The sequence below is a fragment of the Coccinella septempunctata genome, chromosome 5 (genome assembly GCF_907165205.1).
Source record: "Coccinella septempunctata chromosome 5, icCocSept1.1, whole genome shotgun sequence".
Classification (NCBI taxonomy): domain Eukaryota; kingdom Metazoa; phylum Arthropoda; class Insecta; order Coleoptera; family Coccinellidae; genus Coccinella; species Coccinella septempunctata.
This window is the reverse complement of record NC_058193.1, coordinates 39,540,561-39,612,649: the sequence shown is the minus strand read 5'-3', so window position 1 is coordinate 39,612,649 and position 72,089 is coordinate 39,540,561. Positions and strand designations below refer to the sequence as shown.

The 72,089-nt window shown below is 39.4% G+C and overlaps 1 protein-coding gene and 2 non-coding genes across 4 annotated transcripts; all 3 read right to left on the bottom strand.

The window, feature by feature from the left end:
• Positions 1 to 24,263: 24,263 nt before the first annotated feature.
• Trnat-agu lies at positions 24,264 to 24,337 on the bottom strand. Its single transcript has one exon. It is a non-coding gene; the product is annotated as a tRNA-Thr (tRNA).
• Positions 24,338 to 26,606: 2,269 nt separating this feature from the next.
• Positions 26,607 to 26,680, bottom strand: Trnat-agu. Its single transcript has one exon. It is a non-coding gene; the product is annotated as a tRNA-Thr (tRNA).
• Positions 26,681 to 36,613: 9,933 nt separating this feature from the next.
• On the bottom strand, positions 36,614 to 66,938 carry LOC123313878 (muscle segmentation homeobox-like). 2 transcript variants are annotated; one of them, XM_044898967.1, is made up of 3 exons: positions 66,265 to 66,938; positions 39,950 to 40,137; positions 36,614 to 38,094 (listed from the first exon to the last, which is right to left on the bottom strand). In XM_044898967.1, the coding sequence occupies exons 1-3, from the start codon at positions 66,845 to 66,847 to the stop codon at positions 37,819 to 37,821; spliced, it is 1,047 nt and encodes a 348-aa protein (XP_044754902.1). In that variant the 5' UTR covers positions 66,848 to 66,938; the 3' UTR covers positions 36,614 to 37,818. The 2 variants fall into 2 exon arrangements, with proteins under 2 accessions (XP_044754902.1, XP_044754903.1); XM_044898968.1 differs by having other exon boundaries at positions 39,950 to 40,134.
• Between the last annotated feature and the right edge of the window lie 5,151 nt (positions 66,939 to 72,089).

Sequence of the window (72,089 nt, the reverse complement as noted above, 5' to 3'; positions counted from 1 at the left end):
TCGATTTTAAATTGGCTCCCCCGTTCCTTAGGGAGGCTGGGGTGGGATCTCTTCTTCTTCTTCTTCTTTCTGTGATGAGGGTATGACGCTGGATTCCAGATGCGCCAAATTCGATTATTTCTACGTATTTCAAGAGTTCTTGGCAACGTCGATTTGAAAATTTTCGAAATGAATAACGTAAGTCTCGTGAGTTTTCTGGAAAATATGATTCTCTGGTGAACAAGTGCATTCAATTACAAGGAAATTATACTGAATTTTTCGAATATCACAGATATTTTTTATTTTTGAACATCAAATTTCTCGAATACGGCGCACAATACGAAAAAATATGAAGTATAGGTGATTTTATTTTACAAATATTTTCAAATATTCATTTGATAGCGTCCAACTTAGTTTCAAGAGTTGGATTCTTCGAATTTTTGGTATTTTTATGGTACGTAATGGTCATAATGAGAAAACTGGAAGACGTAGGTAATATCTTGTGTTCGAAAGAGATTCATCAAATACATGAAAAACCGAAATTCATTTCACTCTATAAAACCGTTTGTGAGATAGAACTAAAAATAATTTTTTTATGGTTTTTCAATAGCCTCCTGTATCTTTCAAACCGAGCCGATTCAAAAAAAATGGTAAACGAAAAAATTGTTTCCTATGACCTCAATAATCTACTGTTGAAATATTTGTACCAGTCAAACACTCACACTTGAAACTGCGAAACAAACTGAAACATTAACGCCCATAAAAACGAATGTTATGGGCGCTGAATGCAATAGCCTTGGCGCGCAAAACCACCATAAGACAAAACCGCCTTATTCAAATGCCGCGACGTTAAAATTTTAACAAATGTATTGACGGCATCAGCCCGAGGTCCTAAAATAAAAATATCGAATAGAAATGGCCTTATTTGAGGGTAGTATGCGCGTTTGGTGGACGTGGCGCGGATCAACAGATTTATATTATGCGTTTTTGATGTCCACTACCCAATGCTTTATTCAAATTCCGGCTACCGTAGCGCTAACTCCCTGTTTCGCATATTATGGCTTTGTATGATAATATCTTTGCGGTGCCGGTTTCCAATCTGTAGGCGTTACAGGATATTGTTTTGGAGATGCTGCCATGCCGTCGACGACGCATAATTGAATCGTTATAAGGCTGGTCTTTCGATTTTTTACGGCACGGCAATCTCAGCATGGGTTTATGGAATCGACGGGGCTGGGAGAAACTGCTGTGTCTGCGGGGAGCGTCATAATTGATACCGCAACGATTTGGTCTTTTTCCACACTTTATTTCGATATGGAAGACACGAGCACAACGAAATAACACTGTGGTAACCTATTTCACAGTGATCTACTGATGATATGCGCGGCTAATGCAGTAAATCCCGCTACCTGGCAATAGATGGCGTACCAGTTCGTGTAGAGCTATAGTGACTCTATGAAACACAGTGGCGACAATTGGAAATTTAGCAAGAATATGGCGGCTTAGGAGCACAGATTTCAATGCTATGAGCTCTAATTCGGAATGCGGATTGGCTCACGTCACGTCACGTGACCAAATCCGCCATATTCTTGCTAAAACGATGAAAAACGGGACCACAATTGTCGCCACTGTCTCGTCACTGAAACTGCTAGCATATGCAAAAATATCGAAAGATTGAAGACCAGTGATAGTATTGTATGACAAAGTGACTACAAAGCAGAAGAAATAAGAACGTTTCAAAGAGTAACCCCAGAATGTGGTCAAATGACACATACAATGAACTTGTTTCAGAGATAGCCACACGACAGAACTCTTTTCTGATGGAATATTAATCTGATGATCGTTTCTTGATGAGAATAAGTCTCCTGGTCATAGTTTGAGCGTTCGTATCGAAGCAGAATCATCTCGGTAGACCCCTGGGCGATACCATGAACCAGCCCAACGATATCATATCTGCCGAGAGAAAATAATCAATCATTTAGGTGACCGAGCCACTCGAGACAGATAGTCGGCGTCAGAACAAAGGACCTAAAAACAACGATTCATTTTCATTTGTTTTAAATAAATCAAATTCATTAAGACAAACAATGATTCTTCCTCGAACTAACGGCTAATTAATTACAGTCAACGGTTGTTCCTAATGGTCCGAGTCGCCTCAGAAATTTCTTCCGGATGCTTTGAATATCATCCGTGAAATGACAATAGGCGAGCTCTTGAAATGGTCCCATGCATTTGAGGAATTTTTTTCCCGAGGATTATCTTGAACATGAACGTTCGTTGTTTCAATGTAGATAATCTTGATTGATATGAGAATATAAAAAGTGAATTAGGAATGAGAATTGAAGGTGCTAAATGGATCATTTCAGATCCTGATCCTCCATCACCACTCTTGGGTGTTTTTTCACCATAAAGTAAATAAAAAGTCTCCTGGAATATTTCATTCAATGTTAAAAATCCATCAAGCAACCTTCGCATATCCAGCGGTCCAGCGGATCACTGGACGTCCAGATACCATGCCATTTTCTCGTAAATGAAAAATGACGAGTGGCTGAAAATATGGACGCGTGGAAATGCACCCGTCAATAACCGTAAATAAAAGTGCATCTCTCTAAATTGATTACGTTTTGCATCAGAAAGCGAAAAAGCTGCTCTATTACGACCATATCTGCGTGATTTATTTTATTCGCCCGCTTTAAATGCATATGGGTGCAAATACATAGTCAGCTCCCGATGGATTTATGACGAACGATTTTTTTTATTGCACTTTTCGGCGCTAGATTCCAAGTTTCGACCGGAAGTTCAGCTAAATTGAAAAAAAAACAAGTCTGCGTGTTGCGGGCGGTTTGTGAAAATTTTCTCCGGAACATACAGTCGAAATTTTCGTTCAATTCATGTAGCTTCTGGATCATTATCTATTCAACACTATAGTTTGGAATTAATAGATTTCTCAACCAAAATATAAGCAAACCTTTAGGACTAGTTACCTAATTATCTTAAAAAAAAGTTATCATTATTCTATTTCGATAGCTTCTGAAAATGGTCCCAGATAACCCTTCTTTGCAAACATAGATACATAAAGAAAGCATGCATATATGTGCTGTATAATTTGAAGAAATTAAAGTAGAAAACTACAATCTTCGCTTTGGAATTTCGAACCCTTAAACTAACTAAAATTAAGATCCGACCTCTTCATTTTACGGTTCGAAAACTCCCAAATACATATGTATGAAAGGGTTGCGAAACTAATTTCCGTCTAGGCATAGAAAACGCATCAAACTATACAGTGCGATTCTTCTTCGAACTTCGGGAAGTCGTCTCTCTCATCGGACTCGTTTCAGCTCGCATTTATTCAAGGTGAGGAAATGAGAATGATTTGCATTTTGATGTAAAATATACATCCCATCTAATTCAGGAGAAACCATTTCCCCTTGGAGTATGGCGCACATTTATTTCAATTTATTTTAGGAAGTGAGCTGCTTGCTGTTCGTCTCCTGAAAACTGAAACATTTTGCGAAGCAAACTATTGACTGATGGATTGCCAGAATAGCGTTGAATAAAACTGACTTGAGTCAGTATCTAGAAATCCTCAAAAGAGCAGAAATATTTGCAATCAAAAATGTGAGAGAATGAACTTAACACTTGGAGAACTGAGAAGCATCTGAAAATTAGCAAGAATATGTCAGACACCTCTTTCCTGCATACCTACAGGGCGTTGTAGCCTTAGGAAGTACCTAATTCGAATGGGACTAGAAGGGAAGAGGATGAAACTCCATATCTGGTGGCACAATGTCACCATTGCAAGCCAACGCAAAAAATGCTATCAATCTACAATCTATAAGTCATTATTCCTTGTGCAGTGAGTATTTTGGGGAGTTTCAATTTTCTACGCCTTCTTTTTTGGGTGTGAAGCGACATTTTTCACTGAGTCGTTGCTAATTCAAGTTTAAACGAAGGAAATAATCGTTGAATAATTCCCGAATAGCATCCCCAATTTACAAAGGCACGAATCCTATTCGGGAAAACATTCCCTTAATTGAAAAACAAACAGTGCGGCGGGGATGTTTAAATATAAACCGATTAAGGGATGTTTAGTTAGTTTAAACACCCTCCGTTGGAGGGTGAGATGATTCGTTAACGACCAGTCCCTTTGGCGTTACCAAGGGCCGCGTCTCTCTGCAGAATCCCCGTCGTATTCTGTTACAAACGCCACCGGTAAATCCAAGCTTCCCTTTACATAAGGGCGGGGAATTTACCTCCAACAAACAAAAGCTGGGCTAAGTTAAATATTTGTTCCATTTAAGCCGCTTTTGGATGTTTTACAGGTGAACTAATATAATAATTCGACACATGATCGAAGATTTGAATCGCTTTGTATTTTTGAACGAGCTGTAGGTTATTGTAATTTATTTAATTCAATAAAATTCCCAATTCTCGCGCATTGATGAAGGGAAAAGGCTTACATTCAACCAGCAATAACTTCGAAAGCTGGCTTGACTGGAACGCTACTGAACCGATACTATCAGTGATAAATGCTATCCTCGAAATACGCAGCAAGCACTGAATTGAGAAATCAACAATTTAACCACAATCTTCCACCTCCAAATAATTTATGGTGACCCCTGGGGGTTTCACTTGTCTCATATTAAAATAACACAGTGGGAACAATAAAATCCCAGGCATTTAAAGTGTTCTATTGTTACAGCAACCACAAATAGTTTCATCGGTTGGAATGCACCGATCAAAATGCGATAAATAAGCTGGAAGGGGGAGATCAACATACGATACTGAATCTATAACTTAAGATAAAAGTAACAGGTACTTCGAATTTTCAAGATAACACCTCACTCAATGGTTATGTAGTAGGTATATGTGAGAAAAACGATTTTTTTTCAGAAATTTTACTCTTTTCATCAAAACATACACACCCTCGAGTGTGATACATTCATTCTAACTTTTCGATGCTCTTGTGGAGCGATTTGTCTTTTCTGTCAAAGTAGATCTCAGTTTCGGCAATCACTTCTTCATTTGAGCCAAACATCTTTCCCATTTCTGCAAAAATCCAGTAGTTGCAATGGAAGCTACGGTTTATAAGGCAGCCTTGCAAAGCGTCATTCATCTAATTTAACCATTGTTTAATTGACTTGAAACACAGAATATTGTCCTGATAGAACAGCAGTTTTTGCATTTGAGGAATGTATTTTCATGTTTCCTGCGGTCAGTCGATCCACTAATGCCTTATCTTATATACACCATTGACAGTTTTACCATTCCAAAGGTAGTCGATGAACAATATTCCATGCTCGTCTGACAATATGAAGACCATAATCTTGCCAGTCAAGATTTTGATGGCTTTGGCAATTTTCACCAGCTTTTAACTCATTTGACGATCTTTATGATTTTGGCGTTTAGTGGTCTGACACCTTAAAGGTAAACTGGACAACTGGAGTCACTTAAACAACTGAACCCTCTAATCTAACCGCCAAAATGCAAAGAAACTCTAACAGGTACTGCTCGGAGTTGAGTCTACTACCTTGGCTTTGTCAGCAAAGTTGCCATTTATGTTTTTTCGCATATTTCAAATAAAAAAATTCATGTTCAACAAGAACGCATCAAATAGCCCAAATACCAACTCACGAAAGAAACCTCGAGAGTCAACTTTACGTGTTTCTGTCAGAATGTCTCCTCTTCCACAACTTTCGGCATCTTTCAAGTCACGATCAACCACATCAAGTTGATTTGTTTACTTCGCAGATTACCCTGGCTTATGCCGTCGGGAACATCCAAACATCCTGTTCAAATACAGGTGTAAGCGGCGCCTTAAAAATTAACACATGTCTCCCTAACGCCAGGGTACCACTTCAACCTCTGAATTGCTCTCAAGAAGGTATTTAGGCGGTGCAGAAAAAATTGGGAGGTAATTGCAGGATGGGGCTTCTCGAGATATGCTGGTAGGTACTCTGTTTGTGCTCGAGCTTTCGGAAGTACATATTGTGGGAAAAAAAAAGACAAAATTGACAGGAAATCAAAAAAATTGTTGAAGAATTATACGGGAAACACTTTATTGGGACACAGAAAACCTAGAGGATCACGACAAACAAATCTATGCAGTATCTAGGAGTTCTAGATTGCGATTTACAGGATTTTTTCAAATTTGAATGGAAATTAAAAATCTCGTGAAGGGAATCACCGATTTATCCGAAATTTGGCATGGAGATAGCTTCTATGAGGTTCCAGAAAACTGCAATCAAATATCATTCGATTTGTTGGATCGTACATTATAAATTTGGACAATTCTTAAAGTTCGCAAAATCGCCCTGTACAATGAATTTCATGATTTCTTCGATATCTGCGTAAACTGTAAGATTCATTCATTCATTGATGCAATAATATTGCATGGCACAATCTAGGTTGCCGAGGATAATGATTTTTTCTCTCGTGTCAATATTTAAACATCTTATTCATTTCTATCTGTATAATAAACCGAAGATGAACATTTGAATTGTGACTTTCTAAAAAGTTTCTTACATTTTCTGAAGAAGGTAAGCGAAACTATTGATCCCTGTGTACCTACTGATAGTTCAAATCTGAAGAGCTTCGTGAGGAGCGGACATAAACGGAGTCGTTTGGGAAGGTGTAGCAGTTATAGTGTTATAGTTCTCACTTTAGAAGTGCCCCGATCATGAGATTTTAATGTTGTTTATTCCGATCTTGAAAGGGAGAGGAAATGATGCATTAGTGTCAATTGCATATGCATATAAGTGAGTGGTAATGACTACTTAGTGCGGTTTTAACGCTTCAGATCAACTACTAATGGATGCATCTGACGAAAATGAATTCGGATTTGTTATATTTCAATACGATGATGGCGCTAGAGATGGTAGTTTGGATTGATGACCCGTCGGCAGATGTCTGTTTCCTTTCCGATTTGTTATGACTGAAATAATCTACGTAATTTGAGTTTTTTACTCTACTTCCCCTATGAGAAGCTATAGGAGTGAATTCGATTCAATCCTGAGATTTTTTTCGATTGATGATAACTCTGAGAACAGTGAGTGGATTTGTCTCATCAGTCAAAACAACACAACAAGACCCTAGCTTGTTTCTTTCGGAAATTACACCATTTGAAGATGGAATTTAATTCTACCACGAGTTTTCCATCGCAAAACAGACGATAACCACTCTGTAACTGATAATAAAAAAACTGATCGTTTGGTATCCTGACAAATATTTATCTTCCAATAAATTAATCAATATTCGGTGTTGTGTTGTCTATATCACTTAGTATATTTCGCATGAAAATCGCTCAGTAGCAATAACACTCTAATCGGCCGATCCTATATATCAAGGTAAGCCAGTATTGGCACACACAGGGTATACGATACCAGGTGTCCCGTCGTAATACCCAAGATAAAACAAATGGTAAACTGTTTTCAAACTTCTGTTTTCCAATCGTGGGGCAGTTGTGAACTGATCGTTGAAAATACGAACCCACACAGTAAAACACAGACATCATATCTAGAATGACATCCTGGTTATGATGCGGGATCAGAAATCAATTTTCGAAATGGGTAATTATTGGCTCTGTTCGGTTCAGCTGGCTTTGGAAGATGTTGCATGGATTTACGGTCATCAAGGGACCAGTATTGCTGATATGTGGACAGCACGTTTCGTTAATCGATCAAATTTATTTGTCGTCTTCGAAGCAGTTTCCGTTGAATAGTTTAATGTAACAGATATACACAGTGGGCCGTTGAAAACGAAACGGCAGAACTGAATTATATTGAACATTGACTTCTTAACAGAGTCATAATTACAGTATTCAGGGTGAGTCTTTGACTCGTACTAATATTTTAACAGTAGTTGTTATTGTGAAGGGAATTTTGTTCCTTCAGGAGTGGCACAGCTCATTATGAAAACTTAAAATGACTATATCTTTTTATCAGGTATATCGTTGATGAAACAATAATTTACAGCGTTTCTGGTAGTAGTCAATACCACTTATCGAATTTTCATTGAAATATTTGAATTTTTTTCCTTATTCCTTGTCGAATAAGGGTTGATTCTTCATTGTACCATGATAAAGCACTCAATATTACAAAAGCTCATACCCAAAGCATCCAGACAAACATAACAAGAATGTCGATGTCTCATCTCTAATAATTTCAGGTTAGTCATTTGTGAATAGACTCTTAGCAAGAGGGTGCTAATGATCATTTCCAGAGAAGTCACTTGAGCACTCGCTAATGAGACCTAAAAATGTGATAATGAGTTAAACGATTGTTGGGACAAGTATAGGCGATAAAATATTGGAAAAGATAATTTGTTGTTTACAAATCATTTGGCTGTAGATGCTGCTGTAAGAGGAACACTTTAGCGAGTAATAATTCTAAGGTAAATATACCCATACCACTTTGGAATGTTTCTCACAGGCCGTGGTATACAGGGTGAGTACGTAAAAAAATTCGTCATACCGCTCACGAAGCCTTGCAATTACTTATTTGAATTTTCCGTCAGTACACGGCTGTCAGGGTGAATTGGATTGTCATATAAATGTTAAAATACGTCAGCGTTAAGCAACAGGTTATGGTGGTAGTTGACATGGAAGTTAGTCCGTGGTCGTGCCTGTCCGGTTATTTATTTATGCGGACGAAATTGTTGAAACTAAATGATTTATAGAGGCGAATACGTAGTGAAAATCTGCCAGGCGATGCCTGGATGAATTCCCCTTGAGAATATGGGTTTATTGCTATGAATTATTTATTACATGTGATATTTGCTTGCGACGTTTCGGATTCGTGATACAGCTGAATTGGAGATTTTTCTCAATAAAAACGTAATTATTTATGGGACAATAAAACGCGGAATATTCAGGTTTCGACAGAAATTGCTGCTTTATTCTATTATATTGTTGTTTAATATTCCAGCGAATATTGAGTTTTTAGCAGGCCCGGACCTAAGGGAGGGAAATGAGGCTATTTTCAAAATCTACTTGTTGGCTACTCGACTGAAAAGTAACCATGATACTGTGTTGGTTAGCGAATATTATTTTCGGAGACTGCTTGCTTCGGGAAATTCAAGAATGGAGCCGTAAATATATTAACACCAGAAGAACCTACTTAAAAGAATCAAAAATTAAAACTGCGTCGTTCGAGAAATAATTTGGAGATTAAAATTCGGAAAAATGGGGAGATCAATAAGGGAGGAACGAGCAGCGAGAGGGAAGGGCGGGCGCGGCGGCGGCGGCAGCAGCAGCAGGGCGAATCGCCATAGCAACCGCTGAAGGGGAAAAGGAATATTATTTTTTGATGGTTATGAGATTTTCTCGGGGAAAAAGTTTAGGTGTTTGAAATTTAGCGTTCGAGTTGAAACCACTCTCGAAGTACCATAAAAGGCGTAATTTCATGATCATCTTTCATTTTTCGCTTTTCGTGAACGAGCTGGGTTGTTCGTAGGATTATTTGGTCGGTTTTTACGATCCCCGTGATGCTCTTCGCGGAAATTCATAACTTTGACATTCGTTCGTCGTATACAAAGTTTTAAGGGGGAAGGTGCACTCAAAATTATCGAATAATGGGAAAAAATTATCTTGCTCAGAAAAAAATCAGTTTTTCGGAATCCTTCCTTCACAAAAGTATCCATAACTGAAAATATAAGCTGGAAAATTATCTGAACTTGATAATGAACCATCAAAATAGGAGAAATTATACAAGGGTTCTGTTGCTGATTATTATTATTACATTGATTGCTGTATTTGTCTGAATATGATCATGATATTCATGGAAAGAGTTGACAGTTGTTTCTGACAAGAATAATAAAAAATATAATTGGAACAAGGTTTACTTCTTGAAAAAAGATAGAAAATTAGGTTTCCACCGAATATAACTACTGTGAGCATCTAGGGCTCACAGGTTCAGTTAACGGGCAATAGAATAGGTCATGATTGTATCAAAAATCACAATTCTACTTTTGTGGAATCCAATTTTTTGTGAGGAATTTTTTGAATTTCTGGAAAATCTCTACCTCCCCATGATTGTTCAAATGCCATGGTGATGAATTGAAACTAATTGAAATGTCTCAACGTGCACAACACTTTCTCGAAAATTTCCGGGAAATTGTGATAAAATGCCAGATTTGATGTCCTCCACTTTTAAGTAAACAATTTTTACATTAATTAAACTCTGAAACACTTTTTCCTTCACCATTTTTTCCGAATTGGCATGGTTAAAAAAGATACAGACTGTTGGAAAACCACAAAAATGTTATTTTTAGTTCTATCTCACAGACCGTTTTATCGAATGAAATGAATTTTGAAATATAGTTTTTCATTTATTCGATGAATCTTTTTCGAGCACAAGATATCACCCACGTCTTCTAGTTTTCTCATTATGACCATTACGTACCATAAAATACCAAAAATTCAAAGAACCCAACTCTTGAAACTAAGTTGGACGTTATTTAATATTTGAACGTTTTGTGAAATAAAAGTATTCATCTTATTTTCTCGTAAAATGCTCCGTTTTCGAGTAATTTGATGTTCAAAAACTAAAAATATCTGTGAAATTCGAAAAATTGACCGAATGCAACTCCTTGTAAAAGATCCACAGATGTGTGGTGTCATAGATTCTGCTAGTTAGTCTGAAGGTAATTCTGTCTTTCCAGGGGTGGCACAGCTTATTATGAAAACTCCAAATGTAAATATCTTTTTATCTGGGCCGAATCGAAAAAATGGTATAAGAAAAAAGTGTTTCTTTCGACCTCAAGAATCTACTGTTAAAGTTCCAGTCAAAGATTCACGTCATATACAGTTTGTCTCAAGTGAAACAAATTAACAATTGTTTCAGCAAAAAATTTGTGCTGAATAGAATTGATTTGTCGTTCTTCAAGATGTTGAAATGTTAACACCCCATATATTCTCCACCTGACAACAGACATCCAATCAGTTTGAGTTTTTCAAGGACCCTTTTAAGCAGCATACAGAATACTTACAGACATCCCCTTTGAGTTGAAGTGAGTGGGTGTTATTCACCACAATTTTTTTTCCTTTATGGATTATGGAAATCAAAAGTCGTTAGACAGAAACACCTGGGATTCCCTTAATTTAGATTTCTGGAAGACCTAAACGAAAATCTTCCAGAGCATTCACCCCCTTGTGAAAGGGGCCTTAGCGACCATGGCACAAAGTGGGTGAGATACGATATTGGGTTAAATTGCTCACATGTTCAACCGCACCACGGTCGTGATAAAGCTGCTGTCAAAAAGATAATAGAACAGTTCGGCGTCTTTGTCGCGCGCTAAATGAGTGTTCTTAAATCAAACTCCAATATGGCGTCCGTTGAACGGAGCAAATCGAGCCGAAACTCCAGATTAGAGAGGCGACTTCCGTTACCGGATTCCCGATTCTCTTACCCCGATCCTGGGGCCGTATCTCCTCCGGCATCCCCTTCAATGTGTCCGTTAATGTCTAAATTGTTACTACCACTTTATTAACTTGAGCTAATACCCTTTTTATGGTCCTCCGATGAGTTGGCTATAGATAGCGCATGTTTAATGGAGGATGCCGAGACTAGGGGGTGTTTTCACGACTAGAGGGGTGGTTCTGGGCATGGGGTAGTCGACGTCTTGAAATTACTTAGTGGGTGGATGAGATTGAGAGGGTTTCCGGTTATAACCTAACGTGACTCTTTGAAATCTAGTGGCACAATACACTATTTCTGAAATGTACGAGGATATGTTGAAAAATTCTCAGCCTACTATAGAATAAAACAAAATTTCAAATCAAAATATTTTATTACTCAACATATCCTCCCCTTAATTGGATACATTTATTACAGCCAACCTGCACCGTCTCTAGACCTTTCAAAAAAAATGTTTCTTCTTGCTCTGCAAACCAGACCTCCAAAGCTTTTATAACCTCCTCGTTGGAAGAAAATTTACGACCTTTTAAACTTTTTTAGTTGAGGAAAGAGATGACAGTCGGAGGGAGCCAAATCTGGAGAATAAGGGAGGTGTTCTTGCGATTCAAACGTTAAATCACGAATTTTTTGCATGGCAACATGAGATTTGTGTGCAGGGGTGTTGTCCTGCAAAAACAAAACACTTTTGGATAGCTTTCCGCGTCTTTTCTCTTTAGTTTTTCCCGTAGAGTGGCCAGTAATGCCGAATAGTAATCTCCGGTTATTGTTCTACCCTTATTCAATCATGAGTACTCCATGGCAATCCCAAAAAACTGAAGCAAGAACTTTTCTAGTCTAGCAGATTTTTGGACACGAAACTTCTTAGGTCTTGGAGAACCAGAGTGTCGCCATTCCATCGATTGTAACTTTGTTTCTAGATCGTAGAAATGTACCCAAGTCTCATCCATAGTAACAATTCGGTTTGAGGAGTCTACATCATTTTCAAATTGAGCACAGATCGAACGCGATGCTTCTACCCTTGCACGCTTTTGGTCAACATTCAAACATTTGGAGATCCATTTTGCAGCAATTTTTCTCATGTTCAAATTGACGTGAACTATATGATGAACGCGTTCGTATGAAATATTCAGTGCTTCAGATATCCCTTTTAGCCCAATTCAACGGTCTGATAAAATCATGTCATGAACTGCATCGATATTTTCGGGGACTGACACAGAAACTGACCTTCCCGATCGGTCATCATCTTCAATGGAAAATTTATCTCTTTTGAAGCTTGTAGTTCAATTTTTCACGGTCGCATAAGAAGGACATTGATCACCAAGGGTATTAAGCATATCTTCGTGAATCTACTGACCTCTTAACGCTTTTAAATACAGGTACTTGATGATGGCTCGATACTCAAATTTTTCGATTTTCACAATTTCGGTGGACATCTTCCTTTTTTTAATTTATTGCGTAACTCTGGCTTACTTTTTTGACCTCTAACTTCACACTGACACTTCTAATGAGTTATTGTTCGTTACTATGGTAACGCAAAAAAATTTTATGCATGAAACTGGTTTAGGCTAACTAGATATCAATACATCCTCGTACTTCCTCACAAAGTTAAACCCCCAAGCGTTCAGTTAAGCCACTGTTGTTGCATCTCTACGGGTAGACACAACCAAAAAACGTTCTTGTACAGGAGGGCATTATTGCAAAACATATATTCAGATTCTGAAGCAGAGTTGATTGCAAGAACGTAAAACTCCTTGCCTGAAACTGAAAAAATTATGGAACGAGGAGCTAAAGAACCATAACCCATAACATAGTAAACATTTGATGCCCCATGAATGAAAATTTGGTGTGCAAGAATCAGGCAACTCTCGATGAAAAGCCCCATCAACAATCGACCTCGCAGCAAGTCGGGAAAAATTCGAAAATGGTAAATGACCAAGCCTCCCAGCTCTCCAGAGAGCACCAAGCATCAACCGGTCTTATACCAGGGTCGTAAACAGCACTAGTTAGACTGCTCCCCGGTCACAGCCGATTCCAAATAGGTAAAAAACCCACGTGATAAATATCAGGTAAGGCAGTGGCCATTTGGCTTATTATTCCGATATCTTCATTCAATGTAAAGTGGTTCAGTATCTGGCCACGGTACTAACAAGACACTGCGAGGTGGCTGCGTCAGTCAGCGGGTAACGAACAGCTCTGATACCGCCCGGGTTCACCATCCACGGGTCGTACCTCAATTCACAATATGCCATTAACTCTTCTACCTTCGAGGAACGGACGGGGGATTCTATTCTTCGAACACGAACACAGATCAGACGTTTAAATGCATATGACAAGTTAAAATAGCTAGATGGTGACGAAAACGAGGATTTTTGAGGTTAGATACGATGACACTTTACTATACAGGGTGAGTCTTCGACTCGTACAACTATTAAAACAACCTCTATTTCATAAGTTTAGTCGGTTTTCAAAAATGGCTTTAACTGTTAATAATGTCTTATAGGAACTGCAGATTCTGGTGGGTTCAGCTAGGTTAGGTTAGGTTAGGTTAGGTTAGACATCAGTCCATAATATTAATCTCATTTCGCTGTACGTTTCATATAAAATCTTGTTTTTTACTGTGTTGAATTTGTGGGATTATGTGATAACCAAAAAATTCACACGAACACAGATCAGACGTTTAAATGCATATGACAAGTTAAAATAGCTGATGGTGACGAAAACGAGGATTTTTGAGGTTAGATACGATGACACTTTACTATACAGGGTGGGTCTTCGACTCCTACAACTATTAAAACACCCTCTATTTCATAAGTTTAGTCGGTTTTCAACAATGGCTTTAACTGTTAATAATGTCTATAGGAACTGCAGATTCGGGTGGGTTCAGGTAGGTTAGGTTAGGTTAGGTTAGGTTAGACATCAGTCCATAATATTAATCTCATTTCGCTGTACGTTTCATATAAAATCTTGTTTTTTACTGTGTTGAATTTGTGGGATTATGTGATAACCAAAAAATTTACACGAACACAGATCAGACGTTTAAATGCATATGACAAGTTAAAATAGCTGATGGTGACGAAAACGAGGATTTTTGAGGTTAGATACGATGACACTTTACTATACAGGGTGGGTCTTCGACTCCTACAACTATTAAAACACCCTCTATTTCATAAGTTTAGTCGGTTTTCAACAATGGCTTTAACTGTTAATAATGTCTTATAGGAACTGCAGATTCGGGTGGGTTCAGCTGGGTTAGGTTAGGTTGGGTTAAGTTAGACATCAGTCCATAATACTAATCTGATTTCGCTGTACGTTCCATATAAAACCTCGTTTCTTTACTGTGTTGAATTTGTGGGATTATGTGATAACCAAAAAATTTATTTTTCTGCTGAAGAAAAGTGCTGCTGAGAATCTGAGATACATCGAATGCTTGTGACAGTGCATGGTGACAATTGTCCAACAGATAAATAAGGTTAGGAATGCTCAGACGTTCAACGGTAACTTTCCCTTCTCTCTGGACAACCAAATAATTAAAGACAAAGAATTGGAGGCATAATTCAAAGATGATCCAATTCAAACGAAACCCATGGGAATCATTCAAAAGGAAGGCAATTGAGTGCCTCATGAGCTATGCAGAGAAACGTTGATAGGAGCAAAAGTCGTAAAAAAATATTCAGAAACATTCTATCGCAGCCGCTGATTCTTTTAGACATTGTTTTTTCTGAAATCTGGTTGTAACGACAAATGCTGGACCATTTGACAGGTCACCTCTTGCCCAGAAATTGAAAATTGGCACCCAACTTGGATCGCCTCAGAAGACGAGGCAGTTTGTTGAGATGAAATTCGAAAATTGTCTCAAACGCAGGAAAAAATAGTCGCCAGTGATGGAGATTACATGTTAAGATCTGTCATTCATTTTGTTCTGAAAGAAATGCATTTTTGACCAGGAGAAAATTGTCACAACGAAATAATTTCAAGTAAGTTAAATGTTGTTTGCTTGATATTCTTCCAATTGTAGAATTTCGGTGGAAGAGTTCATATTCAGTCAAGATCATTTTGAAGTTTGAACTGACCAATCTCATCAACTGTCGGATAAGCTCGTGAACCACAAAATTCTCCACGACTGATGATACCACTCAAGCTGAACATTCTCACGATTCTTCGGAGAAAACGAAAAAAAAAAATGTATCGAACCGCCCTGTGAGAAAATCAAACAGTACGATTCCAAAGCAAACATCGACGCTCGCCTTATAAATCAAGACCGTTTAATATTATTTTACGCATTCAATATGCCAACAGTAAAAAGCCATAGTTAAGCCGTGTAAACCACCGCATAATCCAATAGATTACGTTTCTATTGCCTCCCTCCCGGTCGCACTGTATATATCGTTTCCCATGGACTGACGGGGTGCATATTGTATTTCGGCGTATACACTTATTTATTGCTTGTATACGCCGAAAGGGAGCTGGAGGGTGTAAGCTAATATCCGAGGAGAATATGTTACATATGAATATGAATTTTATTGCGTCCGCGAAGCGTGCCTTCAACGTTAGCCATCAATCTCAATCGTTATTCTTGCATTATAGGCGGGAAAAACGATGACGGGTTGATCTCTATCCTACGGCTCAGATAACTGGATCAACAATGAGCAATCATCATTATTCATTGGGGATATACATATATTTAGTGAAAGCTGTGGCAGCCTCCGACATGAATCGAGTTACAGGCAGAAAGATCGAGTATTAATTATTTTTCGAACCTTTTTTCAATCACATAAACTTTAACGATTACAGGAACGTCTTTTTGTTCATCGTGAAGCATGTTTTCATTAATTCTTCCATGGGTGTCAAAAATGCACAAGTGCAGTAATTGCACTAAGGTTTTCTCCGAAATCAAACAGTTATACTGAATTAAACATCGGATTGTAGCTGCCAACACGATCGATCACAAGTGCAAGTGGTGAATTCTTCAAATGTTAGCCAAAGTTTACTCTCACAGAGGAACCTCGGATAGAATCTTACCTGATACAACTGAAACCGTTTTCCCTGCCACTTTAATTCATTTAAACCATGAATTTAGCACAGCAGAAAAAGAAAGTCATGAAAAAATTCGATCAAAATTTCCCATAATATCCCAACGAACGTATCATATCGAAAAATGAATCACAGTATTTAATGAAATCCTCCTTCTGCTACCCCACATCCAACGAAACAATAACTAATCCGATTACTGCCAGTACGATTTACATAAAATTCATCCTGTGTACACAAGATGTAATCTTTATTATTCTTCCCAGGCGAAATTGTTGTAATCAATCATTTAAGTCACGTGGCCGGCTAGTTTCACGAACACGCCTACTATAACTTAATTGTGCCCGAATTTATAACCCTATTTAGCTCGGAAGATTTGGCAATCTTATTAGCATTTGGGATGGGGATTCATACACGTTGATATCGATGACGGAGTTGAATTGGAAGGCCAATTTTTGCTGTTTTACCGTGATTTGGCATTCATTCTTCCATATCAAACTAACCAATGTCAAATTTTTATGTTTCTCACTTGAAGCAGCTTCAATATATGATTCTGCAACAATTATTAAGAATATTCAGCCAACAACTGAATTTCTTTTCGATCAGATCTGCATTTTTCGAAATATTGGGAAAAATAACTGTTTCTTCGGGGCCAAGCAGCGTTGGTGGCGCTCAGGACTTGAATGGGTGATCGCTAGGATTATCTATATGAAGAACCTAATAATTTTTTTTTAATTTGAGAGAGTTTTCTTCGAGACGTTTAGATATCTCAAAGTCAGAACTCCATGGCGGGAATTTTCTGATAATTAACGACGAAAAAAACCCACTAAATTCTCTTAGAGCGTCCCGAATCTCAAATCGGAAAAAGTGCGGAGCATAATTGAATCTCGAAAACGCAATAACCGCGGTAAGGCCGAGGCGTGGAAGGATACGAGTTTTCCGGCATCCGTGCGATAAAATTCGCTGATTCAAATTTAAATATTTCAGATGCGAAATGTAATTTACTCCAATAATTCTCCCGGCATCGTAAAAATGTCGTCAGATATTTAAATGTCGTTGAGTTATAGCGAAAGAAATTAAAGTTGGTGAAACGTTCTGGCGACAATTTCGCATTCTAACCGGGGCGTTCTTTATTGCCTTATTTCTTGTTATTACGTCTTTAATATCAAATCTGAATTATGCAGAGGACGACGTTGCACCCCCCTCTCTTGCCCTCTAACGCCCACGCGCCCCTGCGGGGAGATTTGGGCTGCTGCGAGGGGTAGCCGAATATGAAAAGTCAACAAAAACTTTAAATTGAATGAAGCACGAGGATGTAATGATATCTAGTTAGCCTAGACCAGTTCCATGCATAAAAAAAAATTTTGCGTTACCATAGCAACGAACAATAACTCATTAGAAGTGTCAGTGTGAAGTTTGAGGTCAAAAATTTAACCAGAGTTGCGCAATAAATTAAGAGAAAGAAGATGTTCACCGAAATTGTGAAAATCGAAAAATTGGAGTATCGAGCCATCATCAAGTACCTGTATTTAAAAGGCTTAAGAGGTAAGCAGATTTACGAAGATATGCTTAATACCCTTGGTGATCAATGTCCTTCGTATGCGACCGTGAAAAATTGGACTGCAAGCTTCAAAAGAGGTAAATTTTCCATTGAAGATGATGACCGATCGGGAAGGGCCACTTTCTGTGTCACTCCCCGAAAATATCGATACAGTTTATGACATGATTGTATCAGACCGTGGAATTGGGCTAAAACGGATATCTGAAGCACTGTCTATTTCATACGAACGCGTTCATCATATAGTTGACGTCAATTTGGAGATGAGAAAAATTGCTGCAAAATGGATCCCCAAATGTTTGAATGTTGACCAAAAGCGTGCCAGGAAAGAAGCATCGCGTTCGATGTGTGCTCGACTTGAAAACGATGTAGACTTCTTAAACCGAATTGTTACTATGGATGAGACTTGGGTACATTTCTACGATCCAGAAACAGAGCAACAATCGATGGAATGGCAACGCTCTGGTTCTTCAAGACCCTCCCTAACCCTCTAAATGAACGTTTCATAAAAATCGTCGTTTTTCGTTTCCGAGAAAAACCTATGCTCGGTTCCATATTTCATCCCAACCCTGTATATATCTAAACATCGGCACTTTTCCTCTAAACATAATGAACAATTAATTGGGTGATGGACGGGGGAGATAATAAATAAGATTCAATCTAGGATGCACCCCAGATCTACGTTCAATTTCAAATCGTGATTTCGTCATTTTTTCTCCATGCCCGCTGAAAGGTGCAATCAATACGAAATTAGTGAATAACCGTCGAGCAGATAATATTTTCAGTCAACAAATCTATGAATTTATCTCGTTAGCAGTTAACAATGCGGCGTAATTCTTATCTCCTATATCCGTCTACGGGCATTATAATGCGGCGATTGTTGGAGGTACAACAAACAGAACCGAAAGCTATCCCTACGAGGGGTAACGTTCAATTATTGGCCTTATCAACCCCTCCCTATTTCTGACGCCCGTATCGTAGAAGACCGCCTTTTCATTTAGTCTCTCGCGTATGTCAGCGGGGTATAATACCCTTAATTCACTAAAGCGATATCCTAATATGAAATCGCCCATGTGTGAACTGCGATTTGCAAAATTAACAATCGGCCACTTTGCGAGCTGACGCAGGACATTGTCTCACTGACGGAGACGGGAATATCTTGACAGGATCGAACAGAAGGGTCGACGCTTTTGTCCCGTCGAACTCCTGACGGGGTGTTGTCAATACCTACGAATCATTATGGAATTAGAATTCGGACTCCGATGAGTCGAACAGGGAGATATGAAGGATCTCATCTCACGTAACTGAGTCTCGGTGGTTAACAGGAGCGCCCCAGTTAAGAGGGAAGAAGTGACGAGGTTGAAATAGTTAAACAAACCTATTCACCTAACTGAGTTTCTTGATAACTTAGCTAAGGATTTAGAATCGGATGTAAGGTTGCGATAAATATTGATTATCCCAGCTTAGTTCAGTTAAGAATAAGATAGATATAACTGAGTTGAAGAAACTGTTCGATGTACTTAACTGATGCATTCAACAGTCTCACTTAACTGAGTCTCGGTGGGTAACAGGAGCGCTCCAGTTAACAAGGAAGAAGTAACGAGGTTGAAATAGTTAAACAAACCTATTCACGTAACTGAGTTTCTTGGTAACTTAGCTAAGGATTCAGAATCGGAGGTAAGGTTGCGATAAATATTGATTATCCCAGCTAAGTTCAGTTAAGAATAAGATAGATATAACTGAGTTGAAGGAACACAGTTAAACTGTTCGATGTACTTAACTGATGCCTTCAACAGTCTCACTTAACTGAGTCTCGGTGGTTAACAGGAGCGCTCCAGTTAACAAGGAAGAAGTAACGAGGTTGAAATAGTTAAACAAACCTATTCACGTAACTGAGTTTCTTGGTTACTTAGCTAAGGATATAGAATGGGAGGTAAGGTTGCGATAAATATTGATTATTCCAGCTTAGTTCAGTTAAGAATAAGATAGATATAACTGAGTTGAAGGAACACAGTTAAACTGTTCGATGTACTTAACTGATGCCTTCAACAGTCTCACGTAACTGAGTCTCGGTGGTTAACAGGAGCGCCCCAGTTAACAAGGAAGAAGTGACGAGGTTGAAATAGTTAAAAAAACCTATTCACGTAACTGAGTTTCTTGGTAACTTAGCTAAGGATATAGAAGGTTGCGATAAATATTGATTATCCCAGCTTAGTTCAGTTAAGAATAAGATAGATATAACTGAGTTGAAGGAACACAGTTAAACTGTTCGATGTACTTAACTGATGCCTTCAACAGTCTCACTTAACTGAGTTTCTTGGTAACTTAGCTAAGGATATAGAATGGGAGGTAAGGTTGCGATAAATATTGATTATCCCAGCTTAGTTCAGTTAAGAATACTATAGATATAACTGAGTTGAAGGAACACAGTTAAACTGTTCGAAGTACTCAACTGATGCCTTCAAAAAGTATCAACAAAAACTGTATGATATGGTTTGAGCTCAACCGAGTTGTATGAACTTAAACACGTCATTGAATCATACAGATGATCGCCATTCAACTCGGTTTCTCTACGATTCGTCTCGGTCATCATCTCTCAACCTCTAACAACGTCCGGAGAGACGAACAACCGATCCATTCAATAGTAATTGAGACCCTTCAAACGATCACGTCAGATGGTCCTCGTCCGACAAACCTAAGCCGAGCGATGATATATTAATAAATTCATGAATGGTGGTATCATAATATACCAAATGAGACGCGCCGATGGTACGTATGTTCGGCTATTTGTCAATGACATGCAGTATATCTCATTTGAGACAAAGCAGAGTTAAAGATCTCTCCATGCCTGGTCAGGAATGTTGGGAATCCGAGTCGTATGACCGTGGTCGATGCCATCGGTCAGACACCAGGAGACGAAGTTGTAAAACACCGATCTTTAATTAGATTTATCGGGGATTTTTGATTGGCGACAGGCAAATTAGGGATCGACAGACAGATTTCTTCGGTAGGAATTCGATTCTGGTTGATAGATGCGGGGCTAATTGAATTTACGGGGAAGAATTCACTAATTAAGGGGAAGATTGGGATAAAAGCTTTCATTAGGAGTTAATTGAGAGAAGTCCGAGAAATATGCCTTGGTGGATTAAATTAACTCACAACTTGAGGCATTGGATGTTTTGCTACCACGGTAGCATTGCCTCACGTGCTTCACCACGCTCTTAATCCACTCGATTTTTGTGTGGATCATGGCCTTGTCTAGCAATCTAGAAAGTCCCCACGACAATATTATACATCATAATCGACGTAGGCAGCCATAACAGAAATATTAGCCAACTATAATTCTCAATTATTTCCCATGCTGTCTCCCACAACGTACACTCCATCATCCACCATGAAAAAGACCCGTTTCGACGCCGCCTTTACCATTCGTGGCCGAGGTATCTATTCTGCTGTCTTTGGCGATCATAGAAAACTTATGTATCTCGGTCCGTGTCGCATCTCCGTCTTATTTATGCCGCTCTATGCGTCTATGCGGACGCCATACTGCCGTCTCTCGGATACGTCTTAATTCAGCATCGTGAGCTCCTCCGGTTGTTCTTCAACGGAGATGATTGTTCCTGAGGGCTCGGTCACGGCTGCCTGGGTTCACTCCTGGCACGATGTCATGGCGAGGACGTGGAATTTTCAAGGTATTCGCTTGAAGATAAGATATGATTTATGGGATGGCGTTATTCCGGGTCTCAGTGGACAGAAAGTGACGTTTGGATCTATTGGCAGATCAAACAAAGGCTATGGTATCGAAGGTGATTAAGAATTTTATACAGGTTAACGCCTTTTTGCTATATCCAAACCAACAGGCCCTAAAAACATTTTGCCAAACTCACTGACGTTAACCTTTATTTGTGAGAAATGTCCTGATGCAACTAATCAGATAGACTCGGGCGTAGTAAACCATTGACTAGCTATATGTTTATGTTTTTTTTAGTTTTTCTGACGCCGGTCCCATAGTCTCCTACTTGGAATTTAATGTCCAACCCTTAAATTTTGAGCTAGCGGAAACGAGTCACACCTCTCCTTGACTTGCACACAGTTATTTCAACTGCCGCTTAAAATCTCGACCATCGTGCAAATTTGCGCCGAAGAGCTAGGCAGCTACCAGGGCTGACGAGCGACGAACGACGGTGTGTAGGGTTGGTCGACGATAATTGGTTTTTGTTTTAATTTACGTGATGCTAGGAAAACCAATTAACCTGCCCTTTATACTTTTAATTACTTCATTTTCGCGGCTATCTCGACTCTGATGCTGCGTGATAGGACCCGTTTTACACAGCTCAATATCTGGACCGACTCGGGCAGGTTATTCATTTGTTCGCGTCGTTTTGAGTGCTAAATTTCGATTAGTCGATGGGGTATTAAATTTCGGGTGGAAGGGGAAAGTATCGTTTGATTTTATAATAATACGTGGTTTTATACAGGCTGAGTGTTTGACTCGTACCAGCATTTCCACAGTAGATTGTTGAGGTCAAGAAGAACATTTTTTTCCCATAGCATTTTTCTCGATTCGGTCCTGATAAAAAGATATAGCCATTTCAAGCTTTCTTGCTGAGCTGTGCCACTCCTGGAAAAACAACTAGCTAAATCTATGACACTGCACATCTGTGGATCTTTTTAACTGAGTTGTATTCAACCAAAGTACTGGCGAGGGCCAGTAGTCAACAGTTGAAGGAGCTATTTTCACAAGGAGTACCTTACAAATCATTCCTGATGTGGGACAACCATCAGCAGCAGCCATTCTCACGAGGCTGTTAACCGTTGCGCCTCCAACGCCGCCCTAATTTGTCTCGAATACCTAATAGCCTTGAGCCAGCGTATAGTCCACCAAAATTTCTCGCACATCGGAGGCATAAATCTCCAGCGATGATTTGTGGCACGCACATGCCGGCTCACAAGATAACCACCGAATAAATTACAAGAGTGTAGTGTTGGAGGACTGCCCACCGCGGCTATACCAGGTAATGAACACAATTTATAAAAGGTTCTTGCTATATAAATAAGTTGTTACATCGTGAAATTTTTCATCAGCCTGTTCGACCAGCACAGGCTGGATGCCGATTAACCCGTATACGCGTCATCTAGCATTTCGAAAAGTCATAACTTATATCATTTCAAACTGTGTTCAACATGCTTACCTGACATGGAATTATAATGCGCTCGGAGCAAATTGAAGAGATTTATGGGCCTCTTGTGCCCGGTCCGTTACTGGAACGGAGATGAGGAGGAATTGGCGGATCTGGGTTAGGTGGAGATGGCGCAATCTGATATTTTTCTAGTTGAGACCTGTGGTGTTCTCGATGGAGACAAGAATTTTCAGTTCTGGACTTATCGAAGTCAGGATGGGTTAAGATATCGAGTTTTTGAATGAGAGCTGTCTCTCAAGAAATATTTTGTTTTAGCTGGGCATCTGTGGGGTCTGAGGCTCTGCCTCAGCTGTATTTGCCCTTTGAACAAGGGACTAACTGAGGCAAAAACCGAGCTTTTGGAAAGAAGGCTCCTTCTAAGGAATATTTTGCTCAGCTAGGTATCAATGAATTCGAAGGCTCTGTCTTAGTAGTATATGCTCTTTAAAGAACTGACCATATGGGGCATAAATACTTAGTTTTGGATAGAAACTTTCTGCTAAGCTAAGATATATTTTGTTTCAGCTAGGCATCAGTGAATATCAAGGCTCTGCCTTAGCTCTATGTGATATCATAAAGGTATCAATGGATTCCAAGCCTTCGTCTCAGTAGTACATGCACTTTAAAGAAGTGACAAAGTGGGGCATAAATACTTAGCTCTTTGATAGAAACTTTCTGCTGAGCTGAGAAATATTTTGTTTTAGCTAGGCATCAGTGAATATCAAGGCTCTGGCTTAGCTGCGTGTGCACTTTGAACAATTGACTAACTGAGGCATATACCGAGTTTTTGGAAAAAAGGCTTTTCCTGGGGAATTTTTCGTTTTAGCTTGGCATCAATGAATTCTAAAGCTCTGTCTTTGAACAACTGACCAAAAGAGTTTTTGGAAAAAAAAAAAACTGGGCTTCAGTGATTTATAAGCCTTTACCTCAGCTATATATGAGCTTCGAACAACCGACCAATTGAGGCAGGAGTTTTTGTAACCTCCCGAAACTGAGTGAACAAAAACTTTCAATTGATTTTAACAAATGAGGCACTTACAGCTCCTTCATTTCCTACTTTTTCACACAATAGCGAGTTGGACTCAATAAAAATTTACATTCCCTAGGCCCCGGAGGGATTCGAACCCTCGATCTCCTGTTTACTAGACAGGCGCTTTAACCAACTAAGCCACGGCGCCGTTGTATCTAGATTAACTGACATGAATCAGTTCCTCCATTAAAATCAGACATGCAAATGAGGTCTGGTCCTAATAAAGCCTTGTGCTGAGCTTATGCAGAGTTACTAAGAACTAATACCTAAGAAAGGAACGAATTTCAAGGGCACATGGTAAGCACGTGCACGTCATCTGCCAATTATATTGGTTGGATCTGTTTTTTGTCGATTCTAGTGAAACTAGCGATGAATAGGACCATAAATCCTTCTTGGATAAAGGCTTCAACTCGTGAGGAATATCTTGTTTTGACTGGGCATTGAATCCTACATGGCTACGTACCATTGCTATGATCAAAAACGATTTAAACCCAAGTCTCGTATATGGTCCGAAGAATTATCTCCGTATGAAGGAAGGCAATGCACGCAGGCTTGCTCTGAATCTCCGCGAAGTCAATATGGAGGATTTCTCCGTAATAACAGCCGCCTCTGGTCTCCTGATCCCATCATCCCCCAATAAAATCCCTATAGAATTCTTATTTGGCCGGGGGATGAGTCTAATAAAATTTATTATTGCGGTATAAACTGGTGTCGTGGGGGGCTTCAAGATGAAAGACGGGGATTGCCTTGTAGAAAGAACCCGCCGTGGAGTTTTCCCATTTCCTGCGCTGGAATTATCCTGTTGTGCTCGCTGTTTCCACGAGGGACTTGGGATTCCGTCCAGTTCGTGATTTTTATGATATACGACTCATGTAGGCTATTTTCCGAATAAGAATCATACTAGAGTGAAAGGAAGTTTAAACTGACCCCAACTTTTTGGGAAATTTTCGAAGGTCATCTTTCGAGTAGATTAATCTTCCAGGAAAATTATCTTAGATCTAAACGTGATACATATTCTGAAAGAGCAACTCTTCAAGTAATAAATCTGAGAATTTCATCCACTTGGGCACAACCGTTCGGTCTTGAGGAAGTTTTAACTGAACCCAACTTTTTGGGAAATTTTCGAAGGTCATCTTTCGAGTCGATTAATCTTCCAGGAAAATTGTCGTAGATCTAAACGTGATACATATTCTGAAAGAGCAACTCTTCAAGTAATAAATCTGAGAATTTCATTCACTTGGGCACAACCGTTCGGTCTTGAGGAAGTTTTAACTGAACCCAACTTTTTGGGAAATTTTCGAAGGTCATCTTTCGAGTAGATTAATCTTCCAGGAAAATTGTCGTAGATCTAAACGTGATACATATTCTGAAAGAGCAACTCTTCTAGTAATAAATCTGAGAATTTCATCCATTTCGGCACAACCGTTCGGTCTTAAGGAAGTTTTAACCGAACCCAACTTTTTAGGAAATTTTCTAAGGTCATCTTTCGAGTAGATTAATCTTCCAGGAAAATAAGCGTAGATCTGAACGTGATACATATTCTGAAAGAGCAACTCTTCTAGTAATAAATCTGAGAATTTCATCCTTCTTGGCGCAACTGTTCGGTCTTGACGGATTCTCAAAGTTGCAATTTTTGAAAAATGCCATTCCCGAGAAGTAAATCTAAACGAAGGGAGATAGGCTTTCGAAATTTCTCATCACGTGAATGTACAGTTGTTGAAAGATTTCAGGAGAAAATAGTGTAGATCTTTCAATGGAGGGTTCCGAAAAAAATGGTAGCGATGAGGCTTTATCCTAAAATCCCATAACGGCAATTTTTTCCCGCAGAGCCTCGCCAGTGGTTGATAGTTTTCATTCGGCGTTTTTCATCCGTCAAACTGGATGAATGGAAATCCGGCTAGATCGGAGTCGGGCGAAAATTCAATCAGTTTCATGCAGACGGCAATTTAAAAATGCATCGACCCGTCTAGAAAAAGCGAAACAAAACCGTTCAAACAGAAATGTACACATGTTCGTTTTAACTAACGTATGCGATGGACCCTAAATGGATCTGTCAATGTTTTGCAGGGTACTGCTGGCAGGGCTGTTCGTCTGGGTTATTGTTCGTGGATTATTTCAGAAGTTTCATATCTTTGAGTGATTAAACTATCGAAATTAGCCTTAGTTTTCTATTAATAAAAAACTTATTTTGAAAAAAATTGCGTTCGTGACAATCAAGAATGCACCTCCAAACTTTGGGATCACTGACATAACTGAGATTGATTTATTTGATTCTGCCTCGTTGTTATTGACTCTCTCTATTCACTAGGACAGACTCTCAATTAACTGAGGCATAAACAGCGCCTTTTACGCACCAATTTCACTCACTAGCTAAGTTTATTTCTCTCGAAACTGATCAAATAAAAATTTCAAATCCTAGGCCCCGGAGGGATTCGAACCCTCGATCTCCTGTTTACTAGACAGGCGCTTTAACCAACTAAGCCACGGCGCCGTTGGTATATGTCTCATACTGACATGAATTAGTTCTTTAATGAAAAACAGGTATGTAAATGAGTTATGTAAGATCAGTTTTATTGAGACTTCTAGTGAGAGAAGCCCTGAATGGGACCATACCTATATGAGGGTATAAAATAAACCGGGAATTATCGACATCATATCCTACATTTCATAAAGCTGTGGGTCTCCCCCATAGAAAGCCGAACTTAGAGTCCGACGCTGCTTACGCGGAAATTACGCCCGAAACCCTAAATCAGGGCAGGCTTATCCAGTTTTTCGCACAAAAGAGTCAACAGCCAATATGAATTGATATGGGGATGGATTATCATTTACCCCCAAAACACAGACGATTGTCGACCATTCAAGTCGTATTTATCGCGATGCCATCTAGTGAAGGCCTCGCGTATGACGCGTGCCGATTAGCTGATCGCCAAAACCATCTAGTTAGCTGGTCTTTGTGCCAGTCTTGAGTGATGGATGGTCTCCTTTTGTTTTTTCGATCCACTGGTAGTAAGTGGGGCGATGATGGATCAACTGGGCTGTTAGTATCTTGATTTGTTCGACATACAATACAGAACTAGTACCTAATGTCACGAGTTTTGGTCGATATCAGCATTTGTAGTATAGGATCCTTGGAAAGAGAGCAATTTCTCCAGTCTGAGCAGCTATTTGCACTATTCCAGAGTCAACTGCGAGAATTCAGAGAACTAAGGCTTCAAAAACGCAGATTTTTGAAATAATCCATACCTACTTTTTGACAGGTGACAGGTGACAGGAAATATCAATATTTTCTGATAATGGGTGTTAAATCAAAGCAGAAATTTCATGTCGGCGCTTGTGTCTTCACCTTGTCGGCCTTACTGCACTAATAATTCATTATTTTAATCCATTATAGATAAATATCTTCCCATCACTGAGATATGACTGATTAAATGAGGGAGAAACAGAAATATTTTCCCGGAAATAACTCAGAGACCAGTCGATGTATAAATTAAAACACGTCCAGAAAGGTTTCCTTCTCGATAAAAACCGACAATTCAAAAGGAACATTTTAACGCATAAATAGAGAGATCAAAGATTAACCTGAGAATTCCAACCATCTCTTTGATAATTCGACTGGATAGGAATCCGACTTATCTGGTGATGTATTGCTTATTGAGAAGTTATGACATATACTAAGTGACAGTGAAATACGAACATCTACTAATAGTTGGAATGTTTTGATGATTTTAGTGTAGATTCATAAGTAAACATTCGAAGTTTTTAGATTGTATCAAATCTCGATAATTTCCCACAGTGTTTGGTGCTCTCGGATGAAGAAACAGTTTTGTCAGATTCGTCCTGGATTAAAACCCCACAAAAGCCTCATTTTTCTCCCTAAACCGAGGTTTTCACGTGATAATAGCAGCGCTAAGCCGCCATTCATGATAATTAAATGTAATAATAGCCTGGATAATTAAATGGAAGGGACAGAATACAGCATAAGTCGTTGCTATCTATTGAAACAAACGAGCACAATTGCACCTTCATTTATCTTTGCGAGGGAATTGTGAAACAATGGCTAATCTACACCTCGCGCGATCTAGCAATTACAGGGATATTTAATGGCTGAAGCTCTCCGTTCACGAGAAATTGTGTGTGTGTTGTATGGCGCAGGATTCGAATTAGGGTCTAGGCCGGGGTAAATTGAAATTTAATAGGTTGGCTCGTATAGAGGCGTCCTAGAAACCAGAAGCCGCAAGGGGAATCAGAAAAGGATACAAGGAAGTTTGGAATTAGGTTCCAGGGATCTTTCAACCTTGTTAGTTACCATAATGAGTGACATGGAAAACAGAACACCCAGTATCGATTAATCAATTACAACTAGGAGGCCTAAAAATTCAGCGTTTCGGTGTCTAAAGGCCATGGACTTCGTAAATACCGAGACCACAAACACTTTGAGTTTGCCTCATGAAATGTTCAAAGTTTATCACGGAACTTCAATATGCAGATGACTGCGCACTTATCGCTAGCAGCCCAGAGGATCTACAGATAATGTTGGACACCTATAAACATATATACGAAGCTTTAGGCCTTAGACTCAATATCGACAAAACCAAAATCCTGGTAAGTCCCCCAGAAAGCCTTCAAACACATATCAGCCTGGAGAAGGAAACGCTAGAACAGGTCGAGCAGTTCAAATACTTGGGAAGTTTCATAGATACTAGGGCTAACTTGGATACGAAAATACACAACCGTATCAATTCGGCATCACGGGCATTCTGGTGCTAAAGGACAGAGTGTTTCAAAATCACGACCTCGATCTGAAGACCAAGACAGGTGTTAACAAAGCAGTCGTCCTCCCAACGCTTCTTTACGGAAGCGAAAGCTGGACGCCCTACAGGCGACATATTAAACAGCTTGAACAAACGCAATAACGTCATCTAAGACAGATAATGCACATCAGATGGTTTCACAAACCATGAATGCAGAAGTCTTGCAACGCGCGAGTTGTACAACACTTGAGACTCAAGTAACGAGGGCCCGACTCAGATGGAGCGGCCACATTCTGAGGATGCAAGACACAAGACTCCCCAAAATAGCTCTGTATGGCGAATTCACAGAGGGAGCTCGGAAACCAGGAGGCCAGTATAAACGGTTTAAGGATATACTGCATCAACCCCTAAAATCAGTTAATGCCAATCATAACTAGGAACAACTAGCGTTAGACAGATCACAGTGGAGGTCTTTGGTCCACAGTTATAATGGAGACTCGAGAAGAATACAGCGGTGGCCAGATCTGGTTGGTGACAATCCATGGCCGGAGTGTGGAAGGATCTGTAGGTCACGGTTGGGTCTCTTCAGTCACAGGAGGTCACACAGTCGCAAGTAGCCCTAAGAAATTATAAGTTTCATCGCACCTATACTTTTGTTTTGAGTCTTTTTGTAGATTTATTCTCGGTAACGGGATATAGCAATGAAAGATCATTGAAATACTTGACGAAGATTGAAACGTAGTTCATTTTGCGGAGATCTGTTTTGGTTACAAATGGTAACTTGCCAAATTGATACTGAATCTTTCTCTGGTCATTCTGGCTTGTTATACCTGTCCCATGGGTTCATAGACCTGAGCCAGACAAGGTTTCTAGCCTGAAGGGTAAAGTTATTCTCCAATGGTCTTAGACCATATCTTTCTATGATCATCATTGTCATAAAATGCAGATATCTTTCTTCTGAGTCATGTGGTGACAAACTCGCTGTCTAATTGCTTTTGTCACCACACTTCTTAATGAATATAAACCTAGTGAAAACTAATCAACAATTTATATCACAAATAAACATCATCTAGGTACTCAAGCAATTAAGATTCACGAGGACCATATTTCGTGCGTTTCCTCTAGTTCCTACCCTGCATCTGCCAAAACTCGAGTCGCTTCTTCGTGACGATGCAGCCAAAACTCGACGATGAAGCCGAGTTACAGCAGTGGAATTGGCCGTGAGCTGGTAATTGTGAACAGGCCCCGAGCTGTGTAACAGTTTAATTTGCACATTAGTTGCCGGCAGAGAAAGGCTGAATTAATTAACGCCATTATCGCCTATCATCTGTTTTAATTGCTCGGCAAGAGCGCCATGTTGTTTTTACTAGAAATTAAAATGGCCGCCTGGAACAATGGAGCAGTCGTTATATGGAGCCATAATCAGAATACCGAAATGGTAAATTGCCCGAGAGATAACGGGGTTGGCGAAAATTCCAATAGCTCTGTCACCGTTTATCTAATAATTATCTCCCCTATCGCGCCGCCCTCCACGTTTTGGGTTGTCGTTAATTCCGCATTCATTTTTGGGGATGGGCACGCCGGGCTGCAATCAACATAATCGTCACAAATGACGGGTGAAAACATCGAATTTATCGTAGCAGAAAAAGCAAATTGATAATTTTGATATATCTAAATATTGACTAATTTTTTCCTGTGTTTTAATTTGGGAGAGGCTTATTCTTTTTAGGATTGAATCGGCTCTAGAAGACGCTTTCCAAAATAGTCAATGAAGTGTGGAAAGAAGGTTTGCTTACTGAAGAACATGCTGCCAAACAGTGCCAGATAGAATGTTTCGTGTTTTTGTTGATGTTCGCGTCCTTACCCATATAAAACAGTGTTTCTATTTGAATAATCAACCAAAATATAGAAAATTGAGTATGTTTCTCGGTAATTCTTATCTGGAACATAACTTCAATCCAAAATATGAGAGGATTCTTCGTTGAATTTCAAAGCGCACTTGGAAAATTTGGGTCTGAAGTTGAAAACTAAGAATAATATCCTGCATAAACTAGCTGGTACTTCATGGGGTGCTGATGCAACTACTCTTCGAACGGCAGCACTAGCTTTGGTTTTTTCGGCTGCTGAATATTGTTGCCTGGTTTAGGCTAATAGTACTGCGTAAAAAATTGATGCACAGCTTAATCTTTCTATGAGAATTATTACTGGAACTAGTAGATCCTCATTTATTCAATGGTTACCAGTATTTCAAACATTGTAGGGTCCCATAGACAGAGTGCCGTTATAAATTCTTGGAATAAATTCCACTCCATTCCCGACTCATTCCCAGTTATGTCTCATATTCCAGAAAATACGATTCCATGGCTGCCGCGTGAATCCTTACGGTCCAATTTTATTCATCATCCAAAGTTTCAACAATAACAAACCTGAAAAACGACCGGTTAGTGTCCTCACTGGACATGCCTTCGGAGAATAAAAAAAAAATTAAAAAAGACCTACACAGCTCTACTAGACGATCGAATTTCGAGGAAAACCCATCAATTCAAATGGGGAGTAATAAAAATAATGAATGTATATAAAGATGCCAGAGAAATATCTGACGACGTTAAAAATAATTGTTTGACATCGATTAGTACGTTTGATAACTTCTAATTAATGTCCCGAAGATTTTACTAATTTGGATACGAATGGAGCCGTGAGAGACCGGGTTACCAGTGTTTGGTGAAACGAAGAAGAGGGAGGGGAAACAAAAAAGATACCCGACGATTTACATAATGATTTTACGACTACAGGCTCCGATGTGGTGAGGTGTCTTCAGGAATCCGGAATCTTAAATTGATAAGAGGTGATCTCATAGAGGGACTGAGGTATAAAGATGGTAAATGAGTTGCTCTGGTTGATTCAAAGCTAAAGTGTACAGAATGACATATAAAACAGGAGGTGGTGGAAGCACATGTTCTACCTTATATTCCAATCCACTTTTCCAACACGATCCACATAAAGCCAGAATCACGTTGGCTCAATTTGAAGACAATCAAGTCTTGGCCCCCTAGATCTCCTGATATTTTACGCATAGAACACGTCTGGAACATCCTTCAGACACTAGTGGCACTTTGACATGAAATATAAGTTGCCTGTGATGATATACCTCAGAACAAATCGACAATCCTATAAGGAGTAAGCCCCGAGGTGTTTCTGAGTGTATAAGACATCACGCAGGTCGAACACATCAGTAATCTTTCCCCTTTGCCCTAAAGAAAGGAAAACTGAGGCTTTTATCTGCTCTCAAATATCCTCTTTTGTCAGTTTTGGCCAAAAACTATGAACTTTCTCTAGAGGGAGGTGTTTTCATGAATCTGGGTATTTAAATGATTAGTACCTTTCGTCTTTTTTTTCCTGAACGTGTGTTTTTTTCGGACAATTTCTTTTTCGCATCTGTTGTGAGGACAGTCGACCATCGTTCTCATATTACGACCATCGAATTCCCAATTTGTCGAACCGCATAACTTAAACAAATTTTATTCGGCGACCTGATCGATTATGCATGCAAATCATGGCGGCCCGTCATGTTAGCCGCTAAGATCATTGACAAAATGTTGTTAACTCTTCATCAGCCTTGTAATCAATCAATGGATGTGCGTCTCCGGGCTGGAAATCGGGTTATACTTTGAATACGATTAAAAATAATAATAACATTGTTTATCAAACGGGCAATATATCATAATAAAGGCTAATCAATCGACATCAAGCTACGCATAACGGCAGGGGTGAGTGTTGAGATCGGAGAGCATAATCGGACGCGTTTATGCGCGCTCCTCTCGGAATGAAGAAAATTTATCCAGATCTCATATAATCAGCAGGATGGAGTATTTATTGAATCAGCGTAAATGAATGATTATTCATATAAGCAAGGAGAAGGTGAAATCCCTTGAAACTAGCCAGACAATTGTTTTTGGAAGGAGAACAATCTTCCCAAATGATCTTTAGGAAAAACCTTATAACAACAGGATGTCCTGACTCTTTCTAGGGTCGAAATTCAAGGGGCTATAACTCCGAAAGAGAGGGCCTGCTGGCAAAAATAAAAAATAAGAGTTTACTAATTTTGTCTCTATGAATCTATGACCAAAGTTTTTTGCATTGATTTCGGTACATCCTGTATAACTTTAATTCCATCCTAACATGGTGAGTGATCTGGGAGGGAAGTTCTTGGTGTTATATCCATTCTGCCTCACCGTGTACAATCTCAACGGGCATAAATTAGTCTTCTCTTCATTCTGAAAGAGTGCTCATAAACTCTGGCAACCCACTGCAACAATACGAACTCATAATCGATAGCCGTGATTGAAAACCAGCTGCTCGGCGACTTTTTGGGTCTCTTGAGGCCGAATGGGGTCTTAATTGGACCCCTGGACCGTAAGAGCCCCCCCGAGGGCTTACAGCCCCCACGTAAACACGGTTCTATCCGACGAATCATTTTTATTATCGATATTTCGAAGAAATTTGGCGCTGAGATTTTAACGACTTAATATATTGTTCTGTTAATTGTCGGCAGAGTGCGCTGCGGTTTGAGACGTGATGATTGAGGGATTATCTTTTCGAAGGACGACGATTTATCGATTAGATCCAGGTATTTCATGTTAATTTTCCTTCTTGACGACAATTCCGTAAAATTATCGTGCCAGTGATACGAGCTACTAATAAAAGAGCTTAGGACATCTCATCAGAGAAGTTGAAACATCTAAACACAACTGTAGACCTCCTTCGGGATCATTGTCCACTCATCAGAACAGTGTAGTGTCTCAATCGATAGGGTCTTAAGCGAAACCGGGGTGTCGCTTTGAGTATTATATTCAATTTTCATTTCGACGCGTCACCTGTACCACCAAGACTGAACCAAGCCTATGTAGAATCCTAGATTCAACTACTACTCTCAGTCAACGAATGTACACGAATTCTTCAAGCGACTTCAGGAGAGTCAAGAGGGTTCTTCAAATGAAGAAGTGATTGCCGAAACTGAGGTCAATTTTTAAAGTAAAGACAAATCGCCTCACACAAAAGAAATAAAAAAGTAAGAAGAGATAGCGTAGAAATGAATGTACCACTCTTGGAGCATCGAAGGTATGTTGTAGATGCATATAGTAGAATTTCTAAAAACAGTCGAAGCTTTCCATCGGATGAGAACAGCTCCTGCTGATCGTTTTCTTTGGGATTGGCCCATGGCCCATACGAAAATTTGGAAAAATAATCGTTTTACTATGAATTATGGAATTCTCTGTTGCCTTTTTAATGCCTAATGAATCTAGCAGCTTCTCCCCGATAAAATGTGATACAAACAAGCGTCAAAGTTCACCATCGATGACTAACCGCTATTCTTGAAACTGAATAGATACGTTGAAACGCAATCGATCAACAATATCTCGAATACGATTTCAATTTGGAAAAACGTGCATTCATATAACAAAATAGCCGTTGATTTTGATATATCCCATTTATTAATTAGCATATTGATCAATTGAATATTAACCTCCATCAGTCATGGATAATCAATTCATTGAAGTTATCAAATAGTTACTTATTAAGGACCTCATTAATTTAGAACCAGGACTGGAGCAGTTCCAGCAAGTTTCAGAATGAAGACTATATTTAGATAAAAGATAACCTTCGAAAAATTCCCAAAAAGTTGGGTTCAGTTAAAACTTCCTCAAGACCGAACGGTTGCGCAGAAATGAATGAAATTCTCAGATTTATCACTAAAACAGTTGCTCTTTCAGAATAAGTATCACGTTTAGATCTACGATGATTTTCCTGAAAGATTAATCTATTCGAAATATGACCTTCGAAAATTTCCCAAAAAGTTGGGTTCAGTTAGAACTTCCTCAAGACCGAATGGTTGTGCCAAAATGGATGAAATTCTCAGATCTATTAATAGAAGAGTTTCTCTTTCATAATATGTATCACGTTCAGATCTACGATAATTTTCCTGGAAGATTAATCTACTCGAAAGATGACCTTCGAAAAATTCCCTAAAAGTTGGGTTCAGTTAGAACCTCCTCAGGACCGAACGGTTGTGCCGCAATGGATGAAATTCTCAGCTTTATTACTAGAAGAGTTGCTCTTTCAGATTATGTATCACGTTTAGATCTACGATAATTTTCCTGAAAGATTAATCTACTCGAAAGATGACCTTCGAAAAATTTCCAAAAAGTTAGGTTCAGTTGAAACTTTCTCAAGACCGAACGGTTGTGCCGAAATGTGTGAAAATCTCAGATTTTCTACAAAAAGAGTTGCTCTTTCAGAATATGTATCGTTTAGCTAGGCTTCTCTCCTAGCACAAGGATAATATAAGAGGCACCTTCTGTATATTTCTTGTGCAATCATATTCTACCGTGTTCCCACGAATAATTTGATTAATACCCTTTCTGTCAGCTGTTCTCCATCTAGTTTTCAAATGGATTTATTCTGGGTTTGTTAATTTCACTATAATTATGGCCGGCATTCATTTGAACCACTTAGGACAATTTGCGCCGACTTTGAAGTCTTTCATAACCAGTATTATCTCGCAATTCAAACATACGAGCATAGTGAAATTACCGCTATTGAAGAAGCTCTAAAGATATGGAATTATTTGGTACTGTTATGTTTGCGACACTGCGACAAAAAAGGAAACCAACTTCAACAGATAATGCCTAAGGTATTCACTTACCTGAAGTCTACGCAAATTGAAATCGATTAAAAATAATCAGTAATAAGTTAACATTTAATCTCATGAAAAGATACATCAGTGGTCCTACTCCGGCTCTGGAACCCGTGTATACCCATTTCGCCCGAGATATCAGGCTTAATAAACACTTATTATGTATTCGAAATAGTAAATAATGGTCGTTTAGAAATGACGGCGTGAAGAGATCTGGCCTCTTAATCGCGTTTATTGAACGATCAATAATGGCTCGGTTATTTCAATATCGCGGTGATTTGACAGGCCGACAAGACGTGTTCATTCCGCGTCATACGGTGAGAGGAAGTTTTCGACCACTCCCTATATACAAATCGAACGGATCGTGCATGCGGATAACGATTATGGTCATCTTATTTTCTTCGTGCACGATCGAACGAACACGATGAGAACTGATCATTTTCTCTATCAATTAGGGTGTTAATATTCAGAATTTAACCTCCCCTGGACCATAGGTCTATAACTGTCATGCTCCACATGAAAGATTGCTATTATAAGAATCGTCAATGACCAAACCCTTCTGCCAAAAAGGCTTTACATTTTCATCGCAATTTATTTCACCAGGTTCGAATTTTATTACATTTGGTTTTCTTGAGTTTTGTCTGCTTGTTGTTGGATCTGTCTAAAGCTGTTCCCCCCACTTTTAAAGTGATTGTGATAGCAAAATAGGATCTAATGGAGTAAAATTTACAACAAGTTTATTACAACTAACTGATCGACTCAAGTTGTAATCATTTTTTTGGGCTTCCCTTCGCCCATTTTTAAGAGATCAAAGTTGGAAAAAACTTCAAGAAACTTTTACTACAAATGATGATGGTTAATTTAGTAGTCATCAGCTAGCACAGATGCAGGTTTCTCTTTCAGCCTTCCAACTTGTTACTAAGAGCATCTTGAAAACATGTTTTTTTTTCATTTTGAGGGGAATAAATGAAACAAATTCATATTTAAATAAGTTTATCTAAATTCAACCATATACACTTACAATAAATAATACAATAATCAGAAGAGCCTCACCTGTGTGCTCCCTAAACTTTACACAAGTCTCAATGTGAAGTTGCAACATCAATATACACGTTCCTTTTTACATCCATGATACGATTATATACAAAAATTTGTACAAGTATTATTTACAGATTGACCGTAGCATTTCTGACGGTCGATACCAATACGGTACTGATAAAGGGAACCTCAATGCGACCTCATTTTCTCCATTATGATAACCCCGCATAATTTATACAGTCGATAAGGTGGAATTAGTTGCGTTATCTGAAATTAATTTTTGATATACCATTCAGCCACTTTAAAGACAAATTACGGAAGAACTGTTGAAATGTTCGTGGAGTCTCTCGATAAGACGTTCCTGGAATGGAATCTATTTTGTTAGGATTGTGAAAGATAGCAGTGAACACAGCTCAGAGGTTAAGAACAGTGACAAAGACTTTTAGGACTTAAAAAAAATAATTTCGAAAGAGGACTCTCCTAAACTGCCAATTCCATAAACGTTACCGGGAAAAAATGTTGAGAAAAAATCGTCCCCTTTCTGAACGCAGCATTAAAAACCTCGTAAAATGTTTAAGTGATCATATAGCAGTACCTAATTCCGACATAACCCAACCGAACGACAAGTTAAATGTCTAAACACATGTGTTAAGCTATTATGTATTTCCGTTCTTGCTTTCTGCTTTTTTTGCTGGACCTCCCGGGTAATAAATTACAGCCACCCGCTCGATGTTGCCAACAAAATAAGAACAATTCAACACCCCGCAAAATAAGCCATTATTCCAGCCCATTATTTATAGCTTGCTCGGATTGCAAGGAAAGTTTCACTCTTAATAGAGTGAATTCGAAATTCTGTCTGATTTCTTTCATGTTTCATAAAGGGGTGGGACTTTTGCTTCGTGCAGTATCAAGTATCAATCCATAATGGAACGTTTAATCGAGAAATACCCAACGAAAAATGCAAAAAAAAATTTTTTACACAGTTCTCCACACAAAACACAATGATTTTCATCTGATATGATAATTCAGGTCACTTCAGGTCAAAAACCGATCGCCACTGGACCAACGGACCGAAATCCCAAAATTTCCCCTCCGATTTTCCCATTTTCGCTTCGACCGCGTTTATGCACACCCAACACGCACTCCTTACGACATGTGCGGACTGGGCGATCTGATTGAACTTTGTGAAGGGTTCAGATGATGCGGTGGCGGTTGCGGCATCAGGCCGAGGGGTCCCATGGGGGGTCTGGCGCCCAGTAGCGACGCCAGGGGGTGGGCGCCGGGGTTGAAATAGCCCTGCAGGGCAGGATGCGGGTAGAGGGCGTGCGGGTGACGCGATAACGACGCCATTTTTAGCTTCTCGATCTCGGCCTCCTGCAGGCGTTTCGCCTTGGCTCTCCTGTTCTGAAACCATATTTTCACCTGGAAAAAAATGGAAAAAATTTGTGAAAGTGGAACAAATATGGTGAAATACGAAATCTCTGTCGAGCAGAAGATGTCAAGAGATCAAAGAGAATATAATGATTCATTTTCTAAGAAATATATGTTCCTGTTCCGGCCAATTTTCAATTTATATTTTAATGAACAAACTAATCAAAAGTCTTTGACTCGTACAAATATTTCAACAGTAGATTCTAGAGGTCAAAAGAAACACCTTTTTCCCATACCATTTTTTCCCCTTCGGGCCTGATAAAAAGATATAGTCATTTCAAGTTTTCATACTCAGTTATGCCAACCCTGAAGGAACAAAATTGCCTCCAGAATAACAAGCTAAATCAATGACACTACACATCTGTGGATCTTCTAAATAGAGTTGCATTCAGCCAAAGTACCAAATTTTCCGACTATCCGCAATTTTCAATTACTTGAAAATGGCACATTATACGAGAAAATATGAATTTTACAAAACGTTCAAATATTCAACTTTCAATTTTTGGTATTTTTATGCTACGTAATAATCATATTGAGAAAACTGGAAGACGTGGGTGTTATCTTATGCTCGAAAAAGATTAATCAAATAAATGAAAAACTATATTTCAAAATTCAATCCATTTGTGAGGTAAAACTGAAATTAATTACCACTTTTTTTATGGTTTTTCAACAGCCTGTATCTTTTAAACCGAGCCTATTCGGAACAAATGGTAAAGGAGAAAAGTGTTCCTTTTGATCTCAAGAATCTACTGTTCAAATATTGGTACGAGTCAGAGGCTCACCCTGTATGCACTTCAGGTCCAGTGCGAGGTTTATTTTCCACCGAAGTGAGATGTAGACTTGTGGAAGTATTGGAAATCATCACCTGTTACCTCAATGATATGCTTTCTATGAAACGTATAGATAAACATTTTGAAACACCCACTATAGGACAATATCTCATGATATCTTCTTCTCTTAGGCAATCGTTTTATCTGATTAACACTAGGTACATTAGAAAATTTTGTTCTTATCCGAAATTAACAATAAGGCAAAATTTCTTCACAAAGTTATTTCCTCTATTTATTTAAAAATGGTCATCAAGCGAAACAATGGACGACGACAAACGTAGGCCGCCATAAATGTTGAGTTACATCGACGACAGGAAATATATCCCCCCTATAGTATGGGGGTTGACAATTTCAACATCAATGTAGCACAGCCGGTGGAATGAACTTCCTATATCAACCGAATAAGACATTAAAACACGTATACCATCCTATCGTGTCTCTCCTGATATACCCATATTAAACGAACAACATAATTGAGATATATACTGGCTGTGCTAAATACTCAATCGGCACAATTAAATGTCATTAACGATTAGGGATAAGGGTAATAACGAACGGAAATAGCTGTAAGCTCTGACAGGTCCGATCAATTTTCTATGGGCTCACGGCTGAGTGCTGACTAGAGCTTCGGAATGAAAGTGCGATTGTTTATGGCAAGTAAACCATGCAGGTATTGGAAAAACACGTTGACTTTGTCGGTGTCGTATAAGAATTATTAATTTCAACCAGCAACACTCAGTTATTTAAGGCTGAACTATCACATTCGGTGAGGTGTCCAATTTCTCTATACCTTTTTCAACATAATGAGACAAAAACAGAAATTAAATTGCGAATGAACCCATTCAAATTGGAATTAATCGATTCAGTATTGATCCTGGTGAAATGTGTTAGCAGAGGCTACACTTCTGGGCAAGTTCTTCCTATCGGAAAAAAAAATAATATCGATCATTTTAACTTGCGCCTCTAGTTTATCATCTCATTATGATCTTCCCTGACAAATAATTGTTATTTCTCACTTGCGTTTCCGTCAGTCTTAAGGAACTCGAGAATTCTGCCCTCTCTGCTATACTCAGATACTGCTTATCTCTGAATTTTTTCTCTAACGCCAGAAGTTGCTGGGTGGTGAATGGCGTTCTGGGTTTCCTGTTGGGTTTGTGCTTCCTCAGGTTGCATTTGAGCTTCGCATGTTCTCCGTTTGCGTCTACTGAAACAGGGGAAAGAACACATGAAAAAATTGTTAATAATTACCGGCTTAAGATAAAAATTAGAGCATTCTGCATTCGGATTTTTAGGGAATCAAAAATTTAGCAATGAGGAATTCTCCTCAATTTGGGTTATCACTGCATATGCAAGTTTAAACTGAATAATTATGAGTTTCATTCATGATTTTTTCAAATTCACCGCGGAAACTATTTAAAATCATCCTTCAAATATGGGATTTAAAAATTTAAATCGCTTTGTGCGGAGTTTACGATTTGGCAACAAGACAATGAAAAGAACAATGTCCGATCAGCTTGTTTATAAAATAACAGCTGCTGATCTACAGGCGCGTACTCACTGGCGAGCTTCAACTGCAACAGGCCATAAAAATCCCATAAAATTTAACGACTTTCCTCGTTCGTCGCAGACTTCATAGACAGCCATCTTTGTCTATCTCATCAAGATAATGCATTTGTTGTCCTTTATTATCAAGGCATATTTCAGTCGTTGTTGCCAGCTTGTGCAATTCTCACAAAACGCTTTAAACTTTAAATACCCATTTTTATTTTTCATTTTTAAGTGCTTGAAATATGAATACTTCGTCACATCCAGATTCTTCGGCTGCTAATGTGATTCAATCAGTATAATTAGCTAGACCATTTCCTGAATGGATTTCCTAATGAATTTCCATTAAATACATGTTGAAATTCAAATTGGTGAATAGCAACGAGTTTAATTTAGATTGATTGTTGAATTTTGCCTTATAGACTTTTTGGTGAATCATATCGTAAACAACATGAATTTCTAGGACGTTTCTCAGTAGGTTTGAGGCGAAAACGCCTCAAATGACGAGGAAAGGACACGTCAAGCCAATAATCGCATCTTTTTCAAAACTTTCAGTTCAACTCCCTACGACGCACGACCGACCGGTGAAAAAATCGCATTAACTGGAACATCGTGAACGGCTTATCTTCGTGAAGAAGCGGTAAATAGTCACCAGTCCTTGGCCATCTTCAGTTCAGATTTAGATCCTGTCTCTGACTCCGGTAATTACGATTCCTTTAAGGATCGTTTAGGTAAGATTGAACTACTAATTGTTGCAAATGGTAAACGCCATGTACGGGCAAGACCGGGAGTTTAACGTTGAACGACCATCGAGAAGATATTTTATGCCGTCTTCACAATGGCGGAAAGCTTCTTGGGATGGAAAAACTATTTTTTTGCGGCGGCTGTAGATGGCGGCGCACACAGCTCGCTTACAATCAATTAGGATTGATCGTTTACGAGAAGTAGAAGGCGAAATTGGTCTTCGCGGAAAGGCTGAAAAACGACGGAGTTCTTATAGTGAGTGCTACCCTAATTCCACTACTTTTCTGCAGGCTAATAACCAGTGGTAAGGCTCCTCAAATATTGGCGCAAGGTGGAGTACCTCAATACAAGTATGAGTAGGAAGAAAGATGGAGGACCTTCAAAGGGCGTACACGAATGGTGTGAAAACCTCGACAAGAACTAACGCTAGAGGCAAGAGATACTTTCAATTAAAAGATGGATCAGAACTGAGCTCTTATAACCTATACACTGCCATTAAGTTTAATACTCAATGACACGGTTCAAAAATTAAACTGAAGACTGTGCGTACATGATATAATATGAAAGGTATGCTTATAAAAGGTGTTGGATTAAGATTCAGATTTGATGGAGGCCTGTTTAACCTGAAGCGCCTCAGAGCGAAAGACCATACAAAGTTTATTACGGAACTTCAATATACACACGACTGCGCACTTATCGCTAGCAGCTCAGAGGATCTACAGATAATGTTGGACATGTATAAACATATATACGAAGTTTTAGGTCTTAGACTCAATATTGACAAAACCAAAATCCTGGTAAGTCCGCCAGAAAGCCATCAAAGAGATATCAGCCTGCGGAGGATAAAACTCTGGAACAGGTCGGGCAGTTCAAATACTTGAGAAGCTTCATAAATACTAGGGCTAACCTGGACACGAAAATTCACAACCGTATCAATTCGGCATCACGGGCATTCTGGAAGCTAAAGGACAGAGTGTTTCAAAATCACGACCTCAATCTGAAGACCAAGACAGCTGTTTACAAAGCAGTGGTCCTCTCAACGCTTCTTTACGGAAGCGAAAGCTGGACGCCCTACAGGCGACATATTAAACAGCTTGAACAAACGCAACAACGTCATCTAAGACAGATAATGCACATCAGATGGTTCCACAAACTATCGAATGCGAGTTGTACAACAATTGAGACTCAAGTACCGAGGGCCCGACTCAGATGGAGCGGCCACATTCTGAGGATGCAAGACCCAAAATAGCACTGTATGGCGAATTCAGAGAGAGAGCTCGGAAACCAGGAGGCCAGTATAAGCGGTTTGAGGATATACTGCATCAATCCCTAAAATCAGTTAATGCCAATCATAACTAGAACAACTAGCGTTAGACAGATCACAGTGGAGGTCTTTGGTCCACAGTTGTAATGGAGACTCGAGAAGAATACAGCGGCGGCCAGATCTGGTTGGTGACTATTCATGCCCAGAGTGTGGGAGGATCTGTAGGTCACAGTTGGGTCTCTCAGTCACAGGAGGGCACACAGTCGCAAGTAGCCCTAAGAAATTATAAGTTTGATCGCACCGATAGTTTTGTTTTTGAGTCTTTTTGTAGATTTATTCCCGTAAACGAGATTCAGCAATGATGATGATGACTGACGTACAAGTTTAAATGACAACAGTAAGCTTTAGAGCGACAACCCAGTAGAGTTTGGAGGTAACATTGTCCCTCATCACTACACTGTACTGATAGATATTTCAATCGGAGGATGGGTCCTTGAGCCACAACTAGCGTATCGTGATGAGATTTCGAAAATATTTCTCAAGATCTCCATTTATGTGTGTTACAGTCCTCAAATTGCAGCTATGCAACCTATTCCAGATTTTTCGACCAGAAATTATAACCTCAACTAGGGATTCCTTCGTGTAGTAGAAGTGTAGTTCTGAAAATTCTGAAATTCATAACCATCCAGCCCTGAGACTCCTTAAACTCCGAATGAGCATCCTTTTGGTCCGCATAAAGATCGATTTCAGACGTCCATCCTCATAAACGCTCCCAGTTCTCGCTTCGTAAACGTCTAATTGCCCTCATATTGTAATATCCTGCCCCGGAGTTTATAAAAAGCATTCATTAAGAGGACTGTCGCAGCTAGAATTTAAGTCCTAGGAGGATCACCGACGACGTCTCAGCGCCATCTTTGATGTAGAAGGAAGTTACTTAATCTCCCGAGATACTAATTATAAAGTTAATATAATACAATTAGTCAGATTCTGTTTCGCCGTAACGTTCACAAACGTCAGCTCGCGGGCGATTACCACTGGCTCTCATTAATGTATTTATGAGAGACGATTTGAATGTGGTTAATAAGATGTATTTCATCTGCTACCGGGACCGTCAGACCGTCTAATTCCGCCAATTCGTCTTGGTGGACTATTAATTCCTGTTTGGCCAGCTGCGGAACAAAGGATTGCCGAATAATTAACATCATTTATTGCGACACACACAAATCGCCGAAAATGTGCAGAGAAATGCCTGAAATTCGTAGTTTTATGGGCCTCTCCATACATATTTCTATGACCGGTAGGTTCGGACAGTCAGTAGTTACAATGAGCAGTAGATCTGATGACCGGTAGTTGTAATAGACCATAGTTCCAGAATCCAGGTTTAAAACTCAAATTATTTCTGGTCCACAAATAATGAAATTATAAAAATAAACTATGTGAAAATGGATCGAAATATAATGGGAATGTGTTGATGAAGATATGAGACTATAAAGTTTTAATGACAATACGATAGGACATCGCTAAACGTGTTTTTGAATTTGTCCTCAGATTCAGCCATTCCCCGGTCTAGGACGACAATTAAAACCAATTAATAGTCTTCAATCGTCCACTAAAACGACAACATAGGTTGTTCATTTGGAGTTTGAACAATTAGGGGGTCTAACTACACGTTTTATTGGCGGAAAATTGAGGAACCATGTTAAAACCTTGTGAGCAGAGCCTTGAAGACGTTATTAGAGACCATTAAATCGAATTAGCTTTTAGTCAAGCATGGCATTTTCGCGTATTCAATCATAATTAAAAAAAGGATTTCATTATTCCATTTGTTCGTTTACGCTTCCCCATCTTTCGTTGGTTTTTACTCAGTTTAATTGTCTACATTTCAACAACGGCTCGTGAATCAAGTGACGAATGATATTTATACTATACAGGGTTCAAAAGGATTTTAGTTTCCGTTTTTATAATCCTTCTACTAGTAGATTCGATGAATCTCTTGGTATTCATGTTGCTATTTGTCTCTTTTGTTGGATAGTTTTAGTCATTTTTCAGTTTATGTTTAGTTCTTGAATGTTAACTACGGCGGTTTTTATTCGATTTTTAATTTTTTATTGAGTTTATCAGTTTGGTTCGAATATTGGTGGTTCCTTATACTTATAGAGTTTCTTTTTCTGTTCTATGGTCAATTTATTGTCTTGTTCAGAAGTTTATGACTTTTATTGACATGAGTAATTGGATTTTCTGAATGATTGCTTGGGCTTGCAGAAGGATGATGTGAAATGATCCACTTTGAATGTGAAATTTCATCATCATCTTTCAACAGGACGACCGCAAATAACAGCTCTTGGGATCGTTTCTCTGTCTATCATTTCCCGTTGTAACAATTAGAAAACCATCGAGGAGAAATTCAATTTATCGGCCACTTATTGCCGATCCATGTCCGTGGAATGCCTCCCCATCCTCGGAACTTATTATCGGGAATTATACACGCTAGCTGCACAAGTTATCGGCGAGTGCAATGCTCTTAACTAACGCAGAAGAACTCTGAAGCCCCTCCTACCGTAAGTCATTAACTGGTCGACATTTTGCCGTGGCTTTTCTCACAGTTTTCGCTCGACCGTCATCACTTTCCTTCTACGGTTCCCGTACATCTACAAACGGGAGAAATTAAACCGCTTTTTAGCCGCGTCTATTATTGGATAATGGAAATTTCTGTTAACATCGCCAGTTATTTGCAACAATTCGCGAGGAATACCTGTTGATTTAAAATTAATTTAATGGGAATGCTGTCCATACTTTGCTCATTTCGACGCTGGAGGTAATGGCGTTTTATAGTTGCGAAATTACCCAAAGGAATCGTCCGTATTTTACTCTTTTTATATCGTAAGATGGCAGTAATCTAAGCGCGTTACCATCTTGGAGATGACGACACATAGGAGGCAATGAATTATTTCTGCAAAGTTTGCTCAATTAGTCTAATGGGTGCCTAATGGCACTTTGTCGGGCGATTTTCAGACTTCTATGGACTATTATTCCAGCCATGCCGATAGTTATGACATTAGTTACCTTATAAGCTGGAAAATTATCGACCACATTCTGAGTAATTATACGGCGGCCATAAAATCGAGAGCTTTCTTCTAGGGGCATTCGCAACTTGTCCATATTCAGTGGTTGGATTGTTGGTAATTTCGCTGGTATCGCAAAGGGGAAGAAAAATTTCTTAGACTTCTTCGAGAGAAACTATACGGAAGACCACAAAGATCCATTCAGTCTGGATAGTGAAGATCTCTCTTTCAGACTATCAAAATTTCAAAACCTATGGGACTATAGTTTTTTCCCTCTATTTTGCTACAGATACACAGGGCTTTCTTTCTTTTGTGTTGAAGAATATGATCTTCCTCAGAGCAAGTCATCTTCAGTAATTCAAAATAAGAATCAAAGAGTGGTAGCTAGGGGTCGACAAGTTCTTGAAAATTTCAAGATCTGGACGTCAAGAGAAGAATTTCAAGACAGGACAAGAAATTTTATGTCATCGTCTTGTTGAAACTGCAATTGGAATCTAGATCTAGAGAATTTTCCTTCCTTTATACTGGCTCCCTCTGTGAATTCACCATACAGAGCTATTTGGGGAGTCTTGTGTCTTGCATCCTCAGAATGTGGCCGCTCCAACTGAGTCGAGCCCTCGTTACTTGAGTCTCAATTGTTGTACAACTCGCGCGTTGCAAGACTTCTACATTCGAAACTTTGTGGAGCCATCTGATGTGCATTATCTGTCTTAGATGACGTTATTGCGTTTGTTCAAGCTGTTTAATATGTCGCCTGTAGGGCGTCCAGCTTTCGCTTCCGTAAAGAAGCGTTGGGAGGACCACTACTTTGTAAACACCTGTCTTGATCTTCAAATCGAGGTCATGATTTTGAAACACTCTGACCTTTAGCTTCCAGAATGCCCGTGATGCCGAATTGATACGGTTTTGTTTTTCCGTGTCTAGGTTAGCCCTAGTATTTATGAAGCTTCCCAAGTATTTGAACTGCTCGACCTGTTCTAGGGTTTCATTCTCCAGGCTGATATGTGTTTGAAGGCTTTCTGGGGGACCAGGATTTTGGTTTTATCGATATTGAGTCGAAGGCCTAAAGCTTCGTATATATGTTAATAGGTCACCATCATTATCTGTAGATCCTCTGGGCTGCTAGCGATAAGTGCGCAGTAGTCTGCATATTGAAGTTCCGTGATAAACTTTGAACATTTCATGAGGCAAACTCAAAGTGTTAGTGGTCTCGGTATTTACAAAATCCATGGCCTTTAGACACCGAAACGCTGAATTTTTGGGCCTCCTAGTTGTAATTGATTAATCGATACTGGGTGTTCTGTTTTCCATGTCACTCATTATGATAACTAACAAGGTTGAAAGATCCCTGGAACCTAATTCTAAACTTCCTTGCATCCTTTTCTGATTCCCCTTGCGGCTTCTGGTTTCTAGGACGCCTCTATACGAGGCAACCTATTAAATTTAAATTTACCCCGGCCTAGATCCTAATGTGAATCCTGCGCCATACAACACACACACAATTTCTCGTGAACGGAGAGCTTCAGCCATTAAATATCTCTGTAATTGCTAGATCAGGCATACACTATTTATATTATGTTTATGAAAAAATGGTATAATTTCGGCTCATTTATTATTTTCGTCGTTGGTTCTTGTGTCCACCTGAATTTCGAGAGAATAACAGTATTTCTTTCTGTCAGTATTGCCACTAGTACCTATGACTCATTATCTTGCATTGGTGATTGCTGCTGCGTTTTCCTTTAACTGATGCTTTACCAGCTACGCTTTCAGATTCAAATTTATCATTTTTACTCGCATTAGTCGAAGTCGCTTTAGTTTCACTGATCATTTTATATTTTCACTAAAATTTACGTTTCTATCTATTGCTTGTTAGTGAATATTCTGAGTAAGAACTAAATGGCTCAGCAGACGCTCTGTTTCCTGAAGAGTAAATGTCACTTATGGTAAAATAAGGTTACCACTTTGTGATAATCAAGAGTAGGTAAAGAGAGAAGTTGCAATCCAGTTCAAAGCTTATTGGGAGAGTGATGACGTAGAAGGTGGCAACGTCAAGTTCAATTGACAGAACTGGGTCCGTTAGCAGTGGCGTATCGATAGATTTTTGACGACACAGATTATGTTCACAGTAACCTTCACAAAATCATACATTTTTCAAAGATGGATCGGTAACGTTGCATCTAGTGCATCTCCCTCTCTGTCTGTCACTCTCGCGACTTGTTTGGAGGGCGCCCAATCCTCCAGATAACTTCTTCGAGCAATTAGCCATGCACATTTATGTATATGGACATCTCGACCGTTTCATCGTCCGTAAAACGACCCCAGCGCGACCGGTATTTCACAATTCACCACGCAATCCCGTCGGGGACTGGCCCGATGAAGTTATAAAAAAAAGGTCCGATTCACGAAAAGTTAAAACGGCACTTTCCAATCTCTTAACGAGCATTTTATTCAAATGGCGATGTGTTAATTAATGCGAGCCGAGAATGAGACCGAGATTAGCTCAATTAAGGCTCCCGGTTTTAGGCTTCCAGCTTTATTTGCCCAACGGAGGACAGACGCCGGGCTCGGGGTACCAATTATACCAATTTGGCGAGGAATAAATTATCCTCTACGCCCAGGCCGCGGACCAGTAGGTCGGTTGCGGACTGAAAATTGGATCTTCAGCGGTCCTCAGGGTTGTGTTTCATCCCATACCTGAAGAAATGAGTTTTTCTCACTCATACACAACCATCTGCCGAGGCCAATGTGAAGGCTGCTCATTCGGCGGCCATGTTCATTCATTCATTCATTGCTGTATCTCGTTACAGAGAATAAATCTACAAAAAGACTGAAAAACAAAACTATCGATGCGATCAAACTTATAATTTCTTAAGGCTACTTGCGACTGTATGCCCTCCTGTGACTAAAGAAACCCAACCGTAACCTACAGATCACACACTCTGGTCATGGATAGTCACCAACCAGATCTGGCCACCGCTGTATTCTTCTCGAGTCTCCATTATAACTGTGGACCAAAGACCTCCACTGTTATCTGTCTAACGCTAAATGTTCCTAGCTATGATTGGCATTAACTGATTTTAGGGATCGATGTAGTGTATCCTTAAACCGCTTATACTGGCCTCCTGGTTTCCGAGCTCCCTCTGTGAATTCGCCATACAGAGCTATTTTGGGGAGTCTTGTATCTTGCATCCTCAGAATGTGGCCGCTCCATCTGAGTCAGGCCCTTGTTACTTGAGTCTCAATTGTTATACAACTCACGCGCTGAAATACTTCTGCATTCGAAACTCTGTGGAACCATCTGATGTGCATTATTTGTCTTAGGTGACGTTGTTGCGTTTGTTCAAGCTGTTTAAAATGTCGCCTGTAGGGCGTCCAGCTTTCGCTTCCGCAAAGAAGCGTTGGGAGGATTGGTAAAGAAGTGTTGGAGGAAGGAGTTGTAAAACAGCCGTTGAAAGTCGTCCAAGGCGACCAAAACCTTAAAGGTTGTCTGGTAAGATTCTGAGATGTTCCAGGGAAAAACATTGGGCTTGAATCAGCTTTGGAATGAATGTATCACTTTTGAAGGAAAGTACGGTCTTCTTTCCACGTTGCAATCTCAAAATACACGATCCAAAACAACAAAGAACTGAAAAAAAAATCCCCCAAACCCTAAACCAAATGAAAACATCGAAAACTATCAAAAAAAGAGACAAATAGACAAGGCAATATAACTTACACCTGATAAATTGAACGTAAACAGACATAAACGAAACGGCAAAGCAGCTCATAACTTAATACATCCCGAACAGCCATAAAGATACCAGGAAAGACGTACAACCTTCTCCTTCGCGAAAATGACTACCCAGAAGTAAGGTGAGGGTACACGTACACGCGATGCAATTATTCTCCATCTGATACGGATCTGTGCTGGTCCACGATCAATTATTCACGTAATTGGGTTGCAGGATTTGCAATAGGCGATCGTCCAGCCATTACGCAAGCGTTTCATTGGAAATTCGATTGGCTAACTGGAATGATAATAGTCAATTTGTAGCTTGATTTATCTTACTTAAACATTTCTAATTATGTTCCCCCTGTAACAATGGACATATTTCATTTGGTCACCGCATGGATCTAGGAAAAAATCGGTGTCTCTTTTTTCTATGGGCAACGCACGAAGGATAAATTCATTATTGCCATATATGCGGTCAAAATATTTATTACAATTTAATTGAAGATATTTATGGTGTTCGGTTGCATTGTTCGCCAGTTGAATCATACAATTTCCATTTTGAACGTTCATTGTACCATGTGGACGCTAAATCCTCTTAATTCTAACCACATCTGTGTAAAACCAAAGCAAAAAAGTATGATTATGATATAAAAAACATGAAACCTCACCCTGTTTACGAAAAATTTCTGTAATAAATTCATTGATAGGTAATGAGTGTTCTGTTTGAAAACCATACAAAATTTAATTTTTTGTTCCATCTCACAAACGGTTTTATCGAATGAAATGAATTTTGGAATATAGATCTTCATTTATTTTATGAATTTTTTTCGAACACAAGATATTACCCAGATCTTAAAGTATTCTTTATCTTTTCTCGTATAATGCACCGTTTTCAAGTACTTTGATGTTCAAAGATTAAAAAGTATCTGAATAAAACTCTGTTAAGAAGATCCACAGAGATGTGTAATGTCACAGATTTAGATAGTTATTCTGTAGGTAATCTTGTTTTTCTAGGGGTGGCACAGCTCATCATGAAAATTCAAAATGGCTATATCTTTTTATCAGGACCGAATCAGAAAAAATGGTATACGAAAAAAGTATTTCGTTTGAACTCAAAAATCTACTGTTAAAATATTTGTACGAGTCAAAGACCCTGTATATTTTCAGGGCATATTACTGCAGATATATAAGCCTCACCAGAACCCCTGTTCAAACTTTGCATGCAATTATTGAGCGAATATATCGCTACCAATCTGTGCGAATTGAATTCCATCATTAAAAAACTGTTTAGAATATTCGAGCTTTCTGTGCTATGACCAGTAGCCAGGTAAACAGTCACGAAAGAAGGGGTTTGACTAAACATAATTAATACAAATTAGTATGCCCGAAGGTAGCCTATTATCGAGTTACGAATCTGTTATACTCAGAGTGGAATTTTATGTTTCCTCCGTATACAGTTGCTCGCCTCAACTTTCAGGTGTGTATCGGGATATTATGCTGGATTTTACCTTCCCAAGAAAACTCTCAATTTTAACTACTCACAGAATTTATTTTTCTAGAACTTTTCGTCCCACCCTGTATATGGTAGGTATTTTGAAATTGATTAAATACCCTCATACTTGTTTTTTTTTTATGGAAAATAATAACTACCCTTATAATTCAAGTGATAATAAGTACCTATTAACTGTGATAACTGGGGATGCTTCTATGAATTCTTGAGTTTTTCCTGAGCCTACAGCAAACATTCTTAAAAGGCGATTATTATCTCTCTTAAAGTAGATACTATCATAGCTTGAGAACTTACGTGATTAGTACAAATTTAAGCATATCTGTAGAATTCATTGTGGAATCGCGTTATCGAGAGCCAACCCTGTGAATTTTCCAATGAATAATGCATGAAAGACCATTTCCAGAAATCAAAATTATTCGGTATTAGCATTGCTAATTATTCAACCAACGACTGCGGTGTTATGGAGTAATTAATTTTTAATAAACTCCACGAGTTTAAAGTACTAATTAATAACATTAATCATGTTCTCTACGTCTGCTGTTGAATGAATCTCTGTCCAGAGTTAAATATTAGAGATGAAGAATGATTGTGGTATCGATGATGATCATAAATGCGAATATGACCAAATGTTCGGCTTAGTGACTATGCTATCTTGTTGTTCGGCCTCATTTTCAATCCCGCTTAGGAAATATTATGATAATCTTTGAAATAACCGTTGGAAGTCTGAAATATGACTGGGTATAAGAATTTCGCACACTCTGCAACTTCCTCAAAAAAAATTATATATAGGAATATCTTTCCGGATTATATGAACGATACAGTTCGAGGTCAATCGCTGTGGAGCGTTATATTTAGTTGGTCCACATTTTTATTCATAATATTCCAGTAGATTATGCTAATTTATTATCTGTTTATTGCCATATAACCAATTAATCATTTCCCATCCAATAACAGGAATATGGATTCCGTAGGATAACTCTGAGCGTTTGAAATATCGCTAATTAATTAGAGGAAATCCAACTTTATATTCTATTATATTGTTGTTCGTCTTGTATCTTCTTGATTAATGGTTCATTGATATGGCTAATGAAGATAAATTGCTCGTTTGGTCGTAGGCATTGAAGGTATTTACCATAGTTTAGAGGTTTTTGATGCAGATAGAATTTTTCTAAGATTTAAGATCAATTGAAAAGAGTTTTTATTCCGGAAAAATTTGGATGAAATGGTAGAATAGGTGGAGAGACAATTGCAATGGGGAAATGATGATGCTGAAGACCTAATCTAACAGATTCTTATGGCTTATGACAGAATTTAGGATCTGGAAGAAGGATTGTTACAATTCTAGAACAGTACCTACTTCAGGTCGTTAGATTTAACCTCCATTCGGATCCCAGTTGAAGCATGAGTTATTAAATATGCATCTACCATACTAAAACTGCAGTAAACGAACGGAATGTCAAAAAGTCGTATATAACGATTTTCCCGTCCGTTTTTCATCCACGGGAACCTTCAAACAGATTCCGCGGGATTTGATAACCGAAAATTCAATCTTTCGCATTCCCGGGACCGGCCTTTACGAGCCGTGTGGCTTCTCGAAGCCATCGTAAATAACCGAGACGGCCAGTGGAACGCGTGTTGATAAATATGGCCCTACGGTATTATGACAGTTAATGACTTGTATTTTGACAGTTACACACGATAAATAACGAGTTAATCGCCGGATATGTTTATTCGTTCGTTGGAGTAAGACAAAAGTCGATGGGGACGGGGCATTAGCCGCGATCTCTAAATATAAAACTAACAGGTGAGGCCAGGTCCACGTGCAATAATTCAGCGTTTCGGCACTGGTTCGAAAGTCCGGCTTTTACGGCCTCGGAGAGAAGGAATCGGTTATGATCGGTAAAAATCGAGTTGCACTTGGTGAGTAATACAAACATGAGCATTTCTCCTCGAAATACAAGGACGGCTATACAAAGTGAGTCTTTGACTCGTACAAATCTTTTAACGGTAGATTCTTGAGGTCAAAAGAAACACTTTTTTCCTTTGACATTTTTTCCGAATCGGCTCTGTTTGAAAGATACAGGCTGTTGAAAAACCATTAAAAAAAAATTGTTTATAGTTCTATCTCACAAACGGTTCTATCGAATGAAATGAATTTCGGAATATAGCTTTCCATTTATTTGATGAATCTTTTTCGAACACAAGATATCACCCACGTCCTCCAGTTTTCTCATTATGACCATTACGTACCATTAAAATACCAAAAATGCAAAGAACCCAGTTTTTGAATCTAAGTTGGACGCTATCTAATGAATATTAGAAAAAAATGGTGTAGAAGAAAAGTGTTTCTTTTGTCCTAAAGAACCTACTGTTAAAATATTTGTAAAACTCAATGACTCACCATGTATTCTTTTACAGAGACGATGCATGCAGCTTATACCTAAATACGAGAAGTACCGTGGGTCAACAGAGTTAAGAAAGAGGTTACTGAAATGGCTTTGGAAGATCTGCAGTTCGAAGAGTCCACTGGCAGGGAGTTCAAAAGTCTGGATGCTCTATGTTCAAAAGTGTGGTCGTATGGAGCCTTTCTAGATGATCCACTATATACCAGTTGGGTTAAACTGTTCGGTGAGTTCCCCTGGTAGGTTTTTCGAGACGTGGCTCAATAGAGATCATCTCCGAAGATCATTGGTCATGGAAGTAAGTAGTCTCTTAGAATGGACTGGTTAGAAGGCACTCGGGGGCTCTCAAAATGATGGAAGCTTCTGTTCTGACGAACCTTCAGAGTAATTGTTTCTTATAGAGATTCATGGTCTGCACCAAACAGCTTTTGGGGCCTGGAGGTCCCACTTGGTTCACCGTTGACTCTGTGCTGTGCACAGGGACTGGAGTGAGGATTGTAATACCTCATTTCAACCAGTGACTGTTCCATACTGCAGACTGAACTGTATGCTGTTTTTGTTTGCACACACGGGAGAATCATCGCATGCTGTGACAGTCAGGGTACATTGAAATCCCTTTCTGAGGAGAAAGTCAACTCATACTCAAAGGAGAATGCAGGAGAGCTGTTTTTGAGCTCAGGCCCAGAGGACAGCCCCTCCAGTGAGAAGGCTTAACCTGGGACGACTTCCAGGGCTGCATTCAGACGGAAATCAACAAGAGACAAGATTTCTCGACCGAACACAGTCGAGGAAATATCCCCATCTAAACGAGCCTCAATTTTTTTCGAATTATATCTGGAGAGGTTGTTTCGGTAAATGAATTGTCTCATCCTACCATGCGTAATGAATTTTTATGACTAGAATTGATAGATATGGATCTTGACGATGTTCATTTCCAACAAGATGACACTTAGTGCCATACTAGGGATAAAACAATCGGACAGTTTTCAGATGTTCTCTCAGAACTGCAGTTACAAGTGGCCAGCAGGATCATGCGATTTAACTCCTCTTAACTGTTTCCTTTTTGGCTTAAGTGAAGGAGATAAGGTTTATGCTGATGTTTCTCGGTAAACTCGAGTAGTCAAAGAAGACATTGATGTTGTTTTCGATGATTCCTTCCATTTTTTTCAAAATCGCAAACACTACAATGCGCAGATTTCAGTTGAAGTTGATGAAACAGCAGAAGACACTTTATGGGGAAAAATCTTGGCAAATAATAGACTGATCTGATAAGTTTGCACCTTTTTTTTCTCGGTTCGAAACGACTAACAGAACAGTCGTCGAAATAGATGTATTGAGAGTCGAGCGAGAGTGCGTGTAATTTAGCGAAGAAGCCGCTAATTGCGAATAAAGCTGAATTATCAGCGACTATCTGTTTTATGGATTGTTCCAACTGAAACAATAAAATTGGCGCAGTGTAATTCAGAATTGGATTTGTCCGCTGACGTTATCTAGGTGGCGTTGGAAATTTATGCACCTGGCAATTATTTTATACCTTTCTCGTTGTCATCCTAACTGTAAGCCAACTTGCCACCGGTTTTATTTAGTGGCCGAGCTGCCTGGATTGTTCTTTTTCTTCTTTCGCGTGTGCGAGTCGAGGAATTCTCTCCTCCGTCTCCGAGATCAGGAAGGTATTCTCGATTTTGAGATGGCTACTCTCCGCATCCATTCGCAGTTTTTCATTCGGGAACAACTGAAGCTTGGGCCTTATGTTGATTGATGAGAATGTTCGTCTACACAGGAACAGAATCGTCAACAACCGCATAGAAATGTCTCTTAAGACCAATATTTTATCGACCGTTACTGGTATGCAATGTTACCCTAACAACACCGCTTAACTGACCCACCGCAGACATTACAATAGCTTTGGGCAAAACATTCCTCAAACTTTCATTGATAACTTCATTGACACAAGGCCTAATGAAGTAAGATATCCACAATTCCCCCAAATAAGCCAGCCCGATCCGGAACGAACCACCTAAATCATGCGCCAACATGCCAGCCTCGTCTTCCCCCGCGCGCCGACCCCGAGAGTCTCGGCGCTGTCACGTGATAAATGGTTATTAATCCTGCTAAACAGGCCGAGTAATAAATATTTGGTAATGATCGTTTAGTTGGTCGTTTAACTTCCGACATCCAGCTATGTGGTGGAGTCGGGCGACGCTGAGCGTCGAGATATTTGTGGCGGTCTCGGCATTTTTTATCCTGGACGTGTCGTGTTCCGTCGAAAATCGTATAGGAGAAATATACGGCCATTTTTCTTCGGAACAGATGTTGCGTAGGTGCTATTCCCGGTCGTTTAGTCGATAAGACGACTCGTTGAGAGATGTTGTTTTGGAGAACATCTCTATGGTTTGTTCGTTATGATCCGAATTTGTGTTTTGAAATCGGTGTACATATTCCAACGGCTGATAGGACCATTGGATGATGCCAGTTTTGGCAATTTCAATTTGAATCTTTCCTATCTCCTTGACCAGAAAGCCTGGCATCAGCTCTTGGTCTTCTTATGTCAACAGTCAACAGACTTTTGAGCGCCGCAGGAGTAAGGGACTCCAGATCACCTGGTACCAGAAAGCCTTGTCATTGCTAGCCAACGCAAAAATGGTTTGGGCCAGAATCCGAAGTAGCCCCCTGTAAGGTGAGTTACAGATGTTGTAGTGGCTCTTATAGAAGGCACAACAGACCCAGGGTTCAAAATGCAGTGTAACCTCCTAAAACTATCCTAAATCTATGATCTGAAGCACCTACGCCAAAGAAAACAATGGATGACAAGATGGCAATGAAGGTACTGCTATCTGAATTCCTTTTTGCGTCTGCCATAATGGAATGGGTTTGGTAATATTCTAAAAACTCCTTTATAAAGAACCTACTGACCAATTAGCACACGTCTGGATGTATTTCCAATGATAGAGGAAGTTTCCTGTAATCTGTGAAGACTGACACGGTGGGGACTGGGGTCAACACCCAACGTTGTCTCCAACGTTCGGGCCAACGTTGGCTCCAACGTTCGGGCCAACGTTGGCTCCAACGTTGGGCCCAATTTGAAACGTTTTCACCTGAATGATTCACACTAGGTGTAGGTGATCTTAGTCGAACGTCTGAGTAAAAAAATGTGGCAACAACTGCAACGATTTTTTTCCATTTTCGATTGTGTCTGTACCTATACCAAGTGGGGCAGTGAATCATCATCTATTGAGCGATGTTTCGAAATCGAAACCATAAATCTGCCGCCGGACCGACAAAATCTCCCATTTCCGGACAATAACCCCCCTGTTTGATCGACGTCTACCGAATCCGTCAACAAATTTGCCTGATGATGCCGTCTCTACATATTCAGATATGTAAAATCCATCCCGGTGGATCCATAGGCCTTGTCGCGGATCATCGTAGGGACAAAAGATGCCGTTCTGACAGATCGTCAGAGCCCCCTTCAATCAAACCTCTGCGATCAGTCAGAGTTGGCGCATCCTCGTCGTCGTCGTCTATTGTTTCGGGGGATGCGGACGGATAATTGCCGAATTTCGTAGTCGGAGATTGGCCACCCCGATTATGAGCGGGAAACGTCAATTTGACTTTTAAATCGGCGACGGGTGGAAATTGAGTCGGGGAATTTTTCGATGGTCGGTAGGCTCGTGTGTATGGGGGTAACGTCGATGAAATTGACTGTCGGAAGTGCTCGAGTTTCGATTGGTAGGGGTGAAAAATTGTTCGTTATGAGCGTACGTGAAAGAGAGATATCTGACACAGTTCACAAGAAATTTTGTGTTTTCCAGTTCACTTTGACAACCATTCGCTCAAGGAACTTTTAACTGAACCCAACTTTTTGGGAATTTTTCGAAGGTCATCTTTCGAGTAGATTAATCTTCCAGAAAAATTATCGTAGATCTGAACGTGATACATATTCTGAAAGAGCAACTCTTCTAATATTGAATCTGAGAATCTCATCCATCTCGGCATAACCGTTCGATCTTGAAGAAGTTTTAACTGAACCCAAATTTTTTGGGAATTTTTCGAAGGTCATCTTTCGAGTAGATTAATCTTCCAGGGAAATTATCGAAGATCTAAACGTGATACATATTCTGAAAGAGCAACTCTTCTAGTATTAAATCTGAGAATCTCATCCATCTCGGCATAACCGTTCGATCTTGAAGAAGTTTTAACTGAACCCAACTTTTTGGGAATTTTTAGAAGGTCATCTCTCGAGTAGATTAATCTTTCAGGAAAATCATAGTAGATCCAAACGTGATACATATTCTGAAAGAGCAATTCTTCTAGTAATTAATCTGAGAATTTCATCCATTTCGGCACAACTGTTCGCTCTTGAGGAAGTTTTAAGTGAACCCAACTTTTTGGGAATTTTTCGAGGGTCATCTTTCGAGTAGATTAATCTTTCAGGAAAATTATCATAGATCTAAAAGTGATACATATTCTGAAATAGCAACTCTTCTAGTAATAAATCTGGGAATTTCATCCATTTCGGCACAACCGTTCGGTCTTGAGGAAGTTTTAACTGAACCCAACTTTTTGGAAATTTTTGGAAGGTCATCTTTCAAGTCGATTAATCTTCCAGGAAAATTATCGTAGATCTAAACGTGATACATATTCTGAAAGAGCAATTCTTCTAGTGATAGATCTGAGAATTTCATCCATTTCGGCAGAACCGTTCGGTCTTGAGGAAGTTTTAACTGAACCCAACTTTTTGGGAATTTTTCGAAGGTCATCTTTCGGGAAATTTCTCTTCCAGGAAAATTATCGTAGTTCTAAACGTGATACATATTCTGAAAGAGCAACTCTTCTAGTAATAAATCTGAGAATTTCATCCATTTCGGCACAACCGTTCGGTCTTGAGGAAGTTTTAACTGAACCCAACTTTTTGGGAATTTTTCGAAGGTCATCTTTCGGGAAATTTCTCTTCCAGGAAAATTATCGTAGTTCTAAACGTGATACATATTCTGAAAGAGCAACTCTTCTAGTAATAAATCTGAGAATTTCATCCATTTCGGCACAACCGTTCGGTCTTGAGCAAGTTTTAACTGAACGAATTCTCAAAGTGAAATTCGCAATCTTTGAAAATACCATCTCCAAGTTGAAAGTTTAAACGAAGGGAGATAGGCTTTCGAATTTGCTTGCAATAGATTCAGCGTCTTCGAGAACCTATATCTTCATACCACAATTTCAAATATCTGGCCTGCTCTGGAAATACATTCCTAATAAAATAGTATAGTAAAATTTGCATCGTAATTCACCAGAGGTAAAAGTGAGTTGTAGTACTTATGAAACTACATTGTATGGGTCAATTCGAATTCGTTAAGTATTATTTACATACAAGGTGTAGGTATATTAAGCAATAAAAGGTACAAGCCTACTTTGTATCATTTTCCTACGGAATTGACTGACGTATTTGCACTTCATTTGTTGGACTAGGGAACGGAAGAATATTGAATACTTGGCTTTTCAGGTTTTTTCTCAATTTAATTGAATTATTAATTTCGCAAATGGAATAATTGGCTATATTATACTCAAGGATGCGGGAACCAATTTTAATGACGAGATTTTTCATTTATATGCAGGAAAAATTAAGATCATTGGTGTTGTTGCTTCAAAAAGCAGAAGAGGAAATACACGTTAGATAAAAAACTGATCTCCATTTATATTGCGATATTTCCATTTAAATTAATCGAGAATTAAATATCGGTCAGCGATTTCCGATCAATGAGTAGAATCATCTGTTTGTTGGTGTAATTAAATATGTTATAATAAAACGACAGAGAATTTCCAACTCGACAACTCCGCTATACTAACAAGTTTGTCATTAGTCCCATCGACAGTTGTTAACGATGAAATATGAACTATAATCACTCCAATCTGAACGGAAAAGAATCGACACCAGGTGAATCCTCTTTCAGCAAGGAGAAATTGTTCGATTGAGTGATAACAATGATGGTCTCTGCTCACCCACATATCATTACGCATTACGTATGCAATAAATACCATCATCGCTAACTGTCGTTAATCGTTAGATAGATAAAGATCGGCGGAAATTAACCTGGGTGAGCTAATTACGTCCTGTGTTGGAATTTCAATGTTTTTTATGGCCACCGTTGCGAATTGCCTTCAATTCAAATTAGAGACTTTGTTGTGTCGAATGCAAATTCAGTTAGACGTCGAAGAATTCGATGAAACCGTTTGTGAGATAGAACCAAAAATAATATTTTTTTTTATTTTTCAACAGCCTGTATCTTTCAAACCGAGCCGATTCGTAAAAAATGCTAAAGGAAAAAAGTGTTTCTTTCGACCTGAAGAATCTACTGTGAAAATGTTCGATCGACCCGAATTTTTCGGACACCTGGTCCCAGAGAACCACCCAGCGGCGTTCGTAGAGCGTCTGATGAACCCGAATAGCAGCGCGACATTTCTCCCATCAGATTTCATCCTTCCCGCCGTCCCGACCGCGCTTATCAGATCGAGAATTAACATTTTATCGGACTCCGCCGATCTCCACACAATTATTTTTCCCTAATTCTCGGATATTTGTATATCTGGTAGCGTTAACGCGGCCGTACCCGTCGTATAAATAACAGAAATCGTACCTAATGCCCCTTTCTTCTGGTTAATTGGGACCCGTAGGTGAGCACGCATGAAGGAATTGGTGGATCTGGAGGAGAGACGGCAAATTAGGAGAGCATATGGCCGGTATTCAAGGTGACAGGGCTCCGTCTCATTAGTGAAGGGTTCGGGATCTATGTAATGAGCTGGTTCCTAGGTATGTTTCGCGTTTTAATAACCTTCCAGGGCGTTTCCTCCAAGGTCCTGGTTCCGGAAGTGACATAATTAGTGATCATTGTTCGATTGGACACTGATATAAAGCTTTTTGGCTAGGAGATGTCACAAAATCATCTGCTGTTCGGGTTCCTAAGAAGGCTCATTGAAAAGTTATAAGACTTCTTTGTAAGGGGACACGACCAAATTTTATTCGATTTCCTCCTCTGTCCCATAGAATGTCTGCTCAGGTTTCTGGTTATCGATTTTACGCATCTCTAGCTATGAGGGATGAGTGAGAAAATAAGGTTCAGGTGCATCTCTTCTCGAAAAATACCTCTGTGAAATTTCATTGGTTCATCTTGGTCCTACTGTTAAAGAATTTAATGAATCCATAACCAAGTCTTCATCTTTGAAGTATCATAACTCCTCAACGAAGCAGACATACCTCCATGGCAGTTTTTCGTCTCATTTTGAGGTCTCGAATTCTGAACCTATATCCAAATTTAGTCTCATTAATCCTGGGGCAATCTGTATAAGTTCCCATCAACATCAAAAATGATTTATCTGCACTTTTATCTGAAACTATCTGACGTAAATAGAGAAAGCACTGTTGTCAAATCCTTTAAAGCATCATCAGCTGAACGTTTCTCATAATAGACAATATGGAAATCCCACAAATTGTTCATTAAAGTCTCAACAATCCAAGAAACAACCCTAGAAGCAGAGACAAGTCCCCATTAGAAGGGAAGACATGATAAATTATTCCTCAGTCGACTATATATGAAACTATGCTGTGTTAAATAAGAATTGTCATCGGTAGGGACAAAAACAATCGGCCAAAAGAAAGACGGGAAGGCATAGCCAACTGGATGGATGAGATATTGCCTGGGTTTATGTCGACGACAACGGTTAAATGGCAATTTGGAATTCTTGTATAATATGCCGTATAATGGTTAAGTGGAAAATGAGAGAGATGACGGAGGGAGAGAGAGAGGATCAGAGTCTTTCGGAAATTGATGATGAGTTCGATGGTGAAGTGAGAGAATTCTTTTCGGTTGTTTGTTCGTCTGTGTTCGGTGTTGGCCCATGGAATCACAGATTTGTCCTCTTTGATTCGGAAAAAAATGATTAAGGTGTTTCTTTTCACCTGGAGAATCTACTGTTGAAATATTTGTACGACTCAAAGACTCACCCTGAATATTCTACAGTAGAATCCGCTTATAATGACATTGAGGGGAAATGAAAAACACGTCATAATAACCGGAAGTCACAAAAAGCAAAATTGATGATATTTTTTATGGATTCAATTTGAGAGAAAAACGACAAATTATATGTTTCCTTTATTGAAAAAATTTAAAATTATCAGCTAAATATGAAGAACTTTTTCGTTTTTACAAAAAAATCTGATATATCTCGTATCGTATCAAACCTCGTCGCATGAAAAGGGGTGGGGTGGCTTGAGAAAACGATCGAGATGTCACTATAACCGGATAAATTTTCTACAAATAATGGTGTTGTATCTGAAATCATGTCATTGTAAGCGACATGTCATTATAAGCGAAGTCATTAAATCCGAACCCTGTTGTAAGGAGTTTTGAATGAAACCAAACTTAACACTGCAATTGCGTCATAATAAGCGATTGGTCAATATAGCCGGCGTCATAATAATCGGATTCTACTGTATATGTGTTTTTCCGTGAGTCTCTCCTTTCTTCAACAACTGCTCAAATTAGAATCTGTGCTAGTTGTCGCTTTCTTACTATCTTTTCCACATATTATGGTCTATGAAACCAACATAGCCTTCATTTTCAAGCAATTTCTGCGACTCTGTCAGTTTATATATACAGTGGGGCATATCATGCTGCTTAAATGAAGCCCCTACAAGCTTATCGATGGAATTTGTTTTGTTTGGAGTGCTGTGGAGGTCCAAATTGTCTCCTTTTGACCTTTAGAAGGCTATTACTGATCTTCATTTTCACAAATAATACGTGTTTGGGACATTCTCTAACTTAGAGCAGTTAATCTTTTTTTCTGCACATCTTACTTGGAAAATTTCGTATGGAATACTTGAAGATATTAGAGTAAAACACAACTCCCAGTATTGATTTATATTATTCTTATGATTCGGACTAATCCATAGGTATATCCTTCCTTTATCGTGTTATAATATAAAGGTATGTACCTACAACTTCGGCATCTATCTCTCTCTGTCCCTAAGAATAGGTACATTTAGTGACACGGCAGTTAATTGCAATTTAGTCCCTCCGATTCAGGGTCCATTGTCCCTTTCCCTTCCCCCCTACGTCCCTACCCAATTATATTCCTACGCGCGACGTTGCCGCATAAATCATCGTTTCCGAAATAAACTGCCCAATTTAGAGTCGATCGCGAAATTAAGACTTGACAGACGATTTTCCACTCTATTATTAAGCGCCTTTGGTCGGATCACAGGGAGAGGACTAATGGCCGTTCGGGACGGCTACTAGGAGCTAATAAAGCGAGCCATAAATACACAAAAATGTCCGGCGGTTCGCGATAAATCTGGGCAGCGCTGCCACCGGTCGGCTTCGGCTTTGTTTTTGAAATTTTCGGCATAACTCATCGATATGCGACAGCAATTATGACCGGCCAGGGGGAGAGGGGATGGTTTTCTATGTTGGAGTCAGTGCCGTGGACGAAAATAAGAATATTAGTTTGAAAATTGGCAACACTGCTGCGGGATGACAGTTGGTTTGACGTTCCAAAGCCGTTTAGGTTTCAGATTGATATACAGGGTCTCTGACTCGTACAAATTTTTAACAGTAGATTCTTGAGGTCAAAATAAACACCTTTTTCCTTTACCATTATTTCCGAATCAGCACGGTTTGAAAGATACAGGCTGTTGAAAAACCATAGAAAAATGTTATTTTATGGACACTTATGAGTATACAGTATTGATTATTGAGGTCAAAAGAAACACTTTTTTCCTTTAACATTCTTTCTGACTCGATTCGGTTTAAAAGATATAGGCTGTTGAATATCCACAAAAAATTTTAAGTTCTATCTCACAAAAGGTTTTATCGAATGAAATGAATTTCGGAATATAGTTTTTCATTCATTTTATGAATCTTTTTCGAACACAAGATATCACCCACGTCTTCCAATTTTCTTATTATGACAATTAAGTACCATAAAAATATAAAAAATTCAAAGAACCCAACTCTTGAAACCAAGTTGGACGCCATATAATGAATATTTGAAAGTTTCTTAAAAAAAAATTCTTCTTCTTCTTTTCTTGTATAATGCGCCTTTTTCGAGTAATTTGATGTTCAAAAATTAAAGTATCTGTGCAATTTGGGAAACTGGGTACTTTGGCTGAATGCAACTCTGTTTAAAAGATCCACAGATGTGTTGAGTCACAGATTCAGTTAGTTATTTTGAAGGTAATTATGTTTCTTCAGGGGTGGTACAGCTCATTATGAAAACTTGAAATGGCTATATCTTTTTTATCAGGGCCGAATAGGAAAAAATTATATGGGAAAGAAGTGTTTCTTTTGTCCTCAAGAATCTACTGTTAAAATATTTGTACTAGTCAAAGACTCACTCACTATGAAATTTGCATAGTCTTTTCTATCTGAACAATTCAAGGGAAGAATTATTGGGACAGTTTGAGCTCCTTCATGAAATGATGAAGAAAGAGATAAATTATAAACTTTTACTGCGGACAGACTGAGAGATGATAAAGGTTTTTTTACTGAGAAATAGATATAATAAGTAACGACACTTTAGGAGTTACCTGGCATTGTCATGCCCCTTCAAATACTACTCAACAGTATTGAGAACTTTTCAAAAGTAATTTTCGACCTCTACAAAATTGTAGTTTTTCACTCCATATCTTATAGTTTACTTATCATTAGCCATATGAGCCTGAAATGAATTAAAGGTTTCATTCACGAAAAATCGATATTTTTCCCATTTTTTCGTTATGTGGGAATAAATTTTATTCACAAATCTTCCCGAATGAATTCCTCACGCTGCAGTAAAGTCCCCATCAAAATCTGATTCGGGAGTAAACATATCCCTGTCCAGATATACGCAGACACGCCGCACAACTCTCCTCCGCCCGACCGCTGATGATAGCCAATAAAGTCGAAACGGTGATTTTAGCCGGGCCGAGTGCTCGACTCCCGAACGATGTTCGACTGTTAACAACAACACCTTCCCCGTAAAACCTCCCTTTTTCAGCGACGTAATATGGCGTTTATTTATTATCTCGTTTCGAGTTGAATGCCTCCGAGGGGAGATAATGAGAGGTTGTACAATGTAGGGCCTTCAAATAGCGGTTTAGAAGTTAAACAGCTTTCTCGTCGGTGGGGACGGACGATAAGCCCGATTGAATGGATGTACTTTTGCATTATTAAGTTGGTATTGTCGCGCTGGCTCGAGATAAGGGGTACTTTGACTATTAATCCGCGGTCTGCGAGCCCGTTATAGGAGCTTTCGCCGATTTTCTAATGTTCATTTGGAAGAGAGGATACGTTTACCTACTTTATCGAAACGAGAAGTTAGTGGAGGGAAATTTGGATAGGAATGGCAACGTCGTCTAGCCTAACAAGATTTTTTTGAACTTTCTTCAATTTCGAATCCTTAAAATGAGTCGATCGGAAAAGAGCATGGTAGGATATTTGTTTGGAAGGTACCTGGTTCCTATTTCTTCTAAATTCCACCAGTGGTCATCGAAAAAGAACCCTGGACAAGAAAGATTTTTTTTTTATTCGTTTATTCGTAGATGAACCGTAACGGACACATGATTGTCTTTCATTCAAAGGTAGAGAATCGAAGGATTTTAACGAGAATTTGAAGAAAGACTTCGTCAAGAAGTCTATGAATTTTTGGCAATTGACTTTTTGTGTTGAAACACTATATAAACGTCAACTAGCTTCTGGACGAGACTTTCATGCATTAAAGACACTTTTTCTGAACGCTCTACGTATGGTTTTTGCAAATATAATGGGTAAATATAGGTATCTATCAAATGAGCACAGATATCATATCACAGACAGAATATTCTCCATGATTCTGTCATGAAACGTCAGAATCTAACCATGAAAGTCAGAATCTAACTATAAAAGTCAGAATTTAACCAATTATTTCATCTGGATCAACTTTTTCTCCAACCGAAGGTAATACTGTTGTACCTACTCATTTATACTATATAATTATTATAGATAGGTATTTGACTGATGCTAACTATGACAACTATTGAAGGGTTTAATATAAACCAGGGCAACCAGGCAAAATTTTTCAGATTTTGTACTAGAATCTAAATGTAATAAGTACATACATCATCTATATAAAATGAATCAGACTTCAAATGAAACTACCCACAAGGTGGATTTTCTGACCAAGTCAGCCAAGTCCAATTCACGAAACTGCCAAGCACATAATACATACAAGGTGAGTCTTTGACTCGTATGGAAATATTTCAACAGTAGATTATTGAGGTCAAAAGAAACACTTTTTTCCTATAGGTACCACTCTTTTGGATTCAGCCCTGATAAAAAGATATAGCTATTTTAAGTTTTCATAATAGGCTGTGCCACCCCTGGAAAATTAAAATCACCTTCAGGATAATTAGCTGAATCTGTGACACTACACATCTGTGGATCTTTCAGACAGAGTTGTATTTAGCCAAAGTACCCAAATTTTCGCATTATTCGAGGAAATATGAAGAATACACACAATTTTTTTCAATTTTTGTTATTTTTGTGGTACGTGATGGTCATAATGAGGAAACTAGAAGACGTGGGTGATATCTTGTGTTCGAAAAAAATTCATCAAATAAACGAAAAACTATATTCCAAAATCCATCACATTCGATAAAACCGTTTGTGAGATAGAACTAAAAATAATATTTTTTATGGTTTTTCAACAGCCTGTATCTTTTAAACCGAGTCGATTCGGAAAAAATGATAAAGGAAAAAAGTGTTTCTTTTGACCTCAAGAATCTATAATGTATACTCATCTGATGAAACTCACAATTGCTTATTCTTATACCAACTGGCAAATTAAGTGATGCAGCCATATATTTATGAAACTTCTCTCTATACAAATGAACAAGTTTCACTTTGTTCGATAATGAAAAGTGATCAACGTTTTACGTGTGAAACTGTAGTTTTGATGAGAATACCTTAGTTTAGATGAAACTTCGATTGGCAGTTTTGGCAGCCAATAATCGAGTTATACAGGTAGAATTTAGCCTATCGACTGTTTTGGCTCATATTTTCTCGTGTATGACAATAAGACACTCACCAGCGTTCATGTTGGGCACACCGAAAGGCGTAGGACCGGGAAACATGTTGCCAGGGGTACCAAAAGGATTCACCATGCTCTGATGGGACCAGTTGGGGTGCGCCGCTTGGTAAACGGCCGCGGCCAGGGCGGAGAACGGCGTTGGCCGTATCGGACCTTGCGAACTTAGCATACCTTCGGCACAATTAACGTCCTTATTGTTGTTACTCGAGTCCCTTTGGCTGCTAAACTCGCCATTGTCTTTAACCGGACTGTCCGATTCCAACTTAACCTCAGTTTCCAGGTCTTCGACGTCCACTATGGAGTCCTCCTGGTTGGAGTCGTACTCCTCGTCCGACGAATGCGGCCGGGAGGCCACGTTGGAGGAGGCCGAGGGCGAAACGGACCTGGCCGGCCGAGTATCGGCCAAGAGCGACGCGACACTGAAACTTATATGGCCGTTCTTGGCCGTCAATTGCTGCTGCACATGGTTGCTGCTAGACTTGTCGCCGGGATTCTGCATGGTGTCCCCGTCCTTGGCCTCCAGTTGATCCAGATTTTGGACAGTCATAATTCGAGCACTCTCGATCTGTTTACTCAGCATCAAACCTCACTTTCCGACGTTCGACTGACTGCAAAGACACATTTTCGCGGATGCGACTACGTAACGGGCTAAATCGAGTCGCCCAGGCAATACTAATCGACTAACTGACGGCCAACTCGCGTAGTAACTCGCGGGGCGTGGCCTCGGCGGGGGTGTGGCCTGAAACGACCCTCCTCGTTGATAAGTGAGCTATTACCCTTATCGACGAATCGAAACGGCTTGAGGGCAGCGGACCAGACAAACGTTGGTGGAAAGGTGGACGGGGAGAAGTCAGACGGTCCGATACTTGCCTGGTGGGCTTCATTTACCTTTGGCTCCTCTTGTAAGCTTTTGTTATTACTTACTGCAGCCTTTAAGTGCTTGTTCGGTCATTTCGAACCGGCCTTTCAAATTGATATAACTTAATTAGGAACACCGAGCCGACTGCCGATGGTGGAGCCTTCAGTTATTTCGGAGTTGTTAATTTTTTACGTCCCGGGACGCCGTTCGTTTGTTTGCGCCCGAGGGGAACCAAAGCGGCGGGGTTGGCTGGGAGATCTTTAAATTGTTTTAATTGTGTATTGACGTTTCAAATGGGATTTAGGATCGTTCGTTGGTTCACTTACTTCGTTATGTTTGCCGAGTCGATAAAGCTGTTAACTGGCTTCGCGTGGTCCCCCCTGTCTGCTTGGATACACTCCCTGTATACTCTGTCGGCTAATTAAGCGTGGTTTTATTCCCTGTCATTTGGCAGCCAGTGAAATCTGTATCGGATGACTGCTCGATGGATTCTGTATGTCCGTCAGGGTACATTTAACATCAACATCTTCATCAGAGTTCAATTGTGAGAGACTCTCAGATGTAGTCACAGAATGGGGGCTAAAATTCGTGGTTGACAACACGAAATCTCAAGTTTCAGAAGGCTCTACCTCAAACTCAAAAGTGAATTGTCAATCCTAACGAGAAGGCTTTGGTTTACCTTGAAGTTACATCTACTAACCTAACCTTACCTTAGCTAAACTAATTAACTGTTCTAGTTCTGAGTTCAGAGCTAGCCTACCGCGAATTCAAATTTACAAACATAACTCGAAGGCCAACTCACAAAATAGTCCTCTGAACTGATCTATTACCTAATACATCTCATTATTAAAGAGCTCTCACCTGAAAAGCAAATGCCAGTTCTGAATTGAAAACTAGCCTATACTACAAATTCGAATTTACTAATCTAACTCGAAGGCTACCTCAAAAAATAGTTCTCTGAACTAACCTAACCTAATATGTACTTCTGATTATTCAAAAACTCTCACCTGAAGAGCAAATGCCAGTTCTGAATTGAAAGCTAGCCTATACTACCTATACTACAAATTCTAATTTACTAATCTAACCCGAAGGCTACCTCAAAAAATAGTTCTCTGAACTAACCTAACCTAAATACATCTCATTATTTAAAAGCTCTCACCTGAAGAGCAAATGCCAGTTCTGAATTGAAAGCCAGCCTATACTTCAAATTCCAATTTACTAATCTAACCCGAAGGCTACCTCAAAAATAGTTCTCTAAACTAACCTAACCTAAATACATCTCATTATTTAGAAGCTCTCACCTGAAGAGCAAATGCCAGTTCTGAATGAAAAGGTAGTCTATACTTCTAATTCTAATTTACTAATCTAACCCGAAGGCTACCTCTAAAAATAGTCCTCTGAACTAACCTAACCCAATACATTCCATTATTAAAAAGCTCTCACCTGAAAAGCAAATGCCAGTTCTGAATTGATAGCTAGCCTATATTACAAATTCGAATTCACTAATCTAACCCAAAGGCTACCTAAAAAAATAGTTCTCTGAACTAACCTAACCTAAATACATCTCATTATTTAAAAGCTCTCACCTGAAGAGCAAATGCCAGTTCTGAATTAAAAGCTAGCCTATACTACAAATTCTAATTTACTAATCTAACCCGAAGGCTACCTCAAAAAATAGTCCTCTGAACTAACCTAACCTAAATACATCTCATTATTTAAAAGCTCTCACCTGAAGAGCAAATGCCAGTTCTGAATGAAAAGGTTGTCTATACTTCTAATTATAATTTACTAATCTAACCCGAAGGCTACCTGTAAAAATAGTCTTCTGAACTAACCTAACCCAATACATCTCATTATTAAAAAGCTCTCACCTGAAAAGCAAATGACAGTTCTGAATTGAAAGCTAGCTTATACTACAAATTCGAATTTACTAATCTAACCCAAAGGCTACCTAAAAAAATAGTTCTCTGAACTAACCTAACCTGAACCCTCTCATCATTAAAAAGCGAATTCACATAAAATACCATCAGTTCTGAGTTCAAAGCTAGCCAACTACAAATTCGAATTTACTAACCTAACCTAACCCAAAGGCTGATTTTCCAAGTTGATCTTGTTTCAAATAGACTTCCCCATATCTTAAGGCAGCCAAATGCCCAAGGAATATAGTCATATTTCTATTGGGCATTTGGAGCTACTTAGACAAATGCAGCCAAATGCCCAACATAAATGAAAAGTCATAGTTATAATTTGTTGGGCAATTATCTACCTAGAGTCGGTGTAGTTGCTTGTATAGTCAGACTATCTCAAAGTCGAATTGACTACTAACTTAAATTACCCCCTTTGTACTTAACCTAATTAAAGCCTCTTCTAATACGAGCGGAGGTTGAGTTGTCCAAAAATCTGTTTGGAGAAGTCAAACCTAAAAAAAACTAACATAAAAGGCCAATTCTAAGGCCGGAGAGGCGGCCTACTGCAGTGCTACAGAATGTGACTGCCTCTTGGTGGTTGCGTATGAGTTAGTCACATTCTGCAGCCACTGTATGCGTCCGAAGCACTAGCGAAACCATACCTCAACCTAACCTAACTTTACTCGATCTAATGAAGGCCTATTCTTACCTGGAGAATGATCCACCCAAGAATTAACCATTTAAAAGTTGTAAGTAGGTATTATACCCACCTGATTTGAAAGCGATATTAGATCTATACGTGTAAAAAGAGACTGGAATAACATATCGATATCGAGTAAATATCAATTAGGCGAGTAAATAAAAGGCCGGATAATTTTTAACGACGAGTATCGTAATATAATAGGCGTCAGGACCCCCGAGAACCGAGTGGTACGAATTCCCCAATTAAAACTGCCCGCCAGAATCCGGACTGGTACGAAAAAAAGTGACGAATGCGCTCCGGGACAATAAACAATAACAGGACGACCGGACGAATGCGACTTTTTCGATCGGGGGACACGTAACGAACGCGTCTATTAGTGAGATATATAAAATTCATTCCTGTCGGTGATGTCTAAGCCATTAATTATTTTCGATTCGATTCGTTATTTGTTACCGTCTCGGTTTTAGGATTCTGCGAATGGCGACGGACGACGATGCTTTTTTGTCGGCGGCGCGAACGGCCCAGACAGAGACAGAGCTAGTCCTGACACAGTATCTCGACGAAAAAACGCAAATATTTGGTGACTTATATATTTTAATGAGTCCCTGCAAATTGGTAGCTGCTCATTCCGCGACCAGAAGTCGGAATTGAAGATGTGATCAATGAGGCGCAGGCTCGGATCGAGGCGGATTCCGAACTGCGAAGTTTGAGCTGGGAAAGAGCCCTTCTTCTCTTTCGCTTCGTTATTTACAACAAGATGTGCCCACCTGCTGATCATAACGCATTTTATTCACTAATCTTCACTTATTTCACTCCCCTCCACTCCACTCCACTCCACTCCACTCCACTCCACTCCACTCCACTCCACTCCACTCCACTCCACTCCACTCCACTCCACTCCACTCCACTCCACTCCACTCCACTCCACTCCACTCCACTCCACTCCACTGCACTCCACTCCACTCCACTCCACTCCACTGCACTCCACTCCACTCCACTCCACTCCACTCCACTCCACTCCACTCCACTCCACTCCACTCCACTCCAGACCACTCCACTCCACTCCAGACCACTCCACTCCACTCCACTCCACTCCACTCCACTCCACTCCACTCCACTCCACCCCACTCCACTCCACTCCACTCCACTCCACTCCACACCACTCCACTCCACTCCACTCCACTCCACTCCACTCCACTCCACTCCACTCCTCTCCACACCACACCACTCCACTCCACTCCACTCCACTCCACTCCACTCCACTCCACTCCACTCCACTCCACTCCACTCCACTCCACTCCACTCCTCTCCACTCCACTTTCAATCAACTTCACTCTACTCCACTCCACTTTCAATCAACTCCACTCCACTCTACTCCACTCCACTTTCAATCAACTTCACTCCACTCCACTCCACTTTCAATCAACTTCACTACACTCCATTCCACTCCACTCCACTCCACTCTACTCCACTTCACTCCACTCCACTCCACAATTCAAATCCACCCCAATCTAATCCACTACACACTAATACACTCCTTTCTTTACTCCACCCCACTCCTTCATTGCCTCCTTTCCTTTCTTCTTTACTCAACTCCACTCCACTCCCCCCTTTGCTCCTTTCCTTTCCTCTTTACTACACTCCACTGGCCCACTTCACTCTATTCTTCTTTACTCCACTCCCCTCTTTACTCCATTCCTCTCTTCACTCCACTCCTTCTTTGACTCATTTCCTCTACCCTTAACTCCACTCCTCTCTAATCTTTCCAAGCCATTAAGACCCACTCCACTCCACTCACACACTATTTAGGGTGCTTTGGTAGTCTAAACCTTTTTTTAAAAGTCCCCTTTATAACCGTCAAAGTCTTATATGAAACTAGATCAAATTTATGTTCAGGTGGCATGCAAATAAATCAAAAAACCCCAAATTAATCAGACATTTCATTCAGGTAATACCTTTATATAGATAAGAGAATTTCTGCAATTTTAGCAAGTACAAGTGTTGTATTTTTGGAAATTTGTTTTAGCCGAGCAGCGCAGTCGTTGTATCACCTGGAATACGGAGAGTACGGCCCTGCCGGACCATAGAAAAAGCAATTCGTTTTCGAATTGGTTTCGCCGATGCCACTTGCAATTAGATATAATGATCACTTAATTGTGAGTTATCGTGCTTGTTAAAACAGCCGGTTGTCTCATATTGGCGTTATCGATTGTGCTTTTTCGACAATAACCGCGAAGATTATACCAGGTTTTGTCAAGGTTTTCCTTGCGGATGAATGTTTCGAGATTTTTGGTACATTTTCAGATACTAGAAGGTGACCTATTTGCGCCACCTGTCCGCGTCACCAGTAAGC

Bases quoted from the DNA above. Each gene is read 5' to 3' on its own strand.
- LOC123313878 (XM_044898967.1), bottom strand. From the start codon at position 66,847: ATGCTGAGTAAACAGATCGAGAGTGCTCGAATTATGACTGTCCAAAAT. The intron at 40,138-66,264 runs GTGAGTGTCTTA...CCCCTGTTTCAG, and splicing joins TGTGCCCAACATGAACGCTG to TAGACGCAAACGGAGAACAT. The intron at 38,095-39,949 runs GTGAGAAATAAC...ATTTTTTTCCAG, and splicing joins TAAGACTGACGGAAACGCAA to GTGAAAATATGGTTTCAGAA.